The following is a 60,948-nucleotide window of genomic DNA, read 5'->3' on the forward strand; positions in this document are numbered from 1 at the left end:
GACCATGGTATTCAGCGGTAAATGTGCTATTTCCGTACTAATTAAGCTTTTACATTCCCATTACACGCAGCTGCACTAAAACTGATCTAATTGAGATTCAAAACACGGACTACAAAAAACACAATTTATTTTAAAATGAGACATTTGATTTGACGACATCGATGATGCCGTTACAGGTTTCAAAACAAACATTCTAACCTAGAAAATTGTTATGCCAATACTAGTGACAACCCATTACAGCCCGAGGCCAACTACTCGTCCACCCTGGTCTCACCCTCAAAATTTTGATCCGTTGACGTTGGGAAAAAATGAGCGTGGGAAGGGGCCTAGGTGCCCTCCAATTTCTTTGGCCACCTAAAAAGGGCACTAAAACCTTTAATCTCCGTTAGAATGAGCTCTCTCGCGACATTCTAGGACCACTTGGTCGATACGATCACCCCTGGGGAAAATAAAACAAATAAACACGCACCCGTGATCGGTCTTCTAGCAAAGCGTAATGTATAAAATTTAAAGAATCAAGTAATACTTAAGCATTATTTCAATACGTGTAGTAAGATGCAATAAGTAGTATAGGTTGTAGTGAGACGAGTACGAGAAAAGGACTTCAGTTCTTTTTTTGTTATGAATGACCAATTCAGGATGTCTAATTGGCTTCATCAGAAGGTCAGGGATGGATATTGTGATCAAAATAAATAAGATGTTTATATTACATTGCAATTTAAGGTAATTTGGGTTATAAGATAACAATACTTATCACACTCATGTAAGCAATCTATAAGTTGCCTTGAAAGCAATTTATATTGGTGAGAAAATGAAAGAAAATGAATTCTTAGCCAGAACCAAAATCTAGTTGATTAACTTCAATACCTTCATCCTGTTTTTCAATGGTAGCTGCTTGTCTCCACATACACAAAGGGCGCTTTCTCGGGCCATGTCTAGTTGTGTTTTGTTTTCACAATTCCAAGCAATGTTTCTGTTTGTGGCAGAACAATGATGAATAAGGCGAAAAAAGCAAAACAGTAATCTACTTAGTGTTATTTGCCTTATTCACGTTATGTCCTCTTGTCAATTATGACAAGCCCCTGTATCAGTGAAAATGGGGGTTCCAGGGGTTTTCCAATGTGCCGGTTTTAAGGGAAAGGGGGTGATTTCTCCCATCCTCAGATAAAACTGTTTTTTTTTTATTAAAAGTTAGAGCAAACTGAAAATAGATCCCACTCTTTGAATTTTTGTAATTTTATTTTTTTCTCCTCATGTAAGAAATTTTCTTCTCCCCCCTTGTGGATTAGTACCCCTGGGGCTTTCAGGAGAAATATAATATTAGCTCACATTTACCTGTTTAAAATGAGAAAAACTCAGAAATAGGGTTTTTTGTCAGGATTTCCATCATTTTAAGACTCTTTTTTTATAGGGCGTGTCTTCGTCTGGAAAGGCTGCTTACTTCACTGCATTATTCCCCTACTTTGTCCTGATAACACTCCTTGTCAGAGGTGTTACTTTACCTGGAGCCTATGAAGGAATTATGTTCTATATTACTCCTCAATGGGACAAAATTTTGGAGGCCAAGGTCTGGTATGCTGCAGTGACTCAATGCTTCTTCTCACTTTCTGTCAGTTTCGGGCCTATTGTTATGTTCTCGAGTTACAACAATTTCAAGCAGCCTATTTACAGGTATAGAATTTTTACATATTCAAATGACTGACATCGTCCTTCTACATCATATATTTCTGCTTGATTTCTCTTTTAGCACAAAAGCGCTTTCATATTGAGATATTTATCTTAGACTATAAATTCTAAAACGCCTTAAGCTCCAACTGAATTCGAAAAACCTTTGTTAAAATAAAGGACTTAGCTTATTGAACTGAAGCAGAAACTCAACATGTAAAAGCTTTAAAATCCAAAATTTGATGCTTTGGCTTATTCTCATACATGAGATACTGTCTAAGCAGATACGTTTTAAATTTGGTTTTATGTCTAGTTTTAAATTGTTTTCAACCTTCTAAGGTATTCTCATAAGCAGATGAGCTTATAAATTTCTTCTTTTTTCAAAATTACTTATTTTTTCAAAAGATGAAGCTGTAACACTTTTCTTCATAAACGAAGAAGATCCCATTCCTTGAGAAGTGAGAGATGAAAACTATTGAATAAATCTTCGCATCTAAATTTTTTTATTTTCATTAAAATGCTAACGCTTAGAATATTAAGCTAAGTCCTAAATCCAATGCAAAGTATTCTTAGTTCGATCCTAAGAATTTTCTGGCAGAATAATAATGGTTTTACAGCAAGGTTTTTTTGTATTTTTTTTTTTTTTTTTTTTTTTTTTTTAGTTTAAAGGGGCCATTTAGTCTTTGTTTTTTTATGCCTTTGGCTCATTAATTTAGTTTCAGCTATTCTGTTTAAACAGAGAACATTCTTTTTAGAGATTCCCTTATCATCAGCTTCATGGACACAGGAACCAGTTTATTGGCCGGTGTGACAATATTCGCCATCCTTGGTCATTTAGCACATGAATTAGATGTTGATATTACAAAAGTTGTTAAAGGCGGAACTGGTCTTGCATTTATTTCGTACCCTGAAGCGATAGCTAAGATGGCGTTCGTTCCTCAGGTAGCTATTTAATATTAATTTATCTCTTGGGAGTTTTATTCTAAACCGTATGGCTAGACCCATGTCTAGACAAAAGTGGATCTAGAGAAAAATCTTGGTGGGGGGGGGAATGTGACAAGGATGCCAATAATTGACGAAATTGAACAGTATGAAAAGATTTTCCAACATTCAGATAGCTGCCAATATTGGTTGCTTAGTTGTTTGGAAAAGGAGGGTCAGCAGTGTAATTCACGATCAATGACACTTCGAACCTCCGGTTCTACATTACTCGGTTGATCCTCCTCTTGACAACAGCCAACAGTTTCTGGCAATTACATGATAAGTGTAACATTGTCATATACAATCTTTAGCAAGTTATTTTTCTTCCAACGAGTTATTTTTTATAACAATTATAACCTTTGGTTTTTGGGTCTTGTCTCATTTGTGCGTCTTTGCTCTTCGTTTCAATTTTTGAATTGCTCAGATTCTCGGTGTCACTTGTCTTCTAAACGCGTGTGTTTTTAGTGTTCATTTTCATTTTTGAAACGCTGTAATTCTCGTTTTTGCATATCTTCTAGCCGCCCGTGTCTTTACTCTTCATTCTCGCTTTTGACATCCTCTAATTCTCGTTTTTGCATATATTCTAATCGCCCATGTCTTTGCTCTTCATTTTCATTTTTGACACGTTTTGATACTCATGGTTGCATATCTTCTAACTGCAGTTGTCTTTCTTCTTCATTTTGGATTTATATTACCTTAGACAATTTAGCAATACCCTTTGGTTTAGCTACCCGTGTTGGTCTTGTCCCGTTTGATGGTCCATGTTGTTGATTTTCACCCATTGTAAATCTCATACGTTTGGTTCATTCTCTCGGTCCTATCACGTCTGATAGTTCAAGTGGTTCCAAAGAATTATCCTTGTAATAATGGCTAATTCGCTTTTTGGGCCATCCTACTGACATTGTACACCTGGACGTATTCACTGGTTGCGTTCCAGGTAGTAAGTTGACTCTATGTAATGAAAAACAAACTAACTTTAAAATTTTCAGCCATTTCTTATGTTTGAATTAAAACATTAAAATTATTGCTCAGGCACCAAATTTTTTTTTTTGCAGTTTACATAAAAACTTTAGCGGTTCTGAATTGAACTTAAAAAAATTGAACTTTTTTTTCATATCTTAAGAAGACATTGCGTATAATCATGCGTCCGAGTTCTATCGATTTTTAATAAGCTTCAAACTTTTGGTGTTTTTAAGGTTTTTGAATTGTTGTAATCCCTTATCAAAATACATACAAATATTTTTGCAATTAACAGTTTTTTGCTTTTTAAACAATTAAATGTAAGCTTTTCCATTAATCAAAATCTTAAATTTTACCACATAAGTGCGAAAAGCGAGGAAAGGACTTTGCAATATGGATTCACATAAAAATTTTGTCTAAAAAAAAAAAAACTAACTGTAGAATTTTCCGGTATTTTTCATATTTGAATGAAAACATGCTCAGGCACCATAAATATTTTTACAGTTCACATAATAGTTTTAGTGATTCGGTTTTAGTGATTATGAACTGAACTTAAAAAAAATTATAACTTTTTTTCATGTCTTAAAAAGACATTATTAAATCAAATCCGAGTTCTAACAGCGATTTCTACTAAGCTTAAAGCTTTTGATTTCCTTTTTGACTGTTTTTGAATTGTTGTTGTCAAAATATATACAAATATTTTTGCAATTGCCAGTTTTTCAATATATAAGCTATTTATATATTTTAATTATATTCTATAATTATCTTTCAGTTTTTCTATTTTAGGTGTTTATAGTTTGTTTTTTTAATGAAATAGTAGTGAATCGAGGATATTAAATCAAGTGTAGTGTGCCTCATTTAAACATATATTTGTAAGGGCTCTTTTTTCGCTTTCAGTTATTTGCTGTACTCTTTTTCTTGATGTTATTTACACTTGGAGTCGGAAGTGCAAGTTCTTTGACTGGATGTGTTATTACTGTTATTAATGATGATTTTCCTCAGTGGAAAAGATGGAAAATCACTGCTGTTGTTGCAGTAATCGGGTTTTGCTGCGGACTTGTCTATGTTACACCAGTAAGTTTTGATTCTTGAATGTTACACATCTCTCACTTGTTTTCATTTAGCCATCTCAGCGTAAACTCGTTATATTAGAAATTTAAAGGGACAAGCGACAAGGCGTGTTCTAAAATCCAAGCTATTTGAATACGTACAATGCCTCCATGGTCTGAATAAATGTTTCTCAATGAGCAAGCATTAATAATGACATCTCAGTTACGACTATGTAAAGTTCTCAGAAAAACCAATCATTTCTTGAAGTTATTAAATACAAAATAAAGAAAACAGTTAAAAATGAGTGTTTCTTTAATAGCAAGCGAAATAGTTTAAATTTAGTTCTATAATTTACTAGCCAGAAACACTTTCCACTAGCAACCTGGTTTCGTTCAGACAATTATTATCTTCTTGCGAACATCGGGCAGGGATTTTTTTGTTAGTTATGGAAAGCCAAGCCAGCATTGCTAGCCAAGTCACAGATAATCTTCTTAAAAACTGGTTATAAGTGCATTAGTACTGTACCACTTTTTACTTTACCACTTATTACACCACTGGAAGCCGACTAAAAATAGAGACACATCTATTAATTGCAGATGTGTCTCTGTAATTAATAGATCTTTTGAAAGAGCTACAATAAGAAAAAGCATGCTTCAAGAAAGCACTTATTGAAACCTACTGCAATTAATTATTTTCTTGTTTTGCAGCAGAGCTTAATAAGCTATACTTCAATGTTTTAGAGATAGAAAATTTATAATATATATATATATTTATATATATATATATATATATATATATATATATATATATATATATATATATATATATATATATATATATATATATATATATATATATATATATATATATATATATATATATATATATATATATATATATATATATATATATATATATATATATATATATATATATATATATATATATATATATATATATATATATTATAATTTTTTTCGTTAGTTTCAAAGTCTTTATGGGTTTGTAATATTTTGTTTAAATTTTATCGAAATGCAAGAAATGCATCTCGATAATAAGAAATACGTTAAAAAAATATAGTTTATGCGCTTATTCAATAAATTACTGCAATTAGTTGCAATAAACTCTGTTGAATGTGGCATTGGTTCTTGTAATTACTATAAAGATTAGAGATGGCGAAATTTTTCATTGAATAAATTAGGGTTGGTATCACCCTATGTTTGTCATTAAAAAAATATATATTCTTAGTTTAAAAGACATATTCCGAAAAATAAGGAGCCAAAATTTAACTTTCCAAAAGGGATATGTCACTTTATTCATAAATCTTAATTTTAAAAATCTAGAACAGGGTTGGACTGGATTTGAATGATCTCCAGAGTAAATTACCTGCTGCATTTATTTTGTCTTTTTTGTATTTATGCTCTAATTCAGGTTACTGATATTGTGATAAAATTTAAAATTCATTATTTAACTTTTAGGGTGGACAGTACATTTTAGATCTCGTGGACTATTTTGGAGGAGGATTCATTATTTTCATCATGGCCATTTTGGAAACTTTTGCTATCTCCTGGATTTATGGTAATTATTTCTGATTATTTTTTGCCACTAAAAACTCATTATTGAGTGCGACAGATAGCACTTTACATAAAATAAGTCATATTAGAATTGCTCACTCTTTTGGTATTGGAATTGGCAAAAGGTGAGAAAGAATTGCCGTTATGTTTATTAGATTTAAAGCTTGTTAAAAATTTTAAACTTATTGACAATTCAATAACGGGTTTGAAACGCTTCAACATAGATTACATTGCTTTAAAAATAAAGAAAAAAAAGCAACATATTGTTTAACATAAAAAGTGAAAGTCCAAACTTACAAATATAAAGCTCAAGTTTTTAGTCCACGTCTAGGTAGGGTCCCTTTTCAATAGGCGCGAGATAAAGTAAACAAAAACTAAAAATAAGATTGTGGGTGTTGGAGAAAAGATTCATGATTCCATTTTGTTTATTCTAGTTTCTATCCATAAAAAAAGAGTGGTTGAGGTAAAAAACACACATATTTTTAACTTTGAACCTTCATTGCTGTAACAACATTCCCCTACTTCTTTTTTATTATTTTCTAGAAGATAAAACTTTTAAATTGCTCTATTTTTCTCATAAAGGCTTCAAATTAAACTGCTAAACTAAGACCCTTTTGATTTAACTTTGTGATATACTTACATTGAATTACTTTCAGGTTATAAGAATCTTATCAGAGACATCCATTTCATGATTGGAACAAAGTTAAGTTTCTACTGGGTTGTAGAATGGGGATTTTTCATACCAGTTACACTTTTGGCCATCTTTGTTTATTCATTGTTCAAATACGAACCACTGAAGATTGGAGACAGCTATATGCCAACTTCAGCTACAAGTGAGTTAAACTGATTTAGTACTATTACTCTACTTACCCCACATAAACCGTATTTCAAGTTGTGTTGAAAATATTTTTATGAATTTATTTTCAAAAAAGTCAAATCCTAAAGTAAATTGGATTCACATGCTTTAAAATTTTCAGTAAATTTTTCAATTTTCAAAATTTTCAAAACACTTCCGGTCCCTTCTTAGGAATGCAAGCAAAATAGGGTACTTCGTCAAGTGAAAACAACAGCCAAAAGAAATATCTGTGAATTATATATATAATTGTAGGCTATATATTTAGTATATAACTAAATGCAATATAAATAAGGCAGCTCCTAATCAATGCAATACAAAATTTTAATGGGCAACCTATTAAGAAAATGCCCAATCTTTTAACCGAAAGTGTATCTGGTGAGACTTTTTGCCAAAACGTATTAATTGTATCGCTTTTAGCCCAGAAATATAACTGGAGCTGTAATACTCATAAACTAGGGACTATCCTTGGGTAGGTATAAGAATAATTCTCTGCGTATTTAGGATCTAATTTGCCTTGCTATGTTCATTTTCATGTTTAGTGGTCAATTGGATATCTTGTATACGAAAATATAAAACTTCATTCAGGTAACTTTGTTTTTCAGCTGCTGGTTGGATTCTCACACTTATAGCCGTCAGTCAGATACCTATTTGGGCTTTCATAGCTGTCAGAAAACAGACAGGCAAGACAATATTTGAGGTAACTAGAACTTTCAGATAAATTCATATCCATAGAGTAGATGTGTAACTTAATGAGCATAATAAATGTCTCTGAGGAGTCTGACTGAACTGAACAAGAGATAAATGACACTTGGTTACATTTTATGTTTAGTAATGATCACAAATCAGTCAAAACTAAACACCCGTTTAGAAAAAAAATCGTTCCATTATAAACTCATCTGTACAACATTGTTTCAATCATTGAAGAGAGATCAAGAAACAAACATCATGGCATACCTCTGTTTTATTTGATGTATCTTGTACAGATTGAATCTTGTTCCCTTCCCCTTTTTGGTAAACAGCTACAACAGAGCACCCGATATGATCTTGAAAGAAGTTAAACAGTACAACTTAGCCATAATATGTCTCTTTCACAACACGAACGCATGTCTCTAAGTGTCTTAATCTAATATATTTATTACATATCTAGTATATAGTATCTAGTATGTATCTATCTAGTATATAGTATATTTATTTAGTCAATGGAAATACTACATGAAATTTTGCTACTTGAAGATATGACTATATTATATTTGTATTTTATTGTGTTTCGTCTCTATGTCGTAATTATCATCCTGTGAAAACAAGTGACATTGTCAACGAACGACATTCGGTAATTCATTTAGCCATACAAGTAGACAATAGCATAAAAAACTGTTGCACTAGATATTCTGTTGACTATTTCTAGGTTTTAGAAGTGATTTTGATTGGAATTTGGATATAGGACAAAGTACAATATCATATCTAAGTGCCATAGCCAGTTGGTCGGTCTAACAGTAAATAATGACGAAGTTCATACTCCCTTTCCATAATACAAATACAGAAGAGAGAATAATGAGGACTTTTTTCCCCCAAGACAGTGAACAAACAAAACCTATTTGAATATTTCGGCCCTATATCTAAGGGCTGAAGTATTCAAAAGAACTACAAGATTATTTGCAGAAAAGGCAAACATAGCAATAAGAAATTTTTCCAATTTTTAATAAATACAGTTAGTGAAATGAATGAACCTCTTTAGCTTGTAAAAGGTCAGCTTTTATCACACAATCTTAGCTGAACTTTTCGTTAAGAAGTAATGATGCCTAGGTTATTTTAAAAAATGGATTTTTATCCAAGAACTTTTATTGTAAGTGTGTTATTGTTTATTATTTTCTTTGCCGAAGACAGCCCTTAGATATAGGGCCAAAATATTCAAAGAGGCTTGGTTCTTTCATTGTCTTCACTGTCTTGGGGGAAAAAAGTCCTCATTTTTCTATCTTCTGTATTTGTACATCTAACAGTTGTATCTAAGTTTTTACTTAGAAAATTTTTCTCTTCGGTCCACTAATGTCCTATTCCAGTCTTGTTCAATGGCCTCAATAATCTGGCTACTTTTATTATAAAACTACTGCTGAAAGTGGTGTAAAATCACTACTAATTTGACACAAAATCGTTAAAAAGTAAAAAAGAAACACTAAGAAAATACGGTGTAAAAAGACTTCGGAAATGATAAAGTCCACATGAATTGGTGGCTGGTCCCAAATACGGTGTAAATACGGTGAAAATGTGGTGTAAAAAGACTTTGGAAATGATAAAGTCCAAATGAATTGGCTATCAGTCCCAAACACCTAAGATTTTTAGCATAAATCAATTAGAAGAAACTCGATTTTTCATGACAGTATCTTCAAATATAATTATATATAATATATATTATATATATTAACGCAGTCAGTTTTGAACTCAATTACACAAAATCAAGACTGGAATTAGTTGAATAATATAAACTAAAATACTATAATAGAGACCAAAGATCGAGGCTTTTTACATTAGACTACTTATAAGTGACTCAATATATGCCGCAAGATTCCTTCTGATTGACAGAGATCACGCTCATACCAATAATGAGCCCAGTCACACAAGATACAAGCTGTCCTAGCAAATCTCTAAGTTTAGTAGAGACTAGTGTCTGCCCATTTACTTTTGAATTGCAAAGGTAACAGACTCCCTGTCAGCTAATTCGTAGATTCAGTTCATTTAATTAATTTTATGATTAATTACTTCATATTAATTGCCAAAAAAGGCAACAAAAGAATAATTTCCCATAACTTCCATAATCTTAAGATTCAAATTTTCTTTTACCCTGTATTGATGTTCGGAGAGTCTACTATATCATTCTGACATAAATTACAGCACATATTTCCTGTTGCCTAGAGCTAATTCAACTACTTAAGAGATTATTTTGATTTGTTGATCTCTGTCATATTAACTCAACTGCATAACTATCCTGCCATTTTTTTGTGTATTTTGTGAGTTGAGGTTTAAGCCTTGTATTCCAGTCCCTAGAGTGATACTTTGCAGAATGCCCATCTATATTTATCAACAGTTTATTTTTCGATTTCGTTTCATACTGCAAGTTCCTTTGGGTCATAATGGGTTTAACTCCTTAGCACATTCATTAGGTTCCTACGCGATGTACGATAGTCTGCTTATTTTAGAAGGCAAAAGAAGGTCCTTCTGAAGTTGTCACGCTATCTCTCCTAGGGTCTTCCAGAGTTGCCTCCTTTTGACTCGTTCCCATTTGATGGTTCGTGTCATTCATTTCTTTTCGAATTAGTACCTTTCTTTCGAAAATAAGTTTATATGACATGCCTACCAGAATGGGGATTTAGAAAAGACCACGTGAAAAATATCCCTAGTTCAGAAAGGATCTTATTTTTTATTGAATGAGCTATTCCTCTGAAGGAAATTAGCTTTAATTTATTAACCTTTCTCTTCGGAAACCTCAGGAAGTAAAGTGGGGGATCTAGAAAATTGTGAAAAGACTTTTCCTGGCAGTAAGGTTTAATTATCCGTATTTTTCAACAAGTACAAATGAGCTTCTTTAGAATTATAAAATGTAACTTGCGATTTACAAGAAAGATAAGGTGGATTTTTATATGTTTAAAAAGAGCTACCGAAAGAATTAGGAAGATTTTTATGCACAATCCATTAAATTAGAGATAGAGTTTCTGTTCTTATCAACTCAACATCCCTACAAGTTTCTGCACAATTTTTCTTTTTTTTAGAAAATCAGAAATGCCTGCAAGCCAACGAAGGAATGGGGGCCTAAAAATCCAAACACACATCAAGAATGGCTGAAATACTGCAAAGAAAATGAAACCGAAGTTAGTAATAAAAGTTGGAAATTCTACAAACGGTGGACTCAAAAACCATATGTCATTAACGAATAAATTTTGAGTGGCTGTAAGCGCTTTTGCCAAAAACTCAAGTGATTGAACTATACACTTAGCGTGTGAATTTTAAGTCTACTTGGGCATATAGCTAAACTTATTATCAGTTTTTTGTAACATACGTACCAAGTATAGCGAATACGGTTCCTATAGCATATGGCAGTAACTGCTGAAACTGATGTACAGTATTACTTTTTCTCTAGTGTTTTTACTTATGAACGTTGTCCTTAAATAGAACTGAAAAAAAAATTCGTTAACAGAAATATCATGTTTTTTTTTTTAGTTTATTGAATGTGATTAAAAGCTATTTGATAAAATTTGATTTTCCACAATAAATAATTTCTTATGGAAGATAGAGTATATTTTTCTAGTTAATTTTGCAATATTTGAGGAATAATTTGAATGTTTATTGTATGGAGTAACTTTCTTTTTGTTTTCTTTTGTTGTTTATTCAGTGTTTCCCCTAAATAATTGCTGTTTTCTTCTATCTTTTTTTTTGTTGTATCTCATTAAAGGCAGACTAATTTTCTTTAGATAATTTTTCTTAACATTTAGTGTTTACGTTAAATAACAGGTGATTCCTTTCATTTTTTTTTTGCATCTCATAAAAGTAAGAATAGCTTTCTCTCAAACTTTATTTTTTAGTATTAGTGTTTGAAGCTGCATAATTCCTATATTCTTTTATTTTTTTTTTATTGCATCTCAAAGAAATTGTCTCCTTTCAAGGCCACTCAGGCTACAGAAGTGGGCAACATGTGTACACGTAAGAATCTTTTAGTTGAACTAAAAAAATCTTGCTTTATTTCTTATATAAAATAAAAGCCATTTTTCAAATTCACGTTTAAGTTGCACTCAAACCAGCTTGAATTTCAAGACTGTTTGCTACTTTTTTGTACTCTTATGCCATAACTTATTTACGTACTTCCTCGCTGTCATGTCTAAGGATTGTAGATGACTTTTCATACTTCTAAGATAATCACCAACAACTGTCTGAAAGCTGTTCTCAAAGGTAGGATCAGCAGATCAAAGGGGAATCGAAGTGTGATTGAACCCACAGTGCCCCCTGATCCCTCTTTTAAACCTCTCAGAGGTATGAACACGTCAGATGTCATGTGGTGATAGCAACGACTTAACCATTCCGAAAAAAAGTATCCTAAGGTTATCCATTTTAAATTATTTGCAATTCTCTTCAATTTCCTTAGCGAACGCTACTTCCATTATAGGAAGTAGGAGTAGCTATCAGCATGTCTTTTTATGAAACGTTTCGTATCATGACAGTGCTATCTGTCTTTACCGTTAATTCAGATGCATTTTAGGATATAAAACAATCCAGATAGAAAAAATCATATACATTGCTTGATTTCATTTTCTGTCCCTAGTAAATTCGTTCATAAATAAGTTCAGCTATGTAAAAAACGAATTAAGCCTATGATAATTTCCGTTCTGGAACGTTTAAAATAATTTTAATGTTGGAAATTTTGACTATTGTCTTTTGAAAGAAAACATTATACAGAAATATTCAAATTTCATCGTAATAAAAATTTTATCCTGTATTTTGTTGTTACATTTCGAAAATGAACGAAAAATATTCTTCGAATCGTCTTCTCTTCAAGTAAGTTTGAATGTCTTTTATGTGTGCTTCTCGTGTTCAAAACATGAGTCCATTTTTTTATTAATCAACCGATTTATTATGTACACACATTGTTAGGAGTTTCAACTGTATTTCATTATGATTTTTTTCGTTATATTCTTTTCTGATTGTAATACCCTCAAATGAATTATTTGTTTTGTTTTTGACTTGTAATTATCTTTTTCAATATATTAATTGTTACAAATATACTTAAAAAATTATCAATTCAAAATAGATGACGTATAGATAGAATGTGGTTACAAAATGAAACACACTATTACTTTTGTGTTTTCTGACAAAGCTACTAGTTAGTATTTATGGAATAGCAATAATAAAGTTATTAGTGCTACTATTAATTAGGCTTTTGTAAAGTTACAATAACCTTTTTGAACCGTCTGTTGAATTTTTTTTTGAATTGAATTTCATTAACTATTTAATCTAGAAACCTAGAATTTTCGTCAAATGGCTCAGTAAAGGGGGAATAGTTCTGAACAAAAATAATCCTCGAAAACTTTCAAACTAGAAGAAAATTTCTGGAACTCGGAAGTGGCACCTTGATCTCCGTTGACGTCTACATTATGTAAGGGATATGATTTAGGGGACAGAGAATCTAGGAAAGTTAGTTCATATGGGTATGACGTAGAGAGAACATTTCCTTCAGAATATTTATATTTTTGGTTTAAAAATAAACGTGTCTTTTTGTGTATTGACCACCCATTGGGGTTTTAGAGTTAATAAAGATCATACGCCATATGCTGGTAATATGGGTGGCGTGTTTACTATGGCTATTAGTCATAATTGGCAAGTGCAGTGAAAATTTAGCAGGGAATAAAAATTTAGTGAAGACAATTAAATTTAGACGTTTTGCTTATTATTATATTGTTGTTTCGATTATAAATGCAAAGGAGGTAGAGTTCAAGAAGCTTATTTGCGTTTTAGTCATACAAAAATGAATCTCCCATCCAGGCTACTTTTAAAGATTACTTAGGAAAATACTATAAGCTACGAATGTGTCCTCCGTGCCTAATTGAACGATTTTGATCGTTAATAGTTGAGAGTTCTACTGCCTTTTTTCAAAGTCAAACGTGACAGAAGGGCAACCATCCTTCTCCCCATGGCCCTTTTGAATCCATCGAGGAATTTGTCATGAGGGAAGAAAATTTCCAGGAAGGGAGCGCAGGATTTTCTAGCATTATTTAGAAAAACACAATGAAAAAATAAATATGAAAAAGTTTTTTCAACTGGAAGTAAGGAGCAGCATTTAAACTTAAAACGAACAGAAATTATTACGCATATGAGGGGTTCACCTCCTCCTAATACCTCGCTCTTTACGCTAAAGTATTTTTAGTAATTTCAACTATTTATTCTACGGCTTTTGTGATTCAGGGGCCATTCTTAATGAATAGGGACAAAATTTAAGCTTTAGTATAAAAAGCGAGGTAGGCTACTGACGTGGGGGTGAACCCCTCATATATGTAATAAAAACATGAGAATACAAAAGTTCGTTACGTAAGCTAATTTATAAGTTACGTATATCTTTTGCTAATAAAAACATTCGTAAAAAATTAAAAGTTCTAGTTGCCTTTTTAAGTAACCAAAAAATCGGATGGCAACTAGGCTTCCTCCCCCACTCCTTTTTTTCTCAAAATCATTCGATCAAAACTATGAGAAAGCCATTTAGCCAAAAAAATAAATATGCAAATTTCGTTTTAATTATTCCTTTGCGGAGAGCCAAAATCAAAACATGCATTGATTCAAAAACGTTCAGAAATTAAATAACAAAACAAGTTTTTTTTAACTGAAAGTAAGGAGCGACATTAAAAATTAAAACGAACAGAAATTACTTCGTATATGAAAGGGGCTGCTTCCTCATCAACGCCCCGCTCTTTACGCTAAAGCTTTTTACTGTTTTAAAAAGAAGAGTTGAGAGAAAGAGTCAAACTTTAGCATAAAGAGAAAGAAAGGGAAAAAGAAAGTAAAGAGAAGAAAGGGGAAGCAGCCCTTTTCATATACGAAATAATTTCTCCCCCAACATGTCCCCCTCTTCTCAACCCCTCCCCCAACCAAAAAATCCTCCTGAAAATGTTTGTACACTTCCTAATAACCATTACTATATGTAAGCACTGGTCAAAGTTTGTAACTTGTAGCCCCTCCCGCGGGGACTGTGGGGGAGTCAGTCGTCCCGAAAGACATAGTTATAAGGTATTTCGACTACACTGAATAAAATGGCAATCTCAGAATTTTGATCAGTTGACTTTGGAAAAATAATTAGCGTGGGAGCGGGCCTAGGTGCCCTCCAATTTTTTTTGGTCACTTAAAAAGAGCACTAGAACTTTTCATTTCCGTCAGAAGTAGCCCTCTGGCAACATTCTAGGACTACTGGGTCGATACGATCACCCCTGAAAAAAAAACAAACAAACAAAACAAACAAACAAAAAAGCCAACAAACAAACAAATAAACACGCATCCGTGATCTGCCAGGAAATACAAAATTCCACATTTTTGTAGATAGGAGCTTGAAACTTCTATAATAGGGTTTTCTGATACGCTGAATCTGTTGGTGCGATTTTCGTTAAGATTCTATGACTTTTAAGGGGTGTTTCCCCCTATTTTCTAAAATAAGCCGAATTTTCTCAGGCTTGTAACTTTTGATGGGTAAGACTAAACTTGATGAAACTTACATATTTAAAATCAGCATTAAAATGCAATTCATTTGATTTAGCTATTTGGTGTAAAAATCCATTTTAGAGTTTTGGTTACTATTGAACCGGGTCGCTCCTTACTACAGTTCGTTACCACGAACTGTTTGATAGAGGTTTCAAGCTCTTATCTGGAAAAATGTTGAATTTTTGTATCTTTTCCAGATAAAAGATCACAGATGTGCTGTTTTTTCTTCAGGGCTGATCGTATCGAACCAATAGTCATAGAACTTTGGATGAGGGCTCATTTAAACGAAAATTAAAATTTCTAGTGCTCTTTTTTGTGTGACTAAAAGAATTGGAGGGCAACCAACGCGTCTCTTTATTCTCAAAAATCGTTCTATCAAAATTTTAAGATAGCTATATGTTCAGCGTGGTTGAAAGGTTCCGAAACTGCACGCACATATAAGTGGCATAAACCTATACTCTTTTTCTATGGTTATCGGTTTTAATAAGCAGTACTAGGAGACAAAAATTCACTTTATGAGAGGATTTCAGACATGAAATGACTTTCAGTGTACCCTGCTCCCTCCGAAAACATATACCCCGGAAACACAGATTCACAAAAGAAAAGCTTCCGTGTAATTTTTCAAGGAGATATTTTTCCAGGTTTCCATCTAAAAAATGGAAAAACAACCCTGAAGTACGATCTTTTTCATATTAATATGGGAAAGATTTGTCTTGCCCTTCATAAATTTCGAAAAGAATCGGTCTTATTATTTCTTTAATAAAAAAAAAGATTCAAAGAAAATATTTTTCCCAATATATTTTCGTTTATTACTGACAATTAATCAAAACAAAACTTTTTCTACAAAATTAAGTTTTTTTTGTAAACCAAAAATGAGCAAAAATAAAATCAAATAATCTACCAAGCGTAAAACTACTACAAACCACCATCAATAAATAAATCAAACCCAAAGACGAACGAAAATTACAATAAATAACCGATTCCAACTCAAAATAAACAGAAATTAGCATGATTAGGGATCACATACCCCTTGCCTACTCAAGGCAAGAACATAATTTACTCCGTACTGAAAAAACTAAATATTTTCACTGAAATAAACGATAAATTATTAAGATTTTAAAGAATAAATATGAGCATATGGATATTGATCTGGTAACGTAATCCTGTTAACGTCCCTAATCCTGTTAATTTCTGCTCGTTTTGGAAATAAATATAATCCCTGCAGCTGGACTGCATGATTTTTACACGCTGGTTTTTATTTATAAGTATTATTATGGATATCTTCCTGATTTTTTTGAAGGAATATTCTGTGGGAGGCCAGATACTCACCAACACGATACACAGGCGAGGGGTGATATTGAGATTCCTCATTTAGTTTCTAATTATTATTAGAAATAATAATAATTAGAATAATTTATTCTAATTATTAATTATAATTTATTCTAATTAGAATAATTTAAATAAATTATTATTTATTTATTTTGTTGCTTCAAGATTTCGATACAATATGTTTTTTGTAGAATAATTGATTATGTGGATTGTTTTGGCACTGATGATATATCATTGTTTTGATAGTAAAAGTTGTTCCCTTATTTTTTTTTTAGTTTTTTTTTTTTAGCTTTTCTTTTCTCGTTATCGTTTGTTGTCTAATAGCATAGCCTCGCAAGCTATGCTTTTGCTGTGCTATTAATATGATTTACCATTGTTTTGATAGTAAATGTTGTTCTACTACTAATATAAAAAAAAGTCAAGACAAAAATGATGCTTGAAAAACTGACCAGTTGGATATCATTCATGCCAATCCTTCATACCAATTCAAATAAAAACGAGTGGTTCGAAAATAGTAATAGAGAAAGAAAAAATAATGGCAAAGAATAAACAAACAAACAAAATATTTTTGTATGGTCCAGAATCTGATTTCTGGCACTGGAGTCTGTAAATCAAAACTGATCTTAACTAGTCGATAAATACAAAGCATTGTTTTAAACGTCAGAAGAAGACATATCAATGAGGTCTTGAGTTGCAAACAAGTCGTCTTAAACAAATGCTTTTAAAAGTCAGCATAATAAGGTTTTACTGGTGACTTGAAAAGATAGTCAGAAAATGGGGAAACTTCTAGTAGGGATTTCGGTATTGAGAATATAGATTTCCAGTAATTTCCCACAAGCCTTTTAGAGATTTAAAAAAAAAATTGAAGTGGAAACACTGGTTAAATTATTTAAAAAGGAAGACAATAGTTTTCATGGGGTTTCAGAAAGGTTAAGGGTATTAAGGTGAAACTTTCAGATATTATTAAAAGACTGCTGGCTGTCAAAAGGTTGTATCTGGAATATTTTAAAAACAGCTTAAGGTAGTAATTTGAAACTTTCAAAGGATGTTAAATGGAATGTCAAGCCAAATCGATTAACACCTAAGTGCGTCGATATTGTAAAAAGGGCGCATCTGCAATGTCTAAAAAACGGCTAAGGATATCAAGTTCAACCTTTCAGGGAATCTTGAGGGAAGTTTGAACTAAATTAAAGCCATTTAAATATTGTCTAATGTGCATCTAGGTTATGAAAAGGGTGCACCTTTAATATTGCGGAAACGACTAAGGATATAAAGATCGAACTTTCAAGGGAAGTTTAGAGGATTTCGGACCAAATCAGAAAACACCACTGGCATCCAGGTTATCAAAAGGTTGTACCTGTAGTGTCTCAAGAAAGGCTAAGAGCATAAAATTTCAAATTTACAAATCACTAAGGAGGATGTTGAACTAAATCAAACGACGGAACGTGCATCTAGGTTGTCAAAATGGTGAATATCGAGTATCTCTGGAATAATGACGGGTACTCAGTTACAACCTTCCGGGAATGTGGAGGGGGATCTTAACCTCAATCCTCTGTGCATCCAGGTTGTCTAAACGGTGTATCTCCAATATTTCAAGAGCGGTTAAGGGTATTAAGTTGGATCTTTCAGAGAGGATTGAGCCGATGTTGAATACAAGAGTTTGCTTTGTTTCATTCATCACAAAGCCACTAGCATACATCATACGTCATTCACCCGTGTTTTCTTGAAATGCTTGTTCCTCAGCGCTGAAAACACGCTAATATGAGACTTATTCCCATAATCAAATCTCTACATAATTCTGGTGAATTGCGGGCACCTAAAAAAGTTTTTTCCTATTTCTGAATTTGTCTTATTACACTTTCTTATACATCATTTTCTAAAGTGTTTCTTATCCCTCAATAACTTCTCCTGGATTATTAGCATTTGCAATAGTCAGATGTTCAGAGTATAGGTTCTTAAATAACCTATGAAGCATTAGTTATTTTCAAAATATTTCTGGTGAACATGAATTTAGTTTTTTCCGGTAGTGGAGTACACAGGATGGGTCTCTTCTCCCTCAATTTGATCGGTCACTACAACTTGTTCCATATCTCCTAAGTCGTCAATTCTTTTTTTTGGGGGGAGGGGGTGATGGCTCTTCTTTTTCAGTGAAAATATCATCATCCATTCGTTTTGGAAATATTTAATAAGAATATCTACATTCCCTTTGACTATAACATCATCTATTCACTGTAATAAGCTTCACAGATTTCTTTTATATCTATTTGACCAAAAATTTCATCATACGATTTCCTTTGAAATCCTATAATAAATGTAAACAACGCGTTTCAGGTGGTTTGTGTAAACAGATATATAGATCGAAATATGTCTGAGATCTGAACAAAACATAAAGTTGTCAATATTAAATTCAATTAATTGCTGCAGCCAAAGAAATCTGGAAAAATTTTAGACGAATTTCAGAAACAAAAGGTGTCTCAATTGCATTAGTCAAGAAACTAGTCGATAATTGATGTTTGCTAGTTCAATATGAAAATCAAGACCTTGTTTCCCCGATATAGTGAACCCATTTCTATTTCCTGAATACTTTTCTCCCGTTTTATTTTACGCTTTCTGAATACTTTTCTGCAGTTTAAATGTCTCCTCCCCCTACGAAAAGTTTTTACATGGGGTAATATTGCCGTGCCTAAATCCCCCATCTCGTGAAATTTGGACCTTATACGAAATACAAAAAATTTCATATGTTATGAGCTCTAACAAAATTCTAAGATTCAATAGATTGATTTAAAGGGAAAATCAGAGGCTTAATGCCGGTCAGGATTTAAAATAAGAGCTCAGAATCACGATGTCCTTCTAAATATCAAAATGCATTTAGATCCAATCACCCACTCGTAAGTTATCAATACCTCAATTTTTCTAATTTTTCCTCTCCCTTCAGCCCCCCAGGTGGTCGGATCAGGGAAAACGACTTTATCAAGTCAATTTGTGCAGCTTCCTGACACGCCTACCAATTTTCATCGTCCTAGCACGTCCAGAAGCACCAAACTCGCCAAAGGAGTGAACCCCACCCCTCAACTCCCTCAAAGAGAGCAGATCGAGTCCGGTTACGTCAATCACTTATTTACGAAACTTGCTTATTCTATCCTCAAAGTTTCATCCCAGTCTCTCCATTCTAAGCGTTTTCCAAGATTTCCGGTTTCCCTCTCCAACTCCCCCCAATGTCAACAGATCTGGTCGGGATTGGAAGTTAGAGCTCTGAGACATAGGATCCTTTTAAATATCAAATTTCATTAAGATCCGGTCACCCGTTCTTAAGTTAAAAATGCCTCAATTTTTCTAATTTTTCCAAATTAACAACCGCTAGCTCCCCCAAAGATAGCGGATTCCGTCCGGTTATGTCAATCACGTATCTAGGACTTGTGCTTATTCTTCCAACCAAGTTTCATCCCGATCCACTCTAAGTGTTTTCCAAGATATCTGTTTCCCCCTCCAACCCCCTATACCCGCGGATCCAATTCGGATTGAAAATGGAGCATCTGAGACATAAGACCCTTCTATATATATATCAAGTTTCATTAAGATCCGATTACCTATTCGTAAGATAAAAATACCCCAATAAAAATACCGACAGACAGACAGACCGACAGAATTTGCGATTGCTATATGTCACTTGGTTAATACCAAGTGCCATAAAAGTTTACGCGTTCAACTAACGACAAAGGTCCAAATTTCACGAGATGGGGGATGTAGGCACGGCAATATTACCCCATGTAAAAACTTTTCTGGTGTTTTCTGATTTGGTCCGAAATCCTTTAAACTTCCCTTGAAAGTTTGATCTTTATATGCTTAGTCGTTTCCGCAATATTACAGGTGCGCCCTTTTCATAACCTAGACGCACATTAGACAATATTTAAATGGCTTTAATTTAGTTCAAACTTCTCTCAAGATTCCCTGAAAGGTTGAACTTAATATTCTTAGCCGTTTCTTAGACATTGCAGATGCGCCCTTTTTACAATATCGACGCACTTAGGGGTTAATCGATTTGGCTTGACATTCCATTTAACATCCTCTGAAAGTTTCAAATTACTACCTTAAGCTGTTTTTAAAATATTCCAGATACAACCTTTTGAGAGCCATCAGTCTTTTAATAATATCTGGAAGTTTCACCTTGATACCCTTAACCTTTCTGAAACCCCACGACAACTATTGTCTTCCTTTTTAAATAATTTAACCAGTGTTTCCACTTTAATTTTTTTTTTCAAATCCCTAAAAGGCTAGTGGAAAATTCCTAGAAATAAGTATATTTACCAAGTAACTCCAGTCTCAGCTCAGATTTAAATTGATTAGAACTATCCAACTCCTTTGCAGCAGCGCTAAGCTTCTTCCAAAGCTTAGACATTCATTAAATAATAGAAAAAGAAGACCTATTAGAAAGTAAATGAGGAATCTCAATATCACCCCTTGCCTGTGTTGGTGTTGGTGAGCATCTAACCTCTCACAGAATATTCCTTCAAAATAATCAGGAAGATATCCATAATAATACTTATAAATAAAAATCAGCGTGTAAAAATCATGCAGTCCAGCTGCAGGGATTATATTTATTTCCAAAACGAGCAGAAATTAACAGGATTAGGGCTCACAACCCCAATGGCTTCTCAAGGCTAGAACATAATTTACACTCTACTGAAAAAATACAAACGTGTGTGCGTTACCAGATCAATATCCATATACTCATATTTATTGTTTAAAATCTTAATAATTTATTGTTTATTACAGTGAAAATATATAGTTTTTTTTCAATGCGGTGTAAGTTATGTTCTTGCCTTGAGTAGGCAAAGGGTATGTGATCCCTAATCATGCTAATTTCTGTTTATTTTGAGTTGAACTCGGTTATTTATTGTAATTTTCGTTCGTCTTTGGGTTTGATTTATTTATTGATGGTGGTTGTAGTAGTTTTACGCTTGGTAGATTATTTGATTTTATTTTTGCTTATTTTTGGTTTACAAAAAAAACTTAATTTTGTAGAAAAAGTTTTGTTTTGATTAATTGTCAGTAATAAACGAAAATATATTGGGAGAAAAATATCTTCTTTGAATCTTTTTTTTTTATTAAAGAGATAATAAGACCGATACTTTTCGAAATTTGTGAAGGGCGAGACAAATCCTTTCCATAATAATATGAAAAAGATCGTTTTCGAAATTATTGCAGGCGTCCCAGTAATTACACTGTACTTTAGGGTTGTTTTTCCATTTTTTATATGGAAACCTGGAAAAATATCTCCTGGAAAAATTACACGGAAGCTTTTCTTCTGTGAATCTGTGTTTCCGGGGTATATGTTTTCGGAGGGAGCAGGGTACACTGAATGTCATTTCATGTCTGAAATCCTCTCATAAAGCGAAGTTTTGTCTATCTTTTTAAATTTAGTAAGTTTTGTCTATCTTTTTTAAATTTAGCTATCTCAAAATTTTGATAGAACTATTTTTAAGAATAAAGAGACGTGTAATTGGTTGCCCTCCAATTCTTTTGGTCACACAAAAAAGAGCACTAGAAATTTTAATTTTCGTTCAAATGAGCCCTCTTCCGAAGTTCTATGACTATTGGTTCGATACGATCACCTCTGAAGAAAAAACCATACATCTGTGATCTTTTATCTGGAAAAGATGCGAAAATTCAACATTTTTCCTTATAAGAGCTTGAAACCCCTATCAAACAGTTTGTGGTAACGAACTGTAGTAAGGAGCGACCCGGCTCAATAGTAACCAAAACTCTAAAAAATGGAATTTTTACACTAATAGCTACATCAAAAGAATCGCATTTTAATGCTGATTTTAAATATATAAGTTTCATCAAGTTTAGTTTTACCCATCCAAAGTTACGAGCCTGAGAAAATTTGCCTTATTTTAGTAAATAGGAGGAAACACCCCCTAAAGGTCATAGAATCTTAACGAAAATCACACCATCAGATTGAGCGTATCAGAGAACCCTATTATAGAACTTCCAAGCTCCTATCTACAAAAATGTGTAATTTTGTATTTTTTTGGCAGATCACGGATGCGTGTTTATTTGTTTGTTTGTTTTTTTTGTTTTTTTTTCAGCGGTGATTGTATCGACCCAATAGTCCTAGAATGTTGCCAGAGGGCTCATTCTAACGGAAAAGAAAAGTTCTAGTGCCCTTTTTAAGTGACCAAAAAAATTGAAGGGAACCTAGTTATTGGAGGCCTCTCACGCTAATTATTTTTCCAAAGTCAACGGATCAAAATTCTGAGATATCCATTTTATTCAGCGTAGTCGAAAAACCTTATAACCATGTCTTTCGGGACGACTTACTCCCCCACAGTCCCGGCGGGAGAGGCTACAAGTTACAAACTTTGACCAGTGCTTACATATAGTAGTGGTTATTAGGAAGTGTACAGACGTTTTCAGGGGGATTTTTTGGTTGAGGGAGGGGTTGAGAAGAGGGGGACATGTTGGGGGACTTTCCATCGAGGAATTTGTCATGGGGGAAGAAAATTTCCAGGAAGGGAGCGCAGGATTTTCTAGTGTTATTTAGAAAAATCCAATGAAAAAATAAATATGAAAAGTTTTTTCAACTGGAAGTATGGAGCAGCATTAAAACTTAAAACAAACAGAAATTATTACGCTAATGAGGGGCTCACCTCCTCCCAATATCTCGCTCTTTACGCTAAAGTATTTTTAGTAATTTCAACTATTTATTCTACGGCTTTTCTGATTCAGGGGTCATTCTTAATGAATAGGGACAAAATTTAAGCTTTAGTGTAAAGAGCGAGGTACTGACGTGGGGTTGAACCCCTCATATATGTAACAAATTCACAAACATTTTTAAAGCTTTTCACTCTTAGGGCACTGAAATTTATATTATACAGATAAGAAAGAAAACTTTCAACTAGAAAGTCATTCAATCGAGGATTGTCACCATAAATGCTAAGAAATTCACTGTAAGTATATCGGTGATATCGAAAAATAGAATATAATAGCGCATGAAAACCACAATAGAAAATCTTGTACTCGCTTCCAATTTTGAATAATGTATTTTCCCTTTTCTCGAGAAAGATTTTTAATGTGAGCCGCGTAGAATGCATATGAATCAATAAAAGAAAATGCATATGAATCAGCAAAGAAAACAATATACAATAAAAAACTTACAATAAAAGTTTTCGGTTAAAAATCCATTCTTTTTTTAAAATATCCTTGCCATCATTGCTTCTTAACGAAAAGTTCAGCCAAGACTGTGTGATAAAAGCTAACATTTTACAAGCTAAAAAGGTTCATTCATTGAACTAAATGTATGTATTAAAAATTGGAATAATTTCTTTTTGCAATATTCCAATTTTTAACAAAATATTATTTTCTTGGTGAAGACGGCCCTTAGACATAGGGCCGAAATATTCAAATAGTTTTTGTTGGTTCACTGTCTTGGGGGAAAAAAGTCCTCATTATTCTCTCTTCTGTAGTTGTGTAACATAAATTGTTTAGTAAAGAACCAAATACGCAGTAGGCCTTATGCTTTTACCGTTAGACGAATGGACAGCAGCCATACCCTTTTTTGTATTGAAGAATATAGGTGTCTTGAACAGTTTTGGTAAGAGCTAATAAAATTAAATTGAATTTCCATGAATTTTGGAATAGAATATCATTAGTAAGTTTTTGTTGGGGGGCATGGAGGGAGGGCCAGGAATCAGTCCCCATGGTTTTTTGAGTAAATATCGATAATAAGTTTTTCGGGGGTGTGGGGAGGGGTCAGCCCATGGAGGGACAGCCACAGGTCAGTTCCCATGATATATCATTGATAATCTTTGTGGGGAGGGAAGGAAATCAGGCCATGGAGGACCAGGGGTCAACTTCCCTCAGTTCTGGGATATAATATTGCTAATAAGTCGTTTTTTTGGAGGAGATTGGGCAAGGAGTGAGTTGCCGTAATTTTTGGAATAAAACACCGTTAATAGTTTTTTTTCGGGGGTAGGTGGGCTCATGCAGAGAAAGACAGGAGTCAGCTCACTTAAATTTTGGATTAAAATATCGTTCATAAGTTTGTTGAGGGGGGTGGGGGCTTGGTCCATCCGATCTTTAAACTATTTTCAAAATCGTCACCTAAGAATCTTGTATGAACCCCTGGACATAACATGTAACACTTGTCCCAGGGCTTTGAGGGGTTGCACTTACCCTTGAGGTTTTGTTATCCGATCGTTTGACTTATTTAAAAAAAATAGCTATCTAAAAAATCCGATCGGATGGATTTGAGGTAAAGAAGGCAGGAGGGTTAGTTGCCCTCCAGTCCCTTTTCAGACTTAAAAAGGGTATTCGAAATTTAAATTTCCAATTGAATGAACTCCAACGAAGTTATACGATCACTCCTTCCATAGTAACCTTATATTTTCCCGAGGCACAATTTACAACACTTGCTCCCGGTTTCTGGAGGCCCACATAAACCCCAAAATTTGTATATACGACTTTTGACCCATTTTGAACAAAATGAAGTCTCAAAAATTTGATCAGACACACTTGGGAAAAATGCGGTGGGGTCGGGCTAGCTGCCATCAGGTTACTTTTGACTCTCAAAAAAGGAGCTAGAACTTTAAATTTCTAGTTATTTGAGTCTCCTCTAAAGTCTCTTCTTCTATAAGAACTTAAGTTTATAAAGCTTCTCTTCTATAAGAACTTTATGTGCCTCCAGGCGTATACAACCCTTCTCCCGTGCTCTGAGGGGAGACGTTATGTTTACCACAAAATTTTTGTTATCTGGTTATTGGATTATTTAAAAAAATTACTATCTCTAAATTTTGATTGAATACGTTCAGGGAAAAGAGGGTTTGTTTGAGAGGTGGGGGGTAGATGCCCTCCATTCACCATTCACTATTAGGTAGCAATCTTAGAAATCCTGCAGTAAAGAAGCCCTGAAGGTTTTTAAAAACATAAACTATTAAGTAAAACCCAGAGCCTATTGCGTAACAAACACCAACATCTTGAAGAAGTTTAATAACAGCTAACAGCTTGCCCTGAAGGAATTGCCGGTCAAAACTTAAATCATTTCTTCATGTTTAGAAGCAGAGAGGGAATACTACTATTTAATTTTTCTGGGGGGAGCAGCCCTCCTTATATACCGAATAATTTTTTTTGTTTTAAGCTTTAATGTAGGTCCTTATTTCCAGCCAATTATTCCAAATAGATGCACGATAGCTTGAAATGAATTTTTAAAACTACCTGTGTTCTATTCCTCGCTGACTTTTTGTATGAATTATCGTCCCCTCGTCAATACCTCACTATTTACGCTAAAACTTGAAATTTGTCCGAAGTAAATACCTCTTTATCCTCCCACCATCAGAAAAATCTCCTCTGAAAATTCCTGTATACTTCTCAACAATCGATATTATATGCAAACCCTTGGAAAAGCTCAAAACATGCAGCCCTTTCTCCCGAGACTGTCTGCGGTAAAGTCATCTTCAAAAATATAGTTATTAGATTTAGGTAAAAATGGAAAAAAATAAACGTGGGAGGGGACCTAGCTACCTTTCAATAATTTCGGCCACTTAAAAAGGGTACTAGAACTTCTCATTTCCGATCAAATGAGCCCTCTGCCGGTCTTTTACCATTACTGGTTCGCTTGCCCCTGTGAAGAAAAACACAAACACGCATCCGTGGTGTTCTTTCTGGCAAACAATGCAACCTTCCACATTTTTGTACGTAGGAGCTTGAAAACTCTATACTAGGGTTCTCTGTATATTGAATCTGATGGAGTGATTTCCATTAAGGTCACTTGATGTTTTGGGCGTGTTTCCTTCCTTTGTCTAAAATTGGTCAAATATTCTCAGGCTCGTAACTTTTGATGGGTAAACATTAAATTTGATGAACTTTAAATATTTTAAAGAAGCGTGAATGTTTGGTTCTTTTGATGTATCTATTGTCATCAAGACTCTTTTTCTTAGAATATCTGTTACTATTCAGCCACATCGCTCCTTACTTACAGTTCGTTACAACGAACTGTTTGAGAGGCATGCACAACTTTTGTGGTGTTACTGAATTCCATATGCGGGTAGGCGGTCTTCAGCGCCAGAGAAAAAGTACAAACCACGGGTATAAGATATTTTGATTTTGGACAAACTTCTTGCATAGGATTTATATTTTACCATATATACTTTCATCAATAGACTAAGCTAGGATTATGCAACACAAAATTAAAAGAATCAGTATATTGAAAAAGATAAATATACATACTAAAGCGAAATAAATACATCTGACGTGATGGAAACTAAATTTAAAGACTAAATTTCTTACAAAGTAAAAACAAAGAAAATTAGGAAATAAAACATTCACAATTCAGCTCAATTTTTTACATAAGATACTGTTAAAAAAAAGAAATAAGCCATATAAGTGCCCATCTTTATTCGTTAACTACGTAGTGTCTTTGATTCCATTGATACCATCGTTGATAGAAATAAAAGTCCAAAGAGTTGTCGCCCGTGTCAATCTCATTTTTTTGGCAGTGTTGTACCCAATCTTGACGTTCACTTGGGTTTTTGGGGCCCCATTCTTTTGTTGGCTTGCATGCATTTTTCAGTTTCTAAAAAAAGGAATAGTTGCAAGAATATATGGTACAAAAAAATCATAACAGGTTGGGTATCCTTATTATTTGTGAGAATATGAGTAGGCCTATTAGATCTTCGTATATTTAAAATTTACATTATGAAGAAATAATACATAAACTAAGTAAACAAAGTAGATACAAGTTCTAAAACAGGGCCTAACTCTTAATTCCAAAAATTCTAGACAGAGTGAGTAATGTTTTAAAGTCGAATTTTAAGCTTTTCTTAATCACCCCCATTCCTCCACTGCAGTTAATATTCAATTATTGGACATAGTTTAACTAGAGATCTGTTATGCCTTCTAACCTAACCAACCTATCTACCTTAGTTCTGCCCTAGGATGGATAATAGATCACTATCACGAAGTGAAATTAATCGTTTTTATACAACTCTGAAAAAATTAAGCCAGCTTTAGATCTTACAGAGACTTTCTGTCTTAGCTTTTCTTTAATTAGCTATAACTCTCTTTTATTAATTAGCTTTAATTAGCCATAAGTCTTTCATCACTTCCAATAATCTGATAATTCAATAATTCACTGAATATACTTAAAAAATTTACTTGATAATTCGAAAAGTGCAAAAAAAAAACACTTTCGTTTGGACACGACAAATAAAATATTCCAAGCATTGAATTTATTAAATCGGACCGAAAATTTCTTTTTTTCTAAAATCTTTGCTTTTAATTTTCTTGCAATGTTTTCATACTTTTTAATCATTTTATAAGCGAGTTGCTCAAGAGATAAATAGTCCATAAAACCGATAAACTTAAAAAAAGATTTTCATATAAGAGAATAGCTTGTAAAGAAATTTATATTCGTTTTGGGCTTCGTTTGACTACAAGTCTGAGCCTTTCAGGGATTAAATAAAATAAAACTAGTTTTTTAACTGAAAGTAAGGAGCAACATTAAAACTTAAAACGAACAGAAATTACTCCGTGTATGAAAGAGGATGTACCCTTTCAACGCCCCGCTCTTTACGCTACAGTTTGACTCTTTCTCTCAATTCTACTTTATTAAATAGTAAAAAACATCACTATTTAATTTTAGATTTAGATTTTGATTCTTAAAGAGAAATTTACATTTCATATATAATAAGAAGAGATGAGGTGCCTGATAAAAAGGATTACGTTGATACTGTAATTATGTAGATAATACCCTCATCTATGTTAAGTGTAAATTAGTAAAGCTTACGAACCTCTTATTTCCAGCTTTGAAGGCTGGTAGTTTAATTAACTTAAAGCTTTATAAAAAGAATAGAGGAAGAAAATATTAAACCCTATCGATAGAATACCCAGGATCTCTATTTGCTTAGACTTTACCTCTGAGGGGAATAAAAGAGATCTTATAGCAATCTTAAAATAAAAATAGACTGATAGACAGGTGATAGACAATATTTATTTCCAGAGATATCCACTTAATAAAAAATCCCAAGAAGGGGGTAGTCCAGCTAAAGAGAGAAGATTAAATTAATCTAGCATTATTATTCATTTGGGCGAGGGAGTATGTACCCTTTTGTTGTAATAAAATTACAACAAAATATAGGATAATCAAATAAGTTATATAATAAATTAATATCAAGAAAAATCTACTTATATTAACTATTAATCAGGATAAACGTCTAACAGAGGAAAATGCTATGATCAGCCGAAGGTTGGATTGGTTAATTCCCCCCAATTCACCAATCAATGCTCTAATAAAAATAAAATTTGTAGATTGTATTATAGCCAGTCCGAGAAGAGGTCCAATTTTCTGAAAAGTTATTAAAAGAGATAAAACCTTTCATGACATAGACTTAGAAATACTTACTAGTAATATATGGACTAGTCTATATGACTTTAGTCATATATGGACTAGTCTATATGACTTTAGTCATATATGGACTAGTCTATATGACTTTAGTCATATATGGACTAGTGATAAATGACTTTATCACTAATTCATTTTTTCTCGATTCTTACACCTCTACTTTCTTATTGTTAAACTTCCTAATCTTTTCACTTTCAGATTCAGTTTTTTTTAAATAATCAAAACTTTGTTTTGTTTACTCCGCCACTGCACAATACTGCTTCTAGTGTGAAAATTTTCTTTATTTTTCTCCCTATGTCCTGTATTTGTTTAATTTTAATCATGGACTGTTTCGATTAAAAATATTTAATGTTCAATCGTAAAAAAAACATACAATTTAGAAGTCTTGTAGATCAGTAGCTTTTTTCAGTTAATATATAACATAGTAGCGGACAATGGGGAATTAAAGTCAAGTCCAAGCTAGTTTTAGGGAATCTTCTTCATTTTCATTCTTTCACTTCTATTGACTCTTAGAAAGATTAATAACGAGTCCCCCAATGACCCTTTTATCACTATTATACATAATCCCCCATTTCTAGTGAATTTGAACGTACAAAGCAAAGAGATTTGAACCAAAAGATTCAAGAATCCAAATATTTTGACAACAAATCTTACTTTTTAAAGCTCAAATGAGATTAAGTACTATTAGCCGATCAAACGTTATGGCGTGGATATCATTTTGGGCAAACACATGTTAATCTTGCCGATCTTAATAAACCATTAACGGAAGGTTCTATAATTGGTAAGCTTTTTATATTGTGTGTAAATGATCTTTTTGAACATTTGGACGTTAGTCTTAATCAAATGCTGTCATTTGATACAAAAAAAAAGTCAATTCCATTGTAATGAAAGACCAAGTTACAGTAAAAATAAAAGTTGCCGCTGAATATTCGGGTAAAAAAATCCTTCTAAAGATATTATGCTCCAGGCCCCAGGGCCAGACTGGCATTCTAATGTAATAAGCTCCAAATTCCTAGTTAGAGCGGGCTTTGAGTCTCCATGTTTTTTTTTTCAGATTTGTCAGTAATACGATGGCTACTAATATGTAAAACTAGTCTTTCTACAATTTTTTTCTTATTTGCCTTTAATGATATCCAAAAGTAGTACATTTTTCACAAATTTAATTACCAATAATTCTATGCAGTCAACAATCATGCATGACAATTTCTGTGCCGTTTGTATATGATAATATCATCTTATATAGATGATAAGGGTGGTTATAAATATAAAAAGTCCAGCATAGTAAAATCGCAACACCCAATAAACTTTGGAATATTTACCTCAAATAGTGTATTTCCTGTTTGTTTTCTTACAGCTATAAAAGCCCAAATCGGTATTTGACTAACAGCGATTAATGTGAGAACCCAACCAGCAGCTGAAAAAAAAATTATATTAACTGTTAACTATTAAATTGTATTATATATACTATTATATTATATTATAAATATATAATATATTATAAATGTAAATATAAATTAATATATAATTATTATAATATATGTTAATATAATATATTAATATATATTAATATAACATATATTAATATAATTAATATAAATTAATAAAAATTATGATATAAATACTATTAGATTATAAAATTATATTAACTTCTGTTTCGTTATTACTACAGATGGTAGGGTGGATATTATCAGGTAGATGCTTTAGCAGATGTAAGAATTTTCACTTAAAATATAACTGCTTTTGTGTTTCACAGTTTTGAATTTAGTTTTACATTTGTTTTGAAAAGTGAAATAATGCTTAAAATCTTCGTTTATAGTTTTGGATTCCGGTTTTGAAGTTTCATAGCAATGCATTGCATTTGGAAACTGGAATGGTAAAATGCCTTAAGTAAAGGCATAAAAATCAACCCTGAACTTACTTAGCTGCATTTTTCTTTTTTTATTTAACAATAAAATCCATAAACAAAAAATTGCTTCAAGACAATATTCCTCATAAGGTTCCATGGCCGGGAAAGAACAGGGAAAAAAATACCAACAACAAAAACATTTAAACAAAATCAAAAAAACAAAATTGAGTCGCCCACCTTAATAATCTCCAAAAAATAACAAGCTAGGCAGGGGGTAGCACATGATTTCACCAACTCAATTAAATATCCAACTCAATCAAGAGACATCAACTCCAAGGGAAACCGGAATAAAAAACAAAGAGACAAAAAAAACAACAAACAAAATTATTTACTAGCTAGAAAATCTCTAACATAATTTTTGAACATACCTAACGAGTGGCCGCTTCGTACGAACCCTGAGAGCGTGTTCCAGATCCTGTTGAAAGCTGTCAGAGAACAGCATTTGCTCTCAGCTTTTTTCTGACGCACAATATATATTTTTTGTAATATAATGATAAAAGGAAATGTAAAACTGTTCAATGGCAGAATATAGTGAATTTCCTTGCTCGAAATGAATCTGCTTTTAAACTGTACAGCTAGAAAATTCAAACAACTAATAAAAAATAAAGCCAGTTATCATGATATATTAACTTCCAACAAATATCAGATGACATCTAAACTAACCGGGCTAAGATCTTTTGGAGGAATGTCTGTTTTTGGCAGGTCCATAGTGATTAAAAAACAACTTCATACGGTCAAATTGTCACATGAACCACAATTTTGTGGTTAATGCTGAGAATTTCATTGCTCGGATTAAATCTGTTTTTAAACTGCACAGCTAGAAAATAAAGCAGTTGATGAGTTATTATTATTTTTAGACAAATATCAGATGACATCTAAACTAACGGATGGGAAGTTTTTTAGGGAGGGAGGTTTTCTGTTTTAGGCAGGTCAGTAGTAACCAAAACAGCTTTATATGCTCAAACAGCCATATGAGTCACAATTTTGTTATCTTTCATTAAAGGATAAAATTATTGCCGTTTCCCCTCTTTACTTAATTTTTGGTTTTGTTCAGTTTCTTTTTTTGCATATCCTGATTTTAAAACATGACGAATTTTTTCAATGGGAAAAGATCAGTCACACCCTCTCAGCAATCTACTCTGCAGCGAAATTTACATGGAAGAGATGGATGAAGGTAAGCTGAGTCGGCCAAGAACTTTTTTTAATCACGTGTTTTATGCTGTAGAATTAATTTAACTCACCTGTTGCAGAAGCTGGCATATAGTTGTCTCCAATCTTCAGTGGTTCGTAGTTAAACAGGGAATAGACAAAGATGACGAACAGCGAAATAGGTATAAAAAATCCCCATTCTATAATCCAGTATACACTCAGCTTATTGCCAAGCATGAAATAGATGTCTCTGATGAGTTTCTTATACCCTGAAAGTAATACCAAATTAAAACCTTCTATATTTAACTACAATCAAACAGTTCGTGGTAACGAACTGCAGTAAGTAGCGACCCGGCTCAATAGAAACGAAAGCCTAAAAAACGGAGTTAAATCTATTTAATGCAGTCTTTCTCATCAAAAGATACGAGCCTGAGAAAATTTGATGATTTAAGAAATTGTAAAAATTTTTGATAGAATTTGGTGCTTCACTAAGAGAAAAATAAAATGTGAATCAAGACCATAGAAATGTATGAAATGTCCAAAAGATGTTGACCCTTACATTGTTCAATACTTGACTTTTTCAATTGTTCTATCAGAAAAAACACGAATTGTCAGTACCAGGAGCATGATTGCTACAATTACTTATCTTTTCATTATGTTTAAAAGAAGTCAAGCCAAAACATTTGTTTTAACTGAAGTAAGAGCAACATTATAACTTAAAATAAACAGAATTTGTTACTTATATGAAGGGATTGTCCCCTCCTCAACACCTCACTCCTTACACTAAAGTTTGACTTTTTGTTGTTCCAATTATTTAAGAATGACTCCTGAAACACAAGGCCCGTTTATATAGAATAATAAGCTTTTACAATGTTCTACTAAACCCTTTAACGTAAAGAGCAAGATATTGAGGAAAACCCCTTATGTATGTAATGATTTCTGTTTGTTTTAGGTTTCAATGTAGCTCCTTATTTTCTGTTGAAAATACTTGTTTGTTTTTTTAATTAAAGTTCTGATTGTTTTTTAGATAATACTAGGAAGTTCAACTCCCCCTCCATTGAAAATTCTTTCCCCCCAAGGAAACTCATTCGATGGAAAGACCCTCCCTAGTAGCACCCTCCATCAACCCCCTCAGAATCTATCCGATAGCCAATACTATATGTAAACAATGAGCAAAATTCATGGCTTCGAGCCCTTCCCCCGGGCCCTGGTGGTCAAGTCGTTTTCAAAGACATAGTTATTAGATATTTTGAATATGCTCAGCGAAGTGGCTATTTCATAATTTTGATTAGACAACTTTGGGAAAAAAGGTGCGTGGGAGTGGGAGGGGGGCTAGCTGCACTCCAATATTTTTCGTCACTTAAAAAGGGCACTAGAACTTATGATTTTCGATCATCTCCAATTTACGGGGAATTGGAGTTAATACTGGAAACTTAAAATTAAGGAGCCATTGCATATAGCTAGTATTAAAATGGAATTTCAATCGCAGGTCTAAACAATTTCTCTTTATGCATGAATTTTTTCCCTTTTTTTACAGAATTCAAATAATATTTGGTATCTTGTTTCTTTTTTCACGCATTTTATTTAGATATTTTATTAAGCTTGTTATTAATCAATGCTTAATTTCATTTGTGAATTTTTTTCTGGCTATTTCATTAGTATGTTTTATATACTCTTTGATTTTTTGGGAAATAAATTAATATGAAACAGCTGAGGCAAAGAAAAAAGGGAAAATGATAGAATTAAATCTGTGTCACTTTATCGAGGATGTGATAGGGACTAGGTACTACTAGCACCAGTAATAGGAGGTACCAATCTGCAAAAGTATCTTAAAAAAAGTTTATTTTATTATCCTTTTTTCAATATAGTTTTAAGCTAATGACCAATTTTTCTTAGAAAGAAATTTTTTGGATGGGACATTCTTCTCAGGTAGAAATTTGCTTTCATGTAAATAAGAACTTATCGAACTTCTTGTTTTTGAGCTGTTAAATGGAATTTTAAAGTAGGTAGGGCAAGGATAATCAGCCTCTAATATTTTATTTAAGTCTTATAATTTGATGGTTCATAATGTCGGTTAACACTTTTGTTTGAATGGCGTTATTTTTTTCTTGGAGATAAAAAAACAAGTTGAGTTTCCTTTTTATCAGATTCTCGTATCCCTTGTGCTCAACATCTCAAGAATTTGAAGAATAGTGTTCTTTAATTCTCAGTCAAAATGGATAAGTTATGCTTATAAAACTTCTTTAGTCTTGAATGAACTTGTTGCGGTACAAATTAACGAAAATATGCTTACCATAAATCCATGAGACAGCAAAAGTTTGCAAAATAGCCATGACGAAAATAATGAATCCTCCTCCAAAATAGTCCACGAGATCTAAAATGTACTGCCCACCCTAGAAAGTAAATTATTTTAGGGGGTTAGGCTAGAATATTTAAAAAAAGTGTTATAAAAGGGTTTAATTATGAATTGTTTACATATTATATATTTAAATAATCTTCAATCACATTCAAAATAAAACTGAGTGTTTAGATTAGGCTCATTTTATGGAAAATTGGAATTTCTAATACCCTTTTAAGATGTAAAAAATTACCAACGAATTGCATTTTAAACTCAATGCGACAAGATGCACTAGTACGATCTGTCTTCTGCTATTGCATAGATTTTCTTATTAAATGTTTAGGTCTTCTGTACGGTCGAGATAAAAAACACTACAAGAACTCTTTGCCTTGATAAAATTTTATCCAACCTGCGAATGAGCTATGCTAATCTAGCCCCGAGAATCGGGAAATTTTGGTAAGGCTATATAGGACAGTCACATTACCACATGTCCTTCATCTTTCTCGACTCGGAGAGCGGTTCACAGAAACAGAAAAAAAAAATTAGATCCACGATACATATATTTGAAGTTTTGATACGAATACTGCTATTCGAGAGAGTCTCTTTTGAATAATTACCAAATTTCTTATCCCTTAGAAGTTGGGACAGAGCAGGAATTAATGCTAGAACATTTATCCTTGACCACCTTTCTGACTCTCTTCCGTTACACGCAACATACGATTTACGAGTTAATATAGTGAATATAATCTAACCGTTTACTGTTTAAGTATTGCTTTCGTCTTTTCCTTTCTTTACTCCACCATCTTGTTGTTTTGATGATGGGCTAAATTGAATTACGTATCTTTCTATCTGTTTGCGTACCGGTGTAGAATCTTCTTTTAAACCACTACACGAAATCCTTCAGACCGGAATTTAGACAAGTACAGTTTTTAGTCATTGTTAGGTTAACTGCAAATGCTTTTACAATTTTGGTGTATAAAATACAAATTAAAATGTAAGTAATTCAATGTAAATTAACTTTGGATTATGTTTTACATTTGAAATGTATCCGAACATATTCCAGGATTTCTTCCTGCAAGGACAAGTGCAAGCCTTTCAAGGGCGAGGTACTTTTGTTTCAAATGTGTTTTTTTCTTACTGTTTTGAAAAAGACAAGACTTCCTATTTGCGATTTCAAAATCATCGCAGCCAAACAGTGGTCTTGGTAGATTGGCAGAATACACGAATTTGAAACCATTGCACACAACATCACAAACTGGTTGGAATGAAAAACACAACTGAACAACATCAAAATATAGACAGCAGGATATAATAACATTATAACCTCATCGAGGAATAACGTTTCAATCCTATTTGTGTTACAATCCCTTTGAATTCTCAATTATACATCATACATTTTTTGTTAGCATGTTTCTATGCGTCGGTTATATTTAATTCTATACCATCCATGGAACTATAGTCGTCTATTGTTTTATTTCTTAGCTACTATACAATTAAAAAGTGATTGTACAATTCCTTTGCATTTCAGGGCTAGGGACTCATAATCTGACCTTACCCCCTCCCCTCGTACAGTCCTGGCATCTTGTCTTACTAAGTCTTCTATGAGTGTCTATCCACTTATTTTTTTTCGTTATAATTTTTTTTTATTTTTTAGTAGTTATAGGGAATGTTAACCTCAGGTTAAGAGAGGGTGCACTGCCCTGAGAGAGTGTGTCCAGATTTAACAAATGTGAATTCTGTTGGTTGTGTTTGTTTATTTATTCTAAACAGAAAGAGGTCTATTAAACTCACCGGTGTGACATAAACAAGTCCACAGGCGAAACCAATAACTGAAACAACAGCAGTAATTTTCCACTTTTTCCACTGAGGAAAGTCATCATTAATAACGGTGATGACACATCCAGCCAATGAGCTTGCACTGCCTACTCCAAGTGTAAACAACATCAAGAAAAAGGAAAGAGCAAATACCTGAAAGCAGAGTAAAAGTTGGTAAAAAATGGACATAAAAAGAGAGAAATTAAAACACAAGACTTTATAACAAATAAGCTAATGGTTCAATAGCATTTTCTTGAATTTATGGATATTTAGCTTTAACTTTTCTCTTTAACATTTTCCCATAAAAATGAGAAGTTTCCTAGTATGTTGTTTAAATTTTCCAAAAGGGTGCACAGAAGATGGCAATAGAAGTATATGGTCTTCTCCTCCCTTCTATGAATAGAATAATCACAATTTTTGACTTCCCAAAAAATACATTGTTGTCAGAAGAGTGATTTTGTTTTTGAAACAAAAACATTTCCGGTCTCTGCTCTTTATCCCCAAGACAATTACAAGTCAGAACGGCAATGTGTGTTATTTCTTAAACAGAGTGAATTTATGATTACTATTTAAGTGATTGTAAAGCGGTATGATTGAAAAAAAATGAAGTGTTCAGGCCAGCGGCGATTTTGTAAAATAGAAATCGTGTTTTCAAGCTTTTAGAATCAGGTTTTTGCTTTCAGTCCTTTATTGAGAGTAAACATTATCATCCTGCCATTAAGGCCAATTTCATATTATTTGCTTCATGGAGAGATTTTTAAGACACTTTTTGCGGCAAAATTTATTATATTTTTGTTCCAAGCTTATGCATCCTTATGGGTGTGAAGCATTTTCAAATAGATCGCTCTAATGGTGGTTTTTCTAATAGGATTGTCTGGCTAAGGTTAAAATTAACGATTAAACAAAAGAATTCACATTATAGATTGAAAAACTATGTAATATAGGATAAATATAAGATTTTTTGAGCTTATGTCACATTTGTTTGTTCTCTGCTTTATGTAAACGGAGTTGCTTTTCCAGTTAAAAGTTCACATTACTAGCTATTAATAATATAACTGATGATACCAATGAATTGTCCTATGCGTCAATCTGTCATTTTCATATGGTCTTAATGACTTCTCAGTTGTGAAAATAAAATTTCTTCTTTCTTTTGCTTCGGTTGTGAGAAAATTTGAATTGAGCACAAAGTTTTATCGATATTATGGCAAGTGGAAGAGTATTGAGGGCCTTATAGCTTATCATTTCTTATTCTGCAGGCAATGAGCTTTTAATATTAGGGAATGCTTAAGTATTACCGAAGTTCCAGAATCAAATTTCACCCTTTTCTTCTAAATTTTGTGGGGAAGAATTCCAAAAATTTGGCAAAATTTTCTTTTTTTTCGAAAATAATATTTTAATTTTTGTTTACCGTAAGCAGTGGTCAGGTCTTTATTGACCTGACAGTGCTCAGAGATGCACCAGAAACATATATGCTATGTATTATGTAATTTCTATGCCATGCATGACCCATAGGATGCTGGGAAACAACTCGGCTCAAGGGACCTTGAGCAAGTGAGTAACAAACTGAAAGAAAAGGGAAAAATATATTATACCTGAGGAGCAATATCAGTTTTCCCTATTGCATCAGGATACGAAATAAAAGCAAGACCTGTTCCACCTTTTACAACTTTTGTAATATCAACATCCAATTCGTGTGCCAAATGGCCAAGAATAGCAAAGATTGTCACACCTGCCAGCAAACTAGTCCCTGTGTCCATAAAAGTGATGATGAGGGAGTCCCTGGAAAAAAATATTGCTTTTTAGCACAAATCTTAGCACAAATAGCACAAATAAATCTATGGGCATAAACTGATTTCAATATAGTCAACTCTGGTTATTCTCAACACCTAATCTCTTTTTTTACAAGAGCCCTGTCTAAGAATTTCCCAGGTCATTTACTAGTAAATATTGTTCTTTGAAGTTACAGGGAGTCAAGCGTGCATCCTACAAATTTTGTTTGATACATTTAAATTCATGAATTCAGCTTTGGAAATGTAATTTTATCAATATTAAGTACATCGTCCATGATCCACCTAACTGTACATCGTAAATCAAAATCGTCCATTAAATAAAACTGTAAAATGGATTTTGAAACTGAAGCAACACTGAAGGACGTGAATATTGATTACAAAAATAAAAAAAATTGTTTGACTTCTGATCACTCCAGGAAAAATTATCTTGATACAAAAATCGGAAAATAATCTGGTACAATTCAAAGACTTGATGCCGCGAATATTTGTTTAAACTATCATATTTAATATTAAGGAGTATTTTGTATATACTAGGTAAATGTCGGATTTAATAAATATTATTTTATATAAAAAGAGTTGAATAATATTGGTAATGAGAAAAGATTCATCCAAAAAAATTTAATTGAAGGGATTTGAGCAATTTCTTATTATATGCATAAGATCTGATTTTTTTTTCTTTTTTGCTATAGGGAGAAAGAATTACATGGCTATACTTGCTTCTCTATAACAGTGTCTCATAAGGACAACAATTTTTATAAAATTCCAAAAACTACCAAAGAAGAATCAAAAGAATGTTGAAATGACCCAGTCGGTTTTTATAATCACTAATGTGACTCTTCATTACTCCAGAAAAACTTTGTAAGTCATTTCTGCTTTGAGGCAGCTAGAGGAAGTCGTTAAAACCCATGTTGTACTAATCATCTTCATTCATGGTCCGGTTCGGTATTTTTTTTTCCACGCTTTCGCGCTGGAGAAAAAACTTATGAGCCTTTTTAGCGCCGGAAACGTCCAAATAACTTTTCATCTGTTAAATTACATAATTGATCTATCAAATAAAAATTATAACAAATCCAGTCTTAAACACTTATCAATGCTCACCTCCCCCCCCTCCACTCCTGCCCATTTTCACCTCTCTTACTCAACTATAATAAAGTTCAACAGTCATGTCCCTGAAAAATAATCTTTTAATTTTACTTTGAACTGACGCACGTGTTCCGCGGCATTGCCATTAGGGTAGTTGTTTTATGAAGGAATAAGTTGTCTCAACGCGGAGAAAACTACATACTGGATCAGTTCCCAGAGTGTTGTTTTTACGCTCCTTTGAGAAGAGGTTCGATCATTTGGGAATTAGTCTCCAAAGCTTACAGTTGAAGATCTTTACGATAAGTGCCAAAAATCTTGCCGGAAAAACAAAGATAACGAGGTGGACTAAAGAAGAAAATTTTAATGTAAAAAACTATACGAGCCTGAAGAAATAAAATATAGTTGTGTATCCACTACATACCTGTAAATAGGGCGCTTGAAGTTGTTGTAACTCGAGAACATAACGATCGGTCCAAAGCTGACGGAAAGTGAAAAGAAGCACTGGGTCACGGCTGCATACCAGACTTTGGCCTCCAAAATTTTGTCCCATTGAGGCGTAATATAGAACATAATTCCTTCATAAGCCCCAGGTAAAGTCACACCTCGGACCAGGAGACATAGTAGGACAACGTATGGGAACAGAGCAGTAAAGTAAGCAGCTTTTCCCGATGAAGACACGCCCTGTAGAGAGAACTTAGTGTTAAAATCAAAGAGTTCGTGGTAGCGAACTGTAGTAAGGAGCGACCCGGCTCAATAGTAACCGAAACTATAAGAAACACAATTTTGATACCAATAGCTACATCAAAAAGATTGCATTTTAATGCTGATTTTAAATATATTTAAATATATTAGCGTAAAGAACGGAGCGTTGAGGAGGGGACAGCCCCTTTCATATACGGAGTAATTTTTATTCGTTTTAATGTTGCTCCTTACTTTTAGTTAAAAAACTTTTTTTTATTTAATATCTTCAAGGAACTGAATTTTAGGAACATCAATGAAGCAGGTGTCCTCAATCTTAAGCATATAGGCCGTATCTACAATATTGCACAATTTCAATAAGAACAAAATAGTAGTTTTTCTGAGCAACAATATGGTTATTCAGTGCTTTTCTAACAGGCTACCACTACTATCATGGAAAGAGTAACTAAGCTTGTTTTATGTCAGTTGTTTATATTTAAAGCTTATTTTATGTTTGAAATGCTTATATTTATATTTGTTGTTCAGACGAGCTACATTGTTCGCTAAAAGAACGCTTCGCTAGAAAAGGCATTTCCCATAAACTCCTAAGAATTTGGGATTAGTTTTGACTAAATCTAATTTTGACTAATTTTGACGAAAGTCAGGAAGCAGGACATTTTGAGAATTACCATAACCCTTTGGCATATTAGTTATTCCAAGGAAAACGTTATATTTACCAGAAAAAGCCCTGACTTCTGAATTTGTTCATTTTTACAGAAATCAAAACCATTCAATTTTTTCAAATAAAATTTCTGAGAGCAAACCACAGACATAGAATTCTGCGTCTTAATAAGTAAATATGAAAAAGTAATATTTTCAATTTATGGAAGAAAAAATAAATGAAAACGTAAGTTCTACCGAAAAAATTTGACTAGGCACTTCTTACTGTATTGTCCACTCTCAGAAAAAAACGATCTAACTTTCCCCAAGCAAATCCCTAGTAGAAAACAGTAAAAACTAAAAGTTGCATACAAAAATATTGACAACTATAATTGACACGCTTGTCAGCTTGAATTCAAAAAGTTCAAGAAAGAAAACATACCTTAGCAAGTATGAGGAATATGACTGTCCATGAGAATAATAGGCAAACTGTCAGCCTCCATTCAGGGGCTCCAATTCCATCGTCGATATTTTCAATCTGTTGTAGAACATTTCGTCTAATAAGATGTAACCAGTATCAGAAAAAGTTCAGTAGTAGCTAAATAGTTGTTGATACTTTAGAAGGAAAAGATAAAGACTAAAACAAAACGAATATTTTGACTATATTTAACGAGATGTTAAGTTTTTTCAGGGAAGTAAAGAGCTATGTTGAAACTTAAGGCCGTGATTAAGTGAACTGATGGAAATCGAAAATCCCATGTTAAAATTGAAAATTTTATTTAAAAAGTACTCAAGTATTCATTGGTGGAAGATACCGCTTTTAATATCAGGTCGTAGCTTCTTGAAGATGTTGCAAAATGTTTGCTAAGATTTTGCTCTATTTCCTCTAATTGTTTAGAAATCTTAGAAAATGTCAAGCTCTTTTACACAAGTGTACTCTATGAAGGATATTGCCTTTAGAACAAAATCGGTACTATCACGAGCAGAAGACCTGTAAGATGATTGCAACCATTTTCGATATATTTTCCTGTTTTCGAACAGTCCCATAGAATATTTTCAGCTACCTGAGATTTTTACAAGTTTTTGCCAGAAAGAATCGTTTCAGATCGCCCTAGAGGCCAATTGACAAGCTGGTATAACTAACCTGCTATTTTCGCCAATGAATAAGTGTCATTTGTAAGGTTTTTGATAATTGACGGTACCTAGAGAATTGAGAGACAGAAGGTTACCCTAACTTAAATTTTAAACCTCGATGTTTTCAAGTTCACTTAATCACGGCCTTAAAAAAAATTCTAAAATATATATATATCTAACATATATCGATAAAAAACTAGTTAAATAAACATTCTTAAGTTTTAAGGTAATTTTAATTGTATACTGAGAGTTACTTTTATCACAGCTGGTGTAGGACTATTAACAGCGCTATAGACAGGCCAAGATTAACGCATAGGTAAACTAGGCCTAGGCTTAGAGGTGCAAAAAAAAACCTGAGCGATTTTTTTAGTATTAACAAAAACCAGACTGATATGCTTTATCGTCAAAGAGCCAGGTGCACTTTGCAGCTGCGCCGACTTTTCACAGAAAAGGGATTTTAAAACAACACAGGAATTCCGTAACTGTTTATAAACTACTAGTTATTTTCCAAGAATGGTAGTAAAGAGATCAGTATCATCTCTCTCTTGCAGTCATTTTGACTTATAAATCAATATTCTTGTCTTTTATACCGGCATTTTGATGTTTTCAGTAAAGCGCTAGTTTTCTATAATTACAAAACATAGGGAAATATTATCAGTTGGTTTATTTGCACTAGTTTTATCGATGTAAAACATAGATTGTGAAGCAAAAATTTATGTTCGTTTTAAGTTTCAACTTCAATTTTTGCTTTCCCAAAAAACTTTGTTTATTAAAAATAGCTTAAAGGCAAGAATTGCTTGTCCAATGAATACTTGGGCTTGAGAATGTTGTCTATTAGAAACACCCACATCCATAGTGGCAAAGGTAGGCTTGAGCTACAGTTTTCACTAAATTTTTAGTTTTAAATTGTATGATTAATCATAAGCATTTTGAGATTCAAAAGTATCAAGATATTAAAATGTTAGGTAAAGTAAAACTGTATACTCAGTTTTAGCCAAATCGAATGAAAGATTAGGGTTAAAATAAGCATCTCAAATCTTGGTAAAAGACAGAAAGAATTAGCAAGTAAAACGTGGTAAAAATAAAAAGGAAACGTAACAGTGTTACCCATGCAAAAAATGATTTTTCTTGGTGTTGAAGGTAGAGGACTGTAATTATACTATAAAAAGTTTTCACAATACTTATTTCTATGATTTGGTTTTATGGTTATATTTCGATCTGATGCCATTTTGAGGGTTTTCGGGTTTTTTTAAAACCACTATAAATTTATTTCCGCAATAAACTTTTACTCTTAAGATTAACCGAAACAATAGTTACCATTCCTTGTTCAGTGTTTCCAACTTTTGGTTACTGTGGGCTGTGGTTCGCTCTTTACTATGTTGCAGCTACTGCTGCAACGATGATGCAACGTTGCTCAAGCAGTTCCTCCTTAACCACAAAATCCTATACTATTTAATAACAATAGTCATTTCTAGCTAATCATATTGGATATTTTTGCCGCTATTCCTACGTGCATAAATGATAGCCAGGTCAATTACATCAGTCTATTTTCTGCAATCCCATTTTTATACACGATTTCCAGTATCTTATCGTTAAATATAAATAGAGATAAATGGTAAAATATTAAAAAGGAAAAAAATAGAAAATTGCTTACCTAAAATATTGGTCAGAAGGACTCTCCGATTTTCCAAATATTGACGAATTCGTTAGGTTCATTGTTGAGTCAACACATTTCTCATCCGCCCAAACTGGGTCACAATAGGTCCAGGGCAGTGGACTTTGGAATGAGGCAATAAAATAAAAAGATACTAGCGCCATTAAGCTAGTATAATAGGTTACAACACACCAGGTGGCAAACGCCTGACCGTAGCCAATTCCTGAAAGAAATTTGACATTACTGAGCATCAGTAAACCTCCTTTTGTACTTGGTCGACAAATGGATTGGAGGTGTAGCTAAGGGGAATCTTTGGATTGATTTATACCCTCGACCGACGTAACTAAAAAATTTGCACTATTGTAACTACAGGTAAGATTATTGTGGTGACTTAATAAATTGTAGAATGAATAGGGCAATATGTTACAAAAAAAAAGGATGCAACCAAAATATCATAAAGGTGAGAGTTTTGAAGACTTTTGACTTGTGGGACCAAATAAATTTAATAATTTTATTTTGGAGAAAAATCTGGTACGAGTAACTTCACATGTTATTCCGAGCTTCACATATCATCCTGTAGAATTTAGAGAACGGTGTTACGAATATTAAGGATATGAACACCACACGAAGAGTGGCATTAATGCGATATAAAATACAAAAAGAGAGACAATGCTCTTGAGGATACAAAACAGGTGTTAGAACAAGACAAAAATTTGCATTGACTCCTTTTCTGACAGAGATCTATTATGGTCCCTGGGGTTCCATAGTAGAAACTCGGGCACCCAATCCCGGGGCAATAAATACATGTGAAGGAGGAAGAAGGCCCCTCCAGTGTACACTCCCCCAACCCTTTCGGGGTACTTGCAAGACTGTAGACCTTGATGACAACTATATACCAACTTGAGGAGTGGTACCCTTCGAGGAAATTATAGCACAGTAAACAACACAGCATTCGCACGGGATCCTGGTTGATGGATCATTCTTCTGGGCTTGGTCTGTTTTTATTGGAGTTTTGGGCTGGAAAACCTCTTCCTATCTAATTTATCAACTATGGATTGCCTCCCTTTTGTAGCATACTATTTGTAGGTATGAATATATAATGAATCGGAGGTAATAAGCTTGGGACTGTCTGCGCGAGATTTCTGCTCTTGTTCATAGAAGAGCATTGCCAAGTGCTGAAAATCATGTTGCGACCAAGATGGGTCCAGGATTGTGCAAAGTCTCCATCGATACTGGAGGTCCCAGGGACTTCTTGCTGCCCGGCTCTAAGCCGGCTTAAGCGCTTTATTGTAGACTTGAGAAGATATGTTGATCCCTGTCCTGCACTGGTATCCGAGATCACTGCCTTTCCTGAGACCAAAATAATTTCAATGATTTAAAAAACATGAAATTCGGAACTTGGAATGTTACGACGTTAAAAAATAACTATCGTACCAATCTTTTGACTGATGAATTCAGACGAAATGGATATTAGGGTTTTTAGAAGCTCATATCCCAGGGGTAGGAAGAATGAAATTAGGTGATGTAGAATTTGCTTACTCGTGCGGGAAGGATGGGGTACAAAGACAGGGAGTATAGCTCTTGATGAATGAGGAAGGTGCTAAGTCTTGTTTAGGATGGGATGGTATTAATAACAGAATACTAATTGCTCACTTTATGACTAAGAAGTTCACTTATAGTAGTATTTGCCCCTGTTGAACCGACTAACGAAGATACTAGTGACTCAGCTGAATTTCACTTACAGTTGCTGAAGCAAATAGACATGGTCCCAGGTAGAAATATGGTTTTTTTCTAAGAGATTTTAACACCCAGGTCGGAAAAAACAGGGATAGATGGTATCCTAGTCTAGGTAAATTTGGTGTAAGAAAAGAAAACAGTAACGGCTACAGACTTTTGTAATTTTGTAGGTATAAAAATCTAGTTATAACCAATACAGTATTTGGTCATAAATGTCGCATAAGTTGACATTTTATTCACGTGATTGTTGGACAGCAAACCTTATTGATTATTTTATAGTAAACCGAAGACTGGCATGATCAATATAAGATACTAGGGTATATAGGAGTACTGTTATGGATGTTCAAAGTAAAGATCATTATCTAGTATGTCTAGGGTTAATTTGAAGCTGAAATTTGGGAAGGGTAACTACCTCCCGGGAAGTTATGATGCTGGTAGACTCCAGGATGAGAATTTGAGAGGTCTCCAGGAATAGTTGAATACAAAACTCTAGAGTTTAAAATTTTACAGTGTGGAAGGTGGTTGGAATAATTTTAGAAAAAAAATTTATGAAGTTACTGATGGTGTCTTAGGGAAGAAAGTTAAGACTACAGCTTGGAATATTTTTGAAAAAGCTTTATGTTTAATAGAGAGGAAAAGATGCTTGTAAAAGAACTATGTGATAGATCACTACTAGTGATACTACTAGCACTACTAGTGATACTACCACTAGTGACTCTACTAGTGATAGATCATATGAAAACAAAAAGAATGTAAAGAAAGTGGAGAAAGTATTAAATATAGACTGAGGAGGTGTGAAGTGGAGGCCATGGATAAAATTGCCGAGGATTTGGAAGATGCGACTAGACGGAATAATAGTAAAATATTATCCTGGTATGTTAATAAATTAAAAGGAAGTGGTGAATCCAAACTTGTCCCAGTTAAATATAGGAACAGGCCCAAAATTAGTGATAAGGAAAGAGTTATAGAGATATGGGGGGAACATTTTGAGAATGTACTAAATCGAGATACAGTTGCTAGAAAAGATAGAGGAGAACTAAAAAGTTTGTGATGCCTTCGATGTGGAGGAAGGTTTGTTTTGTGAGGAAGAATTAGCGACAGTACAAAAAGGATTAAAGTTTATTAAATATGGTGGCCCTGAGGTAGAAGTAAGTTACTGAAGATTATGAGCATAATCAAACAGTTCGTGGTAACGAACTGTAGTAAGGAGCGACCCGGCTCAATAGTATCCAAAGCTCTAAAAAATAGAATTTTGATACCAATAGCTACATCAAAATAATCGCATTTTAATGCTGATTTGAAATCAAACAGTTCGTGGTAACGAACTGTAGTAAGGAGCGACCCGGATCAATAGTAACCAAAACTCTAAAAAATGGAATTTTGATACCAATAGATACATGAAAAGAATCGCATCTTAATGCTGATTTGAAATATATAAGTTTCATCAAGTTTAGTTTTACCCATCAAAAGTTACGAGCAAGAGAAAATTTGCCTTATTTTAGAAAATATAGGAAAACACCGAAATCGCACCATCAGACTCAGCGTATCAAAGAACCCTATTGTAGAAGTTTCAAGCTCCTATCTACAAAAATGTGGAGTTTTGTATTTTTTGCCATAAGCCATATCACGGATGCGTGTTAATTTGTTTGTTTGTTTTTTCCCCATGGGTGATCGTATCGACCCGGTGGTCCTAAAATCTTGCAAGAGGGCTCATTCTAACGGAAATGAAAAGTTCTAGTGCCTTTTTTAAGTGACAAAAAATTGGAGGGCACCTAGGCCCCCTCCCACGCTAATTGTTTTCCCAAAGTTAACGGATCGAAATTCTGAGATAGTCATTCTATTCAGCGTAGTCGAAAAACCTTATAACTACGTCTTTGGGGACGACTTACTCCCCCACAGTCTATATGGGAGGGGCTACAAGTTACAAACTTTGACCAGTGCTTACATATAATAATGCTTATTGGGAAGTGCACAGACGTTTTCAGGGGGATTTTTTTGGTTGGGGGAGGGGTTGACAAGAGGGGGTATGTTGGGAGAACTTTCCATCGAGGAATTTGTCATGGGGGAAGAAAATTTCTATGAAGGGAGCGCATGATTTTCTAGTATTATCTAAAAAAAACAATGAAAAAATAAATATGAAAAGTTTTTTCAACTGGAAGTAAAGAGCAGCATTAAAACTTAAAAGGAATAGAAATTATTACGCATATGAGGGGCTCACCTCCTCCTAATACCTCGCTCTTTACGCTAAAGTATTTTTAGTGATTCCTATTTATTTATTCTACGCTTTTGTGATTCAGGGGTCATTCTTAATGAATTGGGACAAAATTTATTCTTTAGTGTAAAGAGCAAGGTACTGACGAGGGGGTGAACCCCTCATATATGTAATAAAAACATGAGATTACAAAAGTTCGTTACGTAAGCTAATTTATAAGTTACGTTTATCTTTTACTAATAAAAACATTCGTAAAAAATTAAATGTTCTAGTTGCCTTTTTAAGTAACCAAAAAATCGCAGGTCAACTAGGCTTCCTCCACCGTTCCTTTTTTTTCTCAAGTCCGGTCTCCGTAGGTAGCAAATCACTTGTTAATAATATAATACCTTTTTAGACTGAGAGATGATGCAAACAAAGTTCTTAGAGAAGAACAGTGCGGTTTTTAGGAAAGGTAGAATATGTGTCGACCAAATTTTCACTCTCAGGTTAATAGTTGAGAAGTGTCTTAGTTGTCAACAACCTTTGGTCCCCAGTTTTATAAATTATGAGCAAGCGTTCGATTCTCATGATAGAAGAGCTTTAGCAAAGGTCATATCCTTGTATGGTACAACCGACAAGCACATTAAAGTTATTAGTGGTAAGTACGAGAATAACACTGCTGCGGTTAAGGTAGGAAATGATTGCAGCTAGTTTTATATTAAATCAGGAGTTAAGCAGGGTTGTGTTCTATCCCCCTTTATATGGACTACTTTGATGGACTTCGTCTAAAGGAGCACATGAAAGGCAATTGGAGACTAGGGAATCAAATGGGGAGGAAAAATAGTCCTGGACCTAGATTATGTTGATGAATTAAGCATCCTAGATGAAAGTTTGAGCAAAATGAATGTGCTTTTAGAGGTTTTGCTAGTTCAGGGTGCTAAAAAAAGTTTTAAAATTAATTACTAAGTCACTAAGGCTGAGAATAAGTGAAGATGAAAAAGTTATGTTGGGTAAAAAAAAGATTGATCAGGTGGACAGCTTCACATACCTTGTTAGAATTATTAGTAATGCTACATATCTAGTGACTGAGTGTACGAGTGATAGACGAACTGGATTTTAAATTGAACATTTGGGCAAGTCAGTATGGAATTCACTCTATGATGGTGTTAAGGCAGCTGAACACCAACAGTTATTTTAAAAAAAGAGTAAAATATTTTTGTTGGAGGGTTTAGGAGTCACGATTTAGAGAATAAAGGTTATTTTTTTTATATTATTAATTATAGTTGAAATGAATTTAAGCTGTTATTTAAGCTAAGTTGATTTATTGCTTAACATTTTTTGTTTAATTGGCTACCAGCACAAGCCATGGTTTTATCGCAGCTGGTTGTATTTTTGTTGTTGAATATTTTTATAATAATGAATTTAAAAAAATAATAATAAAGATGGTGGGAGCAGTGAAGATGTTAAAAATAGAATTGCCAAAGCTCGGGGTGTTTTTTTAACAGTTAGAGAAGTTTGGAAGAATAGGAAGAGTCTTTAGATAAAGATTAGAATATTGGATGGTGCTGATAAGGTGCGGTCCTAGCTACGGTGCTGATGCTTCCCAATATCAAATACCACATGTAAACAGTGGGCCAAGCTCATAGATTAAAGCCCTTTCCTTGGGGACTGTGGGGGTCGAGTCATCCTCAAAGACATAGTTAGTACATATTTCGACACGATTGAACAAAATTGCCATCTAAAAATGTTGATTTAGCCCTGGAAAAGAGACACCAGCATAACCGCCTATCACGCCATATTCTATGGGCTTCGGTTTTTTTTTAATTTGTCACACATTTCTTTTCACAATAAACTTTTACTTTTAACATTAACCGAAAAAATAGCCATCATTCCTGAATTAGTGCTGGATAGTGATTTTTTCTCATCAGACATTACAAGAACGACATAAAAACAACACTAGGGATAAATATAGAATCCGAAGACAATAGAGCAGTAAGAATAACATAGGCATACCTTTTACGATCGGTGCAACCTCCCAAATTTTCACTGATCCGTAACTTGAAAATTGGCCCATTGCCATTTCCAGGAAATAAAGAGGTTTTCCAATAAAAAATAAAACTACTAAATAGGGAATCAAAAATGCTCCCCCTCCATTTTCGTAGGCTGTAAACGGAAATCTCCAAATATTTCCTAAGCCGACAGACATTGAAATACATGACAATAGGAACTCCCGTGGGCTTCCCCATGTTGCTCTCTCGTCGGTAGTTTCCACATCTAACTTGTATGACTTCTGAAAAACGAATTCAACGAATTAGAATTGCCAAATTTGGCATATTTACTCAAAATTTGCTTTTATAAATGTAAGATAAGGTAAATAGGTATAATAGCATATGTAAATAGGTATAAGGTTTAAGTATCTTAAGTAAAACATGCTATGAGGCTGCTAAAGGGATTCATAAGGAGAGCGAGATGGCTAGCTAAGAAGTGTGATTCATACCAAAAATATAAGGTTTTTTTAATCATTAGAATCTTGAAATAGTAGGAGGAGGTTACAAAAACAACAAAATGTTTTTATTGGCAACAATAGAGATGAATATAGAACTGACAACAATCGAAGAACCTTTCAAAGGTAATTATTTTTTCCACGTGATATTTGATGAATAAATGATAACAGTACCATAGGGGATCGAGTGGAAACTTTCAAAGTTTGTTGGAGGAGCTAATAAAACCTCGAGTTTTGACGTCCAAACTAGATGGTATTGGTCGGTTGGTATACTGAAAACGTCTGGAGTCTGTGTCAGTTATAAATTATAACCAACTCCGAAGCCCTGGTTATAACCGAGTGAATCGTTGCTGAGTTCCTTAGAAAGCGGCATCTCCTATTTTTCATTGAATACAACTAGTGAATCCAATTATATTAGTACCTTTTTGTTTAAGTTACAGCTGCAGACTCGTCGTAAAATCATTTATTTCATGGAGCACATAAGCCTTAAAATACCAAGGGCAAATAAAAAGGGTTTGTATCCAGAACCCATTGAACCCATAAAACCATAATTTTCGAAGATTTTACTTTTAGCTGCTTTCAAATCCTGAAGTTTTAAGGACAGCACCATATTTTATAACAGTGCTGCCACTTAAACTATGATATTGAACACGAAATTTCAATTTGACAACCCTTTTTGCCCCTAAGATTCAAATATCAACAATCCATGGATTGTTCAAGTCAAATACAGCTTCATGGGAGGGATAGTCTAGATCATTTAAGTTGTTTAGTGATGCTCATTTTATGTCGCTTTTTCACTAACGTTTTATTTTTTAACCCCCTAACTTTAAATAACTGAAATAAACAAAAAATCAGAGCCTTACCAATCATAGGACATGTGTACGTAGTCCTGTACTTAAGGGCATGTGCACGTAATTGGACGTAGGCCTATTTTCTTACTAAAAAATGAATGTCAAATTTTAAAGTATGCAGAAACTTGTGTAAGGTTCGACTTAACCAACGGAAGCGTTTAGATTTTATTTTCACTGTCCTTGGTGCTTTAAGAAATATGAACTTTATACTGTTAGTAGAAACGACTCACTAGCTTGTTTGTTTGACAATATAAGTATATAGCCCAAATTACCCATAGTGTTATTTCTTTTCACACAAGAGATATTTGCAAACGCATAATAGGATTATTCCTCCCAGTGGTGTTGATTCAGGGAAATGCAGGGGGTGGGAGTTCATTTTTATTGATGATGAAAAAAATTCTTTTGAGGAAAAAATATGGCTATTAATTTTTTAAACAAAGAAGTTTTTTTAAATCTAGGAGGAAGCAAGAAAATTTTTCGACTAATATTATCATGGATTTTGATCAGGTATGGGAGTGGGGTGTGGCAGGGCGAACAAATTTGAAGTGCTTTATTGATTTGAAAGGATGTTAATGTTGTTGTTAAATAACAAGAAGTGATTATTTTTGGTATTTAAAAGGGAGAGGGGATAAGGATCAGACCAGGAAATACCCTTCGAGAGTTTCATCAATATACATTTAATGTTACTTACAGATTTGCAACAGAGAATCCGTTTCATCTTATTTACTTTTTTTAGAACCTTCTTTTGGCCTGAACTCTGATAAACTGACACAATTCAAATGTTCAGCAAATAAGGTCAACTATTTACGGTACCTCCCGTAAAATTGATTTCCGCAAAAACAAGATTTATTTGCATTTGTATTTAACATAAATAGCATAATGAATTTCCAAAAAAAGGAATATATGCTAACTTCTTATCCTTTTGAATCACAGATTTGACGTTAATGCAATAACTGATTCTTATGAATGATAAAATTTAGAATCACAGGAGTAGGCCTATATCTGCATAAATACATTATAATGAACAAACAGAAGAAAAAAAATTATTGAATAGAAGATTATCCATATAAACTTTTCTTCGGGTGAAGGGGAGGGAAAAGCAAAAAAAAAGGTTGGATATAGTTTCAACCTTTTTATTGGCAGTGAGTGTCAAAGAGAAGATTGACCCTCGCCAACAAAATTTAAGACTATAAAAAGAGAACTTTATTGAATATCAAATAATAACTCTCGTTTGTCCTCCAAAATTTACAACTTAGTCCAAACTTTGATGAACTTAGCACCCTTTAATTATTTCAGTCTGATATTTTCCAGCATACTCGATGAAACCCTGTTTTCCTTTTGGTCCAAGATGAATTCCCAAAAAGCTCAACGTTTGGCAACCTTCCATTTGTACAATGTAATTCTTAAGTTTTTTATGATTATGACCATAGAAATTGAGCACAATCCCTATTTTATTCCCGCTTATAGTCAGATACACTGTCGTTCAGGAGAGTAGCTAAAAATATGCGTAATTTGGGAAATTTTGAGCATAATTTTGATAATTTTTCAATGTATCCTAGTTTCAAATGCCAGCTTAAGCTCTGTAATTACAGTGGGTTCGATTTTTGACTCTTAGTTCTCTCTTGGGTACAGCTTCTACTCTGTATCCCCCCCCCCCTAGCTATTCACGTCCAAAAGAGGCTTCCTATTAACCGAGTGAAGCGTTCCTTCGTTTCTATGAAAGTGACACCTCCTATCTTTTCGTTAAAAATTAATGTTCCCTTTGGAATTTTTTAATTCTAGCCGGCCAACCAATTTTCTATGGCTTATTGTTCTACTCTCTTACGATTTTGTATGTCAGCAAAAGCTGACAATTTTGCTAACATCAGATTCCGAGCAAAGGTTCCTATCTGTTCACCAACTAAATTATATTCTTTAAGATGAATGCACATGATTAAAAAATCAACAATGGTTAGATAAGGGATAATTTCCCTATTGTTTCAATTAAATGTAGGTCTTTCCCTAGGAGATATGTGGTTCATGAATGAACAAATATAAAACAAATGAGTCCAATCACACAAGTACCCTTTACGTAAGCTACAAACTCATCGTTTATTTCAGGAATCGCATATACCTTAGAGTACCAAGGGAAAAAAATGTATTGTTTGTCTCCAGAGTCCATCGAACCAATAAAACCGTAATTTACAAAGATTTTACTTGTAGTTGATTCAAAACCATGGAGTTTTTACGGCAGCATAATATTTTTATCAGTTTTGTCGCTTAAACCATAAAAATGAATACGCAATTTGAATTTGGCAACGCTTTTCGTATTTCATCAAAATCTAACAATCCATTGTCCAAGTCAAATACAGCTTCAAGGGAAAGATAGCCTATATCCTCTTAAGTTTTTTTTGTCATATATGCTTTCAGATTGTTTTGCCAAATTATCATCAACATTTTTTTTTAATTTGTACCCCCCCCCCCCCTATCACTAAACAACAAAAGAACCGCAAATGAAGGTTGACTTATTTTTCATCAAAAATGATTCCGAATTTTTAAAGATGCATAGGTGTGTGTAATTTTATTCTTAACAAATTAAAGCAATTAGTCTAGTCTCTGTGTTTGACAAGTAATATTCTCACAAAGGATATTTTCCGATACACAATAGAACTATTCCCTCGGTGGCGCCAATTCAAGACAATATAGAGGAAGGGGCCAATTTATTTTTTAATTAACATACAAAAAAATTCACTTGAAAATACCGAGAAAATATTTTTCAAAATCTAGGATGGATCAAGAAAATTTAGAGCATGCAAGTGTCCCCTTGACAGTCCCAATCCTGTTTACTCAATTATTATTATTTTTATCATATTATCATTTTTATCATTTATTATTATTTTATCATCTATTATTTTTATCATGGATTTTGATTAGGTATGGAAGTGGGTGACAGGGCTAACAAATTTGAAGTGTTGAACCAATTTGATCGGGTATTTACTCTGCTGTTAAATAGCAAGTAACTGACTATTTTTGTAATTTAGCAGGGAGAGGGAGCATGGACGAGACCAGAAAAATTTCTCTATTAAGGCTTTGATGTTCATCAATCTACACTTTAATGTTGGTTACAGATTTACAACAGAAAATCCGTTTCATCTCATTTACTTCTCTTAGAACCTTCCTTTTGCGTTTTGCCTGATCAAAACACAAATCAGGTCAACTTCGTACGTTGCCTCTAATTGATTTCATTGAATATTAAATGTCTTTCATTTGCATATGTATTTGACACTGTTAGGATAATGAATTGGCAAAAAAAGGTAATATATGCAACTTCTTCTGCTTTTCAGTAACAGATTTGATGTAAATGCAATAACCGTCTCTTACTGCTTAAATATTGAATGATACAATTTCAAATTATAGGAGTAGACCTATATATAAATAAATGAATTATAATGAACAAGCTAAAAAAAAATCCGTTTTTATTGAATGCAAGACTATTAAAATAAACTTTGCTTTTGGGGGGAAGGGGACAGAGAAGTAAAAAAACGTATTCGGGTGGCTAAGGCCTCAACCTATTTATGGTAGTGAGTGGCAAGTCTAAGAGTGATCCTCGTCAACAGAAACCGGGACTATAAAAAATATATTTTATTTGTATATAAAACAATACCTCACGTTTCTCCTGCACCTCGATCTCCTCAGTGATTATTGGCGTTTACCCCACCCTTCCCAAAATTATCCCCCGTAAAAGACCATCCCCAAAAATAACTCCTCCCGTTCACGCAGGGGTTGATTTCCAATCACTTTCAACTTATAAAAAAAGCACTAGAACTTTCAATTTCTGATCAAATGAGCATCCTCAAAATTTTCTACGACCATGGGACGGATGTGGGGATTAGGAATGGGCAGTTCCACTCCTATACAGAATAAATTCTGCTTATTTTGGGTTTTAACGTTTCTCATTACTTTCGTACTAACAGCATAGACAAGAAGTACTCCCAGAAATTAAGATAGATTAAATGTCAAGTTCAATTTTTTTATTCATCCTGGTCTACGCTTTTATTATGAAAGTAATAGTACCATTAAACCCCAAATTGATCAGAATTCATTCCACTTATGAAGGGGATTGCCCCTTGTTTCATCCTCTACACTACCTTACGGTCATAGAAACTTTGGGGGGTGCTCATGACATCAGAAATTGAGAGTTCGAGTCCTTTACTTATAAGTCGAAAGAGGTTGGAGACCAAGAAGCTGTAGGCGGGGGTGTTTTCCACGGGGAGGGGTATTTTTCATGGGGAAGGATATTATCTTCGGAGAGGTATTTTATGGGGTGGTATTTTCAAAGGGGTAAACGCCGGCTTCCCTCCTAAGCAATTTACAACTTAGTCCATCTTTTGAAGTTCACTAGGTGGGAGTCACTTGTGCCGAATGCTAACCAATTAGGGAATACCATCTCTGTGATGAAAATGAGGTGCGTTGACACGCCCACCGACCATCAAAACAGACTTGTTTACTGTTGCCCACTGAAATGTAAGTGGTATCAACCAATTATCAACAAATTTATGGGTCTCAACGTGAGTTTTGTCACAGAGCAGTGTTCTTTAAGTTTAGTTATTTCCTTTTTTTAATTAAACCCAATTGAACCTTGTATCGGATCTAAGTTTGACTAGTTCCTATATTTAGTGAACTTGGTTAAACCATTTATCATGTGCATCACTGAGACCGATCTAAACTATGAAATCTTGAACGTAATGACGGTGCTAATTAAGGAAGAGGAGGTTTTGCTGTTTATCTACAGATTATATATCATATTTATGCCTAAGTATAACAGATTTAGTTAAAAAAGACGCTTTGTGGGTTAGGCTGATCCTCCAAAATAAGTGTGATTTTTGGTTCATAGCTAAACCCTCCAACCTGTCAGACTACTAGCTAACTTGAAGCCTCTCTAGAATGTCTTTGGGTAATTATGCTAGGTCTGCCATTATCCTTCATGGAGTCTTCAACATCCATCATAGCGTGTGACTTCGCAGCAAAAATACTGATAAAGAAGGACTGGACTAGTATGAACACTCCCTTCCCCAACTTTTTGCCCCTTCCGATTTTTCTTGAACTAATTTCAATTTTTTTCGAGATTTATCATACGCCACTGTTTTATTTTTTTTTTAATTACGTTCTAATGCAATAGGAAAGAACAATTCTACAGGACCATACTACTAAAGGAATATTTGTGTTACCTTGAATATGACAGGGATCATGGCAAAAGTTCATCAGAGTTCTGATAAAACTTTATTTACAATCTCAACAAATAACTTAAATCAAATTTGTTTAGCGACTTAGGTGGCTTGTGAGACTTTTGCAAGAACCGGCCACCTTTGAAATACAATTTTGTAAGAGCAAGAATGGTTAGAGAAGATACAGATGGATAACTTGCACGACTTGGAGTAAAAGACGAGGGATAAAGATTTTCTTTGACCATAGTTAAAAAATTTTGAAATGAGGTCAAGAAAAAGTAGTAAATAAAGTAAAAATATTTTATGAAACAGGAGAGCAAGTGTTATGAAAACAACTTGGGAGATAACTTACTTGGTTGTTTGACTCATTATTCAGTTCTTTGTTTAATGCTGCTTTTCCTTCACGAAGAATACCCTCATTGACATGCCCATTAACATCTCCGTATCCCTAAAAATAATTATGATAGTAGAAGTTAAATGCCATTTGACTGCTTAATCATTAAGAATCAATTAAGAGAGGTTCGGAAATCCTCGAGAAACATCTAAAAAATATATAAGAATTAAATTAAAGGGTGGGGCCTGGGGCATGGTTGTCAAAATAGCACGGAATGGAATGAAAAGGGATACAGAAATTAAGAGCGAAAAAAATGTACAATTAATAGTTGGACTTTTATTAATCCTTTTACGATGTTACTGGGTAACACTAGTAAGTGCTCGTTGTTTTCTTTTGTTTTATTCTCAGTGACTGATTTAATTTTTCTGCAAGGAAAAAACTGAGAACGAAAAGAATGTAAGAAAAGGTAATGAAAGTTAATTTTTTCCATTACTTAATTAGATACAATATGAAGACAGCTCTAAATGCGTATCTGTATTCTCTTTCCGAATATACTGATCTTCTCCAGCCTAGAATTTCGTTTTCACTATATCCCTAGAAAGCAGAATTCAACCACATTTTTCGTACAGCCTACTGTTTGAGATGTGGCCTGTAAGTCAGATACCCAAAACGATCCGTACCTAATTTCTCTGGAAAACATCTTACAAAATACTACTCCTTTTTCCGGAGTGCCCAAGCTTCAGAACTATGCTTGACCGCTGTCATTATAATAGTTTCCAATATTCAAATTTTGGTTCGCTGACTTATCTTTACATGTAAAAAACCATGGGACTTGACTATTCTAGTTTTAACATCTTCACCACACCCACTGTCTATACTAATAGAACTACCTTGGTAAGTGAAGCTCTCCACTTGTTCTATCTTCTCGTTACTCAACATCACCTTTTCAACATCACTTATTCCTAGCGTCAGAGACTTAAACTTTTTTAACCTATTTTACTTAAACTTTCAAACAGGACAAAAACTTTGTTCTCGTTGTTTAGCACGCCAGCGTTCAGGAAAGTGATGCTAACAACGTAGCAATTATATTTGCCAAGGCCATTAAGAACTTACCAGCATTTAAATGTTTCACTTCAGAATAAGAATTGAACCATTGTTACAGCTCTACCTTATTTGTCAATGATCATAGCCACCTGGATCTGAAGGAAATTCACGTCAAGTTTCTTACCGAAGGCCACACTCAAGTTGCTGCCGATGGTCTTCACGGCAATATTGCAAAGGATCTCTGTGATTAAACAGCTAGATGATTTTTAATGTTTTTTTGCACGGTTATCAAAGAATAACGACGCAAAGTAGAAGTATCAACAATGAAATTGAAGGTTTTCGAATGCGGAAAAGTGAAAAAAACGTGGGCAAGCTGATGCTCAAAGAATCTTACTCCAAAAGATATATCTTGACGAAAAGTGCAAAGAATGCAGAAGCACGAACAGAGGCATTAAAACGGCGACAAAGAGGATATATAACGAGAAAGAGGCGACAAAGAGGATATATAACAAAGAGGATATTAAAACAGTGACAAAGAGGATAATCGTGGATATTCTTTTTCCGTATAATCCACTACTTTTGCCGTGTATGACATATGAATCGTTTATCCTTGAGGACAGAATTTCCAGTTTCGGTACTGCTGGTTATTCTTTTTCGAACAGGGGTCAGTCGCATGACTCAGTAAGCTCATCCAGAGCCGACCCAACTATAAATGGGTACCCGGAGAAATCTGGGAAAGTAAAAAGGAGGGTTGCGCATAAGCACTAAGCACAGTATGGCTAGCTATCAACCCCCCTCCTCCACCCATTTTACTTCCTGGCTGAAGGGCCATGAAAAGGCGATCAGCACCACCAATAGGGATGGTCGAGTCCAGTGCAGTATTCTTTATATTTTTTTTCTTTTTTTTATTGCCTTAGTTCATATTGTGGGTGAATTGTAGGAAAATTCGTGAAGTTTTTTTTTTAGGTTTTCTGCAAAAGAACTAATATGTTAGTTTATTTCTATAAAATTTGGCAAGCTTTGAATATTGAGTCAAAATGCTGAATTGGCCTATTTTCGTCCAACAATTTTTTCATAATACCATAAACTATAGAATAAAGTTTCGTTTTCCATGGGGTTTGAAACCATCCGGTTGACACCATTAAATATAGTGGACTCTTAATCAGGAATTTAATTGCTTAATATATCAATATTTACTTTATCTTATAAGAAATCCGAAGTCAAGAATTGACACAAAGTACTTTTTTTAGAGTCTACCTGATATTATCTCAAGCTGATAGGCGAAAAAGAAATAAGTTTCATTCTGCATCACAAAGCCATCCACCCCGATTTTTCTTTCGTACTTTTATGTGCTCATTGAGGTTCCTTTGATAGCCTGCGTACACTCACCTAAGGAGTCACGGATGAAAACTTAAAGCTGCTTGAAAAACAGTTTTTGGCCCTTTTCCTGGCCCCATTTCCGAAGGGATTATTGTTTTGGTACGTGTATCATTTTCCAAAGGACTTGCAGATATAAATTTCAATCTAGCACAAAATAAATTTCACGCCCCTTTTGTATCTATTTTTTTAGAGAACCATGCTCCATTCCTAAATTTCCTCGTATATTTGTTTCTTTCCATTTGTCCTAGTCATGATACTTTGAAGCTATTAGGATGATACTTTCCTTGGCTGCTTTTTTAGGCCCCATTGCTGGGCAGAAAACTCGTCTTTCCCTTCTCATTTAAAATGTCAGTTTGGGCTTCTCCGGGCTAAGAAATAAAAATAAAACAGTGGGTTGGGTGTGCCACCCCAAACCTCTAACCTTATGCTATAAATCTTATTTGTAAACCATGTCCGATTGGAGCAATTTAAGGCCCTTACCCCTGGGGTTTTGTGGAGCAATGTCTTCCAAGGAAGCAGACTTATTTAACCTGTCACCAGTGCCGCTACTAGCCAAAATGTTTGGCGGAGGGAGCAAGATATTTTACCAACTGGCTGGTCATTTTTACCGATTGGTTTTTGTCAATAATTAGCATAGTATTCGTTTCGATTACAATACGCAAAATCACTGCACGAGTCAGTAAAACCGCCGTATTTATCAACCGAGATTTAGGTTTCGGTACATACTATGTCACCATTTTAATCCTGTATATTTAACCAAATAGAGAACTGCGGTACCATCTGTAAAATCATTGCAGGAGTCGCTAAAACTGGTGTGTGTACCGACCAAGTTCGAAACATCTGCAGATGACATATTAGTATTTTTGTGGTCTTTATTGAACGAAACAAAGGATTTTAGCAGCTTATTTTTTTTACCGAGTGACCAAAAATATTGGGGTGGCGTCTCCCCTCCCCCTATACGTAACGGCCCTGCCTGTTAGTATTTTGAGAAAAATGTTTGTTTCAAAAGTTTTATCCAACAGATTACAGGCCATGGATGGTCCAAGGTGTTAAACAGAGCAGGGGAGGGAGCTGGCTGCCGTTTCACCGATAATAGGGCACTAAAATTTTCGATTTTCAGTTAAATAAGTCCTTCCCTGTTGTTGTAACCACTCATTCTAGACGAAGCGGCCACGGTCCAAGACCTCTGAAGTGATGCTGATTGAACTTATGATAGCCAGCCATCCACTATAAAATCCTTAGAAATGGAAAGCTTACCACTAGATTTAAAGTCGAGCAAACTGAACCATCCGAATTCAGTAGCACTTTCATTTTGGAAGACTTTTTCCAGTGCTTCCTAAAGAAGCAACAAACTCGTATTAAGCAGTTATTCAAGCCTTTGTGCTGTTAATTATATGCTGAAAAATAGTCTAGCCGTGATATATAGCTTTACTGTTAATTGCAAGAAAAGTACCGTAGGACCTTAACCTTTACATACATTGCTTTGAAGTTATTACTCAAAGAACGGGAATTTTACGATCATGATCAAAACGACAATACGACAGTCTTCATCTTTTACTGTTTTCCGGTACTTTACCGGCCTTAATTCATCTGGATTAGCAGGGGACTATATTTCAAATACTTAATTGTAGATATGCAGGAACTCTATCGTGGTATCAAAATTGTAGAATAGTTTCATCTTGAATAGTTTCAACCTTGGAGTCCTAATTTCACGAAGGTAAATGCTCATTGGATGGGACAGGGTCGAGAAACTGAGTTATAGGCAGTAACTAAAACAAATGTTCTTATTTTATAAAAATTATCTGCAAATGTCATTTTCCCCTTCGAAGATTACATAATCTAAGCGTTATTGTTTTAAAAGGTGAAATACCCAAGTGTATAATTTTCCTATCAGTAGTTAGGGGGTTTCACTTTTAAATGGTGCTTACTCCGTTCGAAAACGGTGCAAATCCCGATCTAAACACTTTTTTAGCTGGTGAGTATTTGGCAAAGTTTCTTCAAGGTGCAGGTGTATGTTATGTAAAGGAAAGGGTTATGTAGGGTAAGGGAAAACCCTGCAAGGCTCACCAGCGGAGAAAGCTTGAACGCGTCAAAACCTTACAAACAATTCAAACGGGGGCCCTGTGTGAGCAATTCCACCGGGACCCTAGCAAACAATTCCAACAGAGGTCCTAGTGAGCAGTTGCAACAGGGTCCTTCCAACCAAGTCCAACAGGAGGCATAGCGAGCATTTCCGACGATGTCTTAGCAAAAAATTACGACAGAGGTCATAGTGAGCATTTCTAACGGAGCTCTAGCAACCGGTTTCAACGGGGACCTTAGCAACCAATTCTAACGGAGCCTTAGCAGTCAATTCCACCAGGGGCCCTTGCATCCAATTTCACCGGGCCTTTATGAACAAATTCCAACGGGGGCCTGGTAGTCAAGTGGGAAGCCCCCTGTTGTGACAAAGGACGGTG

The 60,948-nt window shown here is 33.9% G+C and overlaps 2 protein-coding genes across 6 annotated transcripts in view; one reads left to right on the plus strand and one right to left on the minus strand.

The window, feature by feature from the left end:
• The window catches only part of LOC136039843 (sodium-dependent nutrient amino acid transporter 1-like), an 89,683-nt gene extending 76,839 nt beyond the window's left edge, over positions 1 to 12,844 (plus strand). For all 3 annotated transcript variants that reach the window (XM_065723768.1, XM_065723767.1, XM_065723766.1), the window contains 7 exons: positions 1,412 to 1,671; positions 2,421 to 2,607; positions 4,504 to 4,680; positions 6,135 to 6,234; positions 6,887 to 7,063; positions 7,689 to 7,783; positions 10,848 to 12,844. In XM_065723768.1, the coding sequence (XP_065579840.1) occupies positions 1,412 to 1,671; positions 2,421 to 2,607; positions 4,504 to 4,680; positions 6,135 to 6,234; positions 6,887 to 7,063; positions 7,689 to 7,783; positions 10,848 to 11,012 (1,161 nt within the window). In that variant the 3' untranslated portion in view covers positions 11,013 to 12,844. The remainder of the gene's footprint in view (positions 1 to 1,411; positions 1,672 to 2,420; positions 2,608 to 4,503; positions 4,681 to 6,134; positions 6,235 to 6,886; positions 7,064 to 7,688; positions 7,784 to 10,847) is intronic.
• A 13,989-nt stretch (positions 12,845 to 26,833) lies between these two features.
• On the minus strand, positions 26,834 to 59,860 carry LOC136039845 (sodium-dependent nutrient amino acid transporter 1-like). Of its 3 annotated transcripts, XM_065723769.1 has the most exons (12): positions 59,747 to 59,860; positions 56,084 to 56,179; positions 49,187 to 49,463; positions 43,246 to 43,468; positions 40,900 to 41,014; positions 39,541 to 39,800; positions 37,839 to 38,025; positions 36,223 to 36,399; positions 34,387 to 34,486; positions 32,186 to 32,362; positions 30,358 to 30,452; positions 26,834 to 27,211 (listed from the first exon to the last, which is right to left on the minus strand). In XM_065723769.1, the coding sequence occupies exons 1-12, from the start codon at positions 59,798 to 59,800 to the stop codon at positions 27,032 to 27,034; spliced, it is 1,941 nt and encodes a 646-aa protein (XP_065579841.1). In that variant the 5' UTR covers positions 59,801 to 59,860; the 3' UTR covers positions 26,834 to 27,031. The 3 variants fall into 3 exon arrangements, with proteins under 3 accessions (XP_065579841.1, XP_065579842.1, XP_065579843.1); XM_065723770.1 differs by lacking the exon at positions 56,084 to 56,179; XM_065723771.1 differs by lacking the exons at positions 56,084 to 56,179; positions 59,747 to 59,860 and adding an exon at positions 51,219 to 51,312.
• Positions 59,861 to 60,948: the final 1,088 nt, after the last annotated feature.

The sequence above is a fragment of the Artemia franciscana genome, chromosome 20, assembly GCF_032884065.1.
Source record: "Artemia franciscana chromosome 20, ASM3288406v1, whole genome shotgun sequence".
NCBI classification, from domain to species: Eukaryota; Metazoa; Arthropoda; class Branchiopoda; order Anostraca; family Artemiidae; genus Artemia; species Artemia franciscana.

Bases quoted from the DNA above. Each gene is read 5' to 3' on its own strand.
- LOC136039845 (XM_065723769.1), bottom strand. From the start codon at position 59,800: ATGAAAGTGCTACTGAATTCGGATGGTTCAGTTTGCTCGACTTTAAAT. The intron at 34,487-36,222 runs GTGAGTTTAATA...TTTACTTTCTAG, and splicing joins GACTTGTTTATGTCACACCG to GGTGGGCAGTACATTTTAGA. The intron at 30,453-32,185 runs GTGAGTTAAATT...TTTTTTTTTCAG, and splicing joins TATGCCAGCTTCTGCAACAG to CTGCTGGTTGGGTTCTCACA.